Genomic DNA, 72,089 nt, shown 5'->3' with positions numbered 1-72,089 from the left:
TCACACACACTAAAGCGTCTTACCACGCTCTTACAAGTGTTCTTACCAACGCACCAAGTGGAACAATCGGCGGCTACTTCTTGATAACTTGTCGAGCGAGGGTATGATTGCAAGAGAGGACATGTTCTGATCAAGAGAAAGTGTAGCTTGGCACGGCACAATATGGTAGCAAGGAGTAGCAAAATCGTAATCAGATTAGCAAAGTTGAATAAATGTCTAAAGTAGTTATCGTTGTTGGTCCCTAGCGTGTCCCTAGACCTAGCACAACAAGCTAAAAGAAAGGACCAAGCATAAAGAACACAGCGTGCTACCACAATCTGATTGTCTTTAATATTTCTGATTTTTACCATAATATTTTTTCTCTATTTTTTTTTTGCACACTTTCTTTTCCAGATGTTGTAGCACACACTTATAAAGGGTCTAAAAAAGATAGGCATAAAATTTGGAAGCCAGCAAAGCCAAAACAAATCACAAAGCGGTAGACAGCAGGATGTGAAAAACGGGTGCTGAAACTTTTAGGCCCCGAAAGAGGGTCTAAACAGTCAAATTTGGTGGTCAAACAGAGCAACAAGTTGAAGAAAAGTTTCTTTTTTCATGTCGGGCTCAAAATTAGCTTTCCAGCGGCGTATAGAATGTCCAAATCTGAGTTCGTATGCAAAAGTTACGCTTGATTTAGTGAACACTGCTCAAACTAGGATTTCTGCGCACCTATTTTCTTCTGTCGGTTTAGGGCAAGCTTCCCTATCAACCGAACATAGGACACGGCTAAGTAACTCTGCTTAGTGATGTAAACACACCTAGGTTAAAGCTTCCCTGGGCTATGGATGATAACAGCAGCGGAAAATTAGGGCAAAGCTTCCCTACTCAATTAGTAAGCCCACGAAATTAGAGCAAGCAAGCAATCGAACCGCCAAATGAAAAAGGAGGACTGTGGTGGCAGTGCGAGTGATACAAGATGGCTTGCGACCTATCTAGGGCTAACGTGGCAAGAATTAACACAAGGCGGTTTGCGAGGGCAAATCGAGTGATGTAGTGGCTCGACTTGTTGGTGGGGGTGGGGTGGTGGTAGAGTGGTGCGACAAATAGCACGGGCATTGAACTAAGACCAAGAACACTACTCTAGACCAGCAACAAGACTCGACCATGATGGACATAACTCAACAACGCGACACCAAAAATGAAACTGCAAGGCCCAAAGGGTTGTAGGACAGCGGACAAGGGAAATATTTTTGGCTTTTTCTAGACTCCAGGTGATGAAAACAGAACTAATCTAAGGGAAAAACGAAATTACCTAGAGGGCAACCTGAAAATCTGATACCAGTTGATGAGAGGATTAGGCCTAATCTTCCGTTAGGTAATGGTAAGTCGATTGGTGGACACTCGACGTTGACGATTCAAGGCTTCCGATCAGGACAGGACGCAACCCTTGCAATTGCTACACCACTGCTCCGTTAGTTATCAATCGCGCGCGGCACAATTGACCTTGCCAAGAAGGCTAATTCCTACAAGCGAATCGAGAACACAAGCAAGAATACAGAAGAACACAATCTGAAATTGCAAATATAATTAAGCCCACGAGTTGGGGTTTCACAAACTGAACGACGGCGAAACTGTTCAATGACAGATTAATCTAAGCAAAACCCAAAAAGTCTATGACGACATCTACTAGATATATGAAGAGGGGCGTGCTAGGGTTTTGGGTGACCAGGGGGTGTCCACAACTTGGGCTTAGACCCGAACATATTTACAAGACCCGATATGGCCCAAAATTGTGACACAGCACATTGTTTTGATGACACAAAATAATCCACCTTGAATCTGGAGCTGGGACTAGTACCAAAATAAAGCTATTGTCCTTAGCTTTCCAACGCATCAAAGAACACCTTATTTGGACTCCATATGAAGAAGTTATGGCCGTTTTAGTGCAGCGCTGTCTACTGAATCTGAACCGAGTTCCGACTCCGACTTGAAGTTGGCTTGAGCCCCGTCTGACTTGGCTGTTCCATATGTGCTTCTACCATATTCCTAAGCATAAAAAATACACAAAAATTGAGTAGCATCCCATCCTTATAATTAGTAGTATGGACAGCGAGTAACGAATTCACCTCATGAGTTAAACGACGTGCACGAGCCCATGTAATCGGTCCTTGTAAGGATCAATCACCGGAGGATCACTTGTAGTGCGTGTATCTAAATGAGTGATATCCCCATCACTTCCTTCTTGAACACACCTTGTCGAGTCTTTATGTAACACGAGAGCAGCTATTACCGATGTTGCTCCAAATCGGCCTCGATCGCCAGACGCACTTCTTTCGGCAACTCGTCGTAAAACGCCATGATGATGTTAACTTTGTCAATCTATGAGATAGACATGTCTAGAATTTTAGGATTCAGCTAAAGGTAGCTGAAAGCTTAGATTCCCCAGTGGAGTCGCTAAAAAAGTGTATTGATGTGAAAAGATACCACACCAAACATTGAGTACCTTGTGTGCAATATCCGGCAAGCAACACCCAAGATGCCCTGGTCGTGGTGCTGCGTCGTTGGACCTTCATCATCACCCATGCTCGAGAGTGACCCATCAGAGCATAGATGGCTAGCGGCTTGTCCATGGTCATCAAGATCAAGAACAGATAGCAATATAGATTAGAAAAGAGAACAGGACTGTAGGAACTAGGCAAAACGAAAAGTAATATGAATTGTGTTTGATTGATTGAATGATGATTCTCAATCGGCCATAGTCCCCTCATATTTAAAGGGTGGCAGGTCTTAGCCGTACAAAATCAAGATTCCTAATTCAAACCGAACAAGACTCACAGATATGATTCGGCTATACTTTATGATCTCTAAACTTTCTATAACTAACATATCTTTCATATTCAACCACGTAAAATCTCATATATCTACCTAAATATCCTTTACAGTTTGGCTTTCTTGGATTCAACTACATACTCAACTCGAACATCTGCTCTTGTACTACCTTCTCGTTCTAACTACCTGTTTAGAGACTCATTGCTCGATGTATCCATGTGCTCGAATCCACCAATTGCTGAAATTCACCAGGGTCGGTAGTCGCCTGGTCAGTGGTAACTGGTCACTGGTCGTGGTCGCTGGTCGTGATCACTAGTCATGGTCGCTAGACGTGGTCACTACTCAAAGATCACCTCCCACATATTTGACCAAGTCCATCAATATTCCGTTAGGTTGATCATAATTGTAATAGCACTATAGATACTTGTCATCTAACAGGGGCTCATGGCTCTCATCCAGGACGGGTCTACGCTCGTGCACGGGCAGCTGTTGATGGTGTACCCTTCTTTGGTTATCACATCTACTTGCCTACTTCCCGCCACTGCTTCACCAACTCATCAAGGTGGTCCTTGCCCATTGCGAGGAGCTCGCACATGCCAAACGCGGTGGGCACTCCGTGTTGCTTTCCAGCTTCAATGCTGTTTGAGGAACTTCCTCGTTCCTTCGTCCCTGATGTCATTTTTGCGGACTACTCGGGCTGTGAGTTTCTCACAGTTAGCTGAGTCTGTTTTTTTTTTTTTGGCGTTTGTCACTCTCACGATACGCCTTCACTCTCCCATTGGGGACATTTATAACAGGGTGCTCTTTGGCCACAACATCGGCCTCGACTACAGCCACTTGAAGCTAAAGGACGCGTTCAACTTCATGCTCGACGTGTATCTGCTACCAGGGAAAACGTAAATAAAACTTATCAAATGTCACTCGTAAACTTGATTTCTCGAAGATATCTGATTTATCGGAGATTTACCGAACAAATCCAAAAAAATTGAAAAAATTAATTTTTGGTATGACTTCCTTAGAAATTGGTGCAGCCGTGCAGGAACACGAGCGCAACCGTGATGCCGCGGGCGACACGGAGATGGGCAGGCGGCGAGCCAGGGGAGCGGACCGGGGCCAGCGGCGTCGCCATGTAGCCAGGCGTCTAGGGTAGGCTGCCGCTCTCAAGGAGCTCGTAGACCAACAGAGGGGCGGTGGAGAACAGCGAGCAGCGGCACGTATGAGGGGCAGACCAATAGAGGCGGCACGTATGAGGGAAGACCAACAGACTGCTCTACTTTTAACCTAGCCATGGGGAATTTTAGATCGGGCCGGCGGTAAATCAAAATTTGGTCGGGTTTTTTTTTTTTTTGCCCAGTTGAAATTTTTACTGGATTTACCAGCGATATTTTTTCCCTGCCTGCTACCTCGGGAGCATCACCACCACTGTTGCTTTGCTACACTGCCTTCAGATTTTTCTTTCACCATAGCCGTGGGCATAATCCGCCACATCATCAGCGCAGGCATTGCTAGGATGTGGCACGCCGCACATCCTCTCTTCATATGAGAGGTTTCATCAGCAGCCTGTGCTATAACTTTATGCGCTTCCATGTAATAGGAGTTTAGATGAATCGGAGAGAAAAGCTCAAAGCACTTGGTTAGGTACTCAGAGAGCTCGGATCTCCTCGGGGCGTCGAATCGTGGAAAGCTCAAAGTTCTTGGTTAGGTACTCGGAGAGCTTGGATCTATGATCGGGTCAAAAAAAACTCGAAGTACTCGGTTAAGTACTAGCGAGCTCGGATCTCGAATCTAGATTTCGGAAGATATAGGAGAAAAGAAAAGGCTAAACTGTTGCGGCCTTAGAAATTTGTGTTATTGTTCTCTCGTTGTATTCCAGCGAATCTTCAAGTTCCGGTTGACGGATTGTCCGTCTTGCTTCTTACCGGGTTGTTTGAGTGGTCGTGACACTCACCTGATCAGACAGAGTGGTCGAGTACTTACTCAGTGGATCATGTGGTCGTGCACGTGCTGGTCGCTCACCTGATCGTGTGCCTGCTCAGACGCGTGCTCGAGGAGCACGAGCTGGTCGCTCACGGTCCTGGTGTGGAAAACCCAACAGACCTTAAGGACGTCGTGCACACATGGCTAAGGGACAGGCATGAAACCAGATCCATACATGGACGTACCATATTCTTGATTCTGTTTTTAGTAGTCATTTCATTCAGATTTTGTAGTATCCTTTTTGTGACCCAACGTGCATTTTTGCTCCTTCTTTTTTGTTCATGATGCAGTTGTGGTACATTGACAACCTGCTGTATGACATTGACAATCTGCGCAAGCTACCAGCTGATGGCAACGTTATCTACTTTATTTTGTTCTCCAAACGAAATTACTGTTCCCAGATTGTCCGTGTAATACACAGCTGCATCATAAACCAAAAAAATAAAGAAAAATATGCACGTTGGTTGAAAAAAATACATACAAAAGTTACATGAAATTACTATTTTTGTGATCTTGTTCAAGATTTTCTGCATATGGATCTTGTTCCATACCCATTCCTGAAAAGTGCAGAGAACTAGTTTGCCATGCATTTCAAAACCCAGGGAACTCCTGTGATGATTGGTATATGCTTTTATCTAAAGGTTCTTATGTTTTTCATGCATGTTTGATATATCATGTACCGCTACAATCAGATAATAAGCATAAGAATGCAGGTTGTCAGTTCTTCCTGTACCTTAGGTTTTGCCAAAAACTATGAAAGTTATGTTATTGATGTCCTCTAAAGACACTTGGAGAGGTCGTTTATATCTACATCTTGTACTTCTGTGCATTATTTTTGTTTTAATATACATAATAGGTCATGCTTGCTTCAATGTTCATAATTCCAATTGGTAGCTCTATTTGTGTGCATGCTTTTCTTCGATGTTCATAATTCCAATTGGTAGCTCTATTTGTGTGCTAAATTACCGAGTAACAATAGATGTGTTAGGTCTATTTAATATTCAAAAAGTTGCTGTGTCGCGGAGGCTTGTTCTGCTTTTATCTTTATGATTTCTGCAATAAATTTATGAACCTTATTTATCACAATGTTAATGGAGATGGGGCTAGTGTATGACACTCATGGTTATATCACATAAATTTTAGTTATATATCTCGGCTTTCTAACTTGAATTTAATTCTAAAAGTTTCTATTGTCAAAGGTTCTAAGTTAAAGTTGTATGCAATCTAAACAACTTCATAAGCCTCACAAGATTACCGATGAGAGAAATTTGACACCACTGGAACTCATATACTCAGATCTTTGTGAAATGAATAGTGTGCTAATAAACGGTGGAAAAAGATATTTTATAACTTTAACTGATGATGCATCAAGATTTTGTAATGTGTATCTGTTGAAATAAAATATGAGGCTCTAGAATACTTTAAAATCTACAAGGAAAAAGATAAAAATCAATTGGAAAGAAATATCAGAAGACTTAGGTCAAATCTTGATGGAGTATTTCTCTAGTGATTTCGACTTATTTTATAAAGAACATGAAATTATTCATGAGAGAACGTCTTCCTATTCACCTCAATAAAACGGGATAGCCAAAAGAAAGAACTGCACCCTAGCTGACTTGGTTAATACCATGTTGTACACTGTGGTATTATCTAAGGCATGTGTTGGAGGGTTAACTCCTGTCGCAGGGATCCTGGGGGATCCCTTTTTAAAGATTCGGTTGGGGGATGATCCTAAATATGTTCGTCGGAGAAATAAATGGGTATGAATGCGATGGCCGGTGGGGTGGAATGATCTAATGCGGAACGGAGTAAATGCGCTGGTGTTTAGATAGGTTCGGGCCGCACGGAGGCGTAACACCCTACTCCTGTGTGGATACTATAAATATCTTGAGAATGTTCCTCAAGGATGTTGCTGGTTACAAGAATGTCTGTCTATCTTAGAGCTTGGAGCTCCTTGTTCTTCGATCTGCGCTTCTCTCGCTACCTCGAGAACTTCTTCAGCCAAAGACTCCTTTTTCCCGAGAACTCTCTCTTTTGCGTTCTCTCCTTCTCCCTCTTTCTTTGTGTCCATGCTGCCGGTGGCTTTAAATACCCACCGGCAGTAGCGTGCCCCGAACGGGAGGAGGGCACGAGTTCCAAGACACCATAAATGGAAAGGGCGTCATCATCACCTCTGGGCGAAGTGACCGGGGGTGAAAAATGCGTCCCACGCCCGGTCATCCGTCACCATAAATGCACTGGCAACGGGCGCCGTGGAGAGGGCCCACCGGGCAGCCGCGGAGCGGCCCGGCGTGCCCGCCCTGTCTTGTTCTCCTGCCACAGTAGTGCAGCAGACGGAACACATCGGCCCTTATGACGTTATCCCGAGACAGGCCGGATGGCACGGGATGGGACCCGTGCATTCAATGACCCCATGCCCTTCCACCAGAATGTGGCAGGAACTGACACTGAGCGTGGTGGGAGCAGTTGGAGGTGATAGGCACGCGCACTCTTTAAATGCAGCCTTGGGCCTTTGACTGGCTGACACCTCATCAGTGGGCCCCTCGGGGGCCACTACCAGAGGGGCTCTCTAAGTCGTCGGGGAACCGAGTGCTCGGGGGTCACTGTTCACCTCCCCGAGCACTCTCTCCCGAGAATGCCCTTTCTTGTCCTCGGGGAACCGAGTTCTCGGGGGTACTGTTCACCTCCCCAAGCACTCCCTCCCGGGCACGCTTGTACGGATCCTCGGGGGACCTAGTGCTCGGGGGCTGCTGCACGTAGCCCCGAGCACTCTCTCCCAGAACTTCCTTCAGTGGGTCCTCGGGATACTTGGGCGCCCAGGGGGCCACCGCTCGCGACCTCGGGCACGTTTCTCCCGCTACTTAGCTTTCACCGTCAGGGGACTCGGGTGCTCGGGGGCCACCGTATACCTCCCCGAGTACTTTCTTTCCGGCACTTAGACTTCGTAGATCATCGGGGAACTCGAGTACTCGGGGACCACTGACTGTGGCCCCGAGCGCCCTCTCCCGGGACTTAATCTTTTTTACCTTGCGGAGGAGACTCCGCGGGATGGCGCCATGTGGCGGATTGCTGGCCTAGCCTCGGGATTCGGGGACCCCCGGTTCCTGATTCACCGATAGCATGGTTGGAGGAGGCCTTTGTTGACTTCATGTTATATTCTAAATAGAGTTGCTAATAAGAATAAGAAAAAAAATCACATATGAAAAATGGAAATGGAGAAAACTATCACTTTTTTATTTATGCATTTGGAGTGTTTGGAAAAAATTATTCTACCAATAACTAAAAAATGCAAGCTGGGACCTAAAACAGTAAATTGTGCATTTCAGGAATATGCTCACCGTAGCATTGCCTAGAGGATTTTAGTAGTTAAATCTGAGATACCTAACATGCTTGTCAATACAATTATGGAGTTTAGATATGCTATTTTCTTTGATAACCTTTTTCCCATAAAGGATATACATAACATTTCTAGTCAAACCTCTAAAATAATTCTTGATCCTATCACACCACTTAAGTATTCTGAGCAAATACATGAGTTAGTTCCTGAGGAAGATGACAGTGAGGCTCTAAGGAGGAGTAAGAGACAAATGACAATAAAATCCTTTGATTATGATTTCATTGTGTACTTTATGGATAACACTACCAAGTCTATTTCAAAAGTATATGCATCTATAGATACATACTACTAGAAGGAGGTAGTTCATAGTGAGATGGATTCCATTATAGCTAACATGACTTTCGGAATTACATATCGACCTTATGATGGTAAACCTGTGGGTTGCAAGTGGGTGTTCAAAAAGAAACTTAGGTATGATGATACTGTTGAAAAGTATAAAGCTCGGTCTTGTGGCTAAGGGTTATACCAAAAAAAGGCAAAGATTTATTTGATACTTATTCACTTTTCACTATACTAACCATGATAAGAGTTCAACTTTTCTTGGCTGTCTTACATGGTCTTCTTCTTCATCAGATGGATGCTAAGACAAATTTTCTTAATGGAGAGTTGAATGAGTAAATTTATATAGATCAGCCTAGTGGGTTTGTAGTACAAGATCATAAGGGCAAGGTATTTAAGCTATTAAAATATTTGTATGGTCTTAAACAAGCTTCTAAGCAGTGACATGAGAAGTTCGATATAACTTTAATATCTGCGGATTTTGTAGTTAATGAAGCTGATAGATATGTGTATTATCGTCATGATGGGGGTAAGAGAGTTATTCTGTGCTTATATATTATGATATATTGGTTTTTGGGATAAATTTTGATGTGATTAATGAGGTTAAGTTATATTTATCTTAAAACTCTGATATGAAAAATCTGAGACATGCTGATGTGATCTTAAACACCAAGTTGATCAGAGGTGAGAATAGAATTACACTTTTGCAATCTCATTATTTGGAAAAGACCTTGAACCGCTTTGGCTACATGGATAACATGATCGCTCCAACACTGTATAATCCTAGCTTAATGCTTTGAAAGAATAAAAGTATTGCTAGGGATAAACTGAGACACTCCCAGATAATCAGATCACTCATGTACCTACCAATTGCTAAAAGGCCTGATATCTCATTTGTTGTGAGCAAATTTAGCCAGTTTACTTCTAATCTAAGTGATGATCGTTGGCGTGCACTTGAGTGGGTAATGCGCTACTTGCTAGGTATTATGAACTATGGAATTCACTATACTGGATACCCAACAGTGCTAGAGAGTTATAGTGATTTAAAGTAGATATCCAATGCTGATAAGATTAATACCACAAGTGGATATGTATTCGCTCTTTGCGGTGCTACTGTCTCACGGAAGCCTTGCAAACATACCATATTGATGAGGTCAACCATGGAAGCAGAACTCATAGCGTTAGATACAACCACTGTTGAGACAGAAAGACTACGTGGACTCTTGATGGATTTGCTAGTAGTTGAAAAATTACAAGCTGTAAGTCCTGCTTGGGGTGCAGAAGGTTTTGATGAACTTTGATAATCAAATAGTTATTGTCAAAGTGAACAGCTCTAAGGATAACATGAAATCCTTAATACACATAAAGAGACAATTGAAATCTATAAGAAAACTGAAAAACTTTAGGGTGATAGCTTTGTATTATATCTAAACGTCTAAGAACCTGCCAAATCAATTTACAGAGGGACTATCACGGAATATGATAGATAATACATCGAAGGAGATGGGTATGAGATCTATGTGAGTTATAGTATAGTGGTAACCCAAACAATGTAATCAGAGATCCTGTGAATTAGGACTGAGAAGAACTAACTATTGGTTAACTGAATGAGAGTAGTAAGCAACCCACTCTAGTGAAGATGCTATCCTACAAGGCATTCTTGAAAGAACACATCTATATAAGTCTGACAGAATGAGGGCAATACTCTTAGAATCTATAAGGCAAGTTGGCTATTGTCCTAATGTGTTCAAGTGACTTTAATTAGCGAAGATGCTATCCTACAAGGTATTTTTGAAAGAATACACCTATATGAGTCTAACTGTTGGTCATAGTCTATCAGACTTGAGTAATCTCTAAAAAACTCCTGAAGCGATCAAAGAGTACGACTTATATGCTCCACCCGAGGGGTAGCCTATTGGTAGTCAATTATCAGTTATGACTTTAACTAAAACTTGTTTGCACAAAACTTACAATTCAAAGCAAAGTCTATTATCTAAGTTGTGAAAGAGTGTAGCTTAATGCTCTATGTAGATGTTCAACCCTAATCGAAACAGTGGTATATCAAATAGCATTGGGAACAGGTAAATCACTATAGGACTTTGAGATCTTGTGAGGGGTTGTTAGAATATATAGCCTTGGTACATTATATTTTTGTAATTTTAAATAAATATCAAAGGCTCAACATGTGAAAGAAGGTTGTAGTTCTTTTAGTCTCACCCTTCTAGTGGAGGTGAAGGGAGACCAATTTAAAAGGAGTTATCTCCTACACCCACTTAACATATAACGATGAGAGAACTAGGAAAACACAAGTACGTGTTCGCTCGTCTTGCCAGGCCGGGCCAGGACTGAGGCTGGAGGCGCAAGCGCACGACACATACGTAAATGGTCCGTAAAAATCGAGTCCAATTGCTTAGTCAGGTGCGACCTTCTTTTACAGTTTTATTCTTTTGATGTGTGAAAAATGATCAACATAATTATATATAGAAACCAATTATAGCACATCTATATTGATGGTTCACTATATATATATACCTGTGTGACAAAAAATGAAGAAAATATAGAAAAAATTAGATAAACTGAGACAAGAGAGAGACTGAGAGAGACGGAGGCGTCTTCGTGTTTCGTGACTCGTGAGCGCTCCCGTGCACATCCTCCGTTTTCCATACTGTCATGCTCATGTCAGTGCTGCTGACTGGCGATACTTGGTATTTTGGAGGATCGAGTTTGTAACTTTGCAGGATACCGGTACAGACGTACAATGGTACCACTACTACCGATGGTGCAGCGATGCACGAAACAGCCCGCGTGTGCCGACCATCGTCGACCGGGCCACGCCGAGCCGTGCTAGATCGTACCATGGGCGGCCGTGCCTACCTGATTCTTACCGTGTCGTGCTGTGCCATGTCGGCTCTGCGTACCGCGGTGTTGATTGAGGTACAACCTTGTTTATCTTGCCGTGCCAGCCTACCACGATAATAAATGGGTCATGTCGTGTTTATGTTATGCCTAAAGTAATATGCTACGTGTTGGCCCATTAGGCCGACTCATTTTGCCACTCTAGTCGGTGTGCACCAGTCATCAGAAAAGTAGGTCTCCGAAACTAATCATTTTTAAGATTCTATATTGGAAGAGGACGAATAAGGTTTTTTAAGCGCTCTGTGCGATAGCTCATGATCTGCTTCCTCGTCGCCATCAAATTATTGTGCAATTTGCTTCCTGTTCATCGTCTTCTGTATCGTCATCGCAGGGGGCTTCGTTATCTCTCGCTGCCGATCGGTATATTTACTTTAGTTAATCTTCTTTTAATCATACTGAGCAGTACTCTATCGTTCATGTTATTGAGTATATTAGAGATGTGTATATTTGTTATATATGTATCTAGTTTATACTCTAGCTGCATAATGATAATAGTATATGTTATAAATTAAATTAAATCTAAAAGTACACATTTATGCAACAATGGAGCATCGCGAAACAATGAATCGAACAATTTATCTGCTGCCACTGGTTAATAAGAACAGGCAGGGGATGTTTGGTTTAAAGCCATCGGTTGCCCTGCCAATCTTTTGGCCGTTGACCGCGTACGCGCAGCGCGTTTGGATTAGAGCCGGAGTTTGGCGCGCCCACGCGCCCGAGTGCCCAGCTATTCTTTTTCGCGCCCACGCTGGGCCAAAACGTCGGCGGCAGATTCCTTCGCCAAAAAATTGGCTCGCACTCGATTTGGCCGGGCTGGCGTGGGCGAAAACCAAAGAAGAAGGACTGAAGCCTGTGTTTAACCGATACAGAGAGGGATGACTCTGCAGCTTCCGGGTACCTCCTCAGCATACCATGGTCACCAAATTATCCTAGTCAAGTAGGATGAAAATCTAAAATTAGATAATATATATAAACGTATATGTCAAAATAAATAATATATTATCGTATTTATAATTTTAGCATTCGTTTTCGACACATCATTTACCGAAATAAAATTTTGGTACATCGTACGTCGAAAAACCGTAGGTCCGATCATATTCGGCACACCGTGTGCCTAATATGTTACTGTAGTCCATATTCGACACACCATACGTCGAATATCAACCATATTCGGCACACCATGTGCCAAATATAGGCTATAGTGTTATATTCGGCACACGGTGTGCCGAATATGGCATTTGCCTGCCGTGCGGTCACTAATTCGGCATACGGTCATAGTCGGCACATAGGGCACACTATGTGCCGAATACGATATTGTAGCCCGTATTCGGCACACCGTGAGCCAAATACGGTTCATATTCTATTCGACACACTGTGTGCCGAATACGAGCTAGTGCCATGTTCAGCACACGGTGTGCTGAATATGGATTTTTTAGTGTACGGTGTACCGAAAATCCATTTTCGGTAAATAATATGCTGAATACGGATGCTAAATTTTTAAATACAACAATATATCATCTATTTTTATAAATATATTCATATATATTATCTAATTTTGAATTTTTGCCGGTCAAGTAGTCGTATGCCAAGGATCCGTAGACTGGTCAACCGAGCAACTCCACAAATTTCACCGAGTTATTGGAGAGAACATACGAAAGCACCTGTAAAGCTTGCAGATCCCCGATATCATCAGACATTTCTGGATGATGATTTTTTTTTTCTCCTCCATCCTAAAACCTGCAATATCATAATCAGCGAGGAGCAGACGCACCAAACTTTGGAAATGACCGATGGTTGGTGGCAATGTTTTATTTTTACTACCACATATATCAAAGTGTTTGAATTTGCTGCAGATCTCCTATTCGCTATGTGTAATACGAAGGCAACTGATTTTTCAAATACTTCAATTGGAAAAGGTTTCGCACATATTTAATATGTTGGTTACTAATACTCTCAAGATGAGGTGATTCCTTATTGTTACCATGGAAACAACTAAGGGAACGAACATGCGAGAACTAGTCCGTAATCTCCTTCATCAGTTCATTTCCGACACAATTAGATACAAGAGAGAGCCTGCGAATCTTGTTGGCGGAACATTTATACACATGCCCTTCTACAAGTGTGACATAATTCTGCCCTATTGGCAAGGATACGATAAGATCAAGTACCATGTTATGGACTCGACAGGCTCCGGCCCTACCACCGTACGATATATCAGTTGGTTGAATCAAGCTTCTGTTGATAAGACATTTCAGTGATGAACCCTTCAACTATCCATCTCCATATTAGATCGTCTCTGTTAATGCAATATTCCTCTAGGAAGCAAGTCTTCAGATGACATGATAGCTGACGAAAAGTATCTTTCACTCCTTGTAAACTAAACGCTGAACCATGGAACAACGCACTTGCTCCCATTGCTCTCTGTATCGGATCTGCTTGCTAGCAAATTAACTAGAGAAAACTCCCAAGCACCCTAAAACTTCTCCATACCTTTGCATGAATTTCCACGGGTCATCGAGGCTTTAGGCAGACCATCTCACTTTCAACTCATTTGTCACACAGAAGCTAGAGCAGGAGATAGAAAAACATGGAGATGCAGACCAAACTCGGGAGCCCCTATGCGGTGGGCGTCCATTTCTTCCAACAAAACCAATTAACCCACAAGAAGACAACTCAGATTTCCACAGTTAATCTAGACCTACTTGATCCACTTCTCGACTAATATGATTTCATCATGTGTTTAATAGTAGATTTCGGCTATTTGGAACCAGGAAATTGACATATATCGACAATAGTTTCGCTATGTATATGTAGCCGGCAAAATATTCTTTGCAAAGAAATGCTGATACTACATAGCACAAGTAAGCGGGTAGCTACGGCAACCTTGATGACACACAGTTTTGACCAAAGATGTCCTGAATCCGGCCCCAGTTCGCCTTCTCCCTTGTTTCCCAATATCCGCCTACATAACAGTAGCAATTGTCATCATCCTTCCTAAACCACCTCGGTTGCCATCCTTTCTCATGCAATCTTCGAGCCTGCAAAGTACAACAGTTACATGTAAGGGCAAGAAGTATCCGGGCCACGACATGAACTCGGAAACACAATCAATATGCTGTCAAGAAGCGTTAGAACGTTAATACTAAGTTCATTAAGAATGTGAATATTTTATGATTTGCACTAAACACCAATACATTGTCATCGATAAGATGACTACGGTATTGAATTGCCCCTACACCTACAGTATAGGTAAATCTTGATTTGCCTTATCCTAAAACAATGAACACAAAAATCTCCACAATTCATCTGCATGTTCATCAGTAGCAAATCAAGCACAATCAAGTATCTAAATTGCTAACCAAGTCAAACCATATTCCCACCAATCATATTGTGCTGTTAAGATAATAAATTAATTGTATTAAGTGTTAAGAGATCCAGTACTTCATCAATCTAAGTCAAACAACTGCATAGGAAGTCACATTCAGGCCAATATAATTCAGATAGAGAGCTTTACCAACATTAGGGATACATCAGACCCTCATTGCATTTTCTTACTGCTGCTTTGTTTATGAGATGAACCAAGTAAGGCCCGTTTGTTTTTACTTTAAATTATCACAATCTATATTATGTGGAGAATCATTTTCCTACCACATTGTGAATTGTGGGATTTTATAGTACAACTTTGTTTGCGGATTATGAGAATCAACTTTTAGATTGGGACCAGTTGTTTTTGCTTTTGTTTTTGGGCTAAAATCCATAATCAAAATAAATAAAACAAACATGACCTAAATACTAGCGAGACATGCTAATTGTTATTGTTACATGACACTATGAAATTCTGAATCCATGATATGAACGTAGCTTTTCAGATGCTTACTGTTGGATTCGATCCTATAAGAGGTGGGTTGGAAGAACATACACGAGTACACACCGGGTACAGGAGTTTTCTAGCTGCTAACAGTTTCTAATGTTTTTAGAACATCCAAGGCTTACTCCACAACCAGGAGGTGTTCAGCCTAACATATAGGTACAAAACCGACTTACTGTTACTACAGTAACCGACATACTATTACAAACCAACATAGCAAAAATATTAAACTAACTAACCTCTAACCGACACACAAGAATTACACTAACATTACTCCCAATAAGCCTTATGTGTTTGCTTAAATTTAATTTGGACCATTCCAGTCCTAGCTCTAAGCTCCTGGAATCGAACTCGCCCTACTGTCTTTGTTAAGATGTCTACGAGCTGGTACTTGGTGCCACTGAAGTCTGCACTGACACTCCTGTTGTCCAAGCACTCCCTGATGAAGTGGTAGCGCACATTGATGTGCTTGCTGCGCTCATCGTATATAGGGTTTTTGCTTAGTGTTAAAGCTGATTTGTTGTCAACCTTAAGCTCGACGATGTCGTCAAGCTTCCCCTTGAAGTCACTGAGCAATAGAGCCAGTCACACATCTTGTGTAGCTGCAGTGGTGGCAATGACATACTCAGCTTCATAGGATGACAGGGCCACCACCCTCTGTTTGAGAGAATGTCAACTCGCCAAGTTGTCCCCGTAGAAGAACAAAGCACTAGAAGTGCTCTTTCGCGTATCAATGTCGCCGGCAAGGTGGTTGTCACTATAGCTGACCAACCGTCCCTCTGCTTTCCCGTAGCGACAACTGTAGTTGATGATCCTAGCAACATAGCACGGGATCCTCTTCATGCCCGTCACATGCTCCTGAGTTGGCCGCTCCATGAAGCTATGAAGCGGCTCATGAACCGACGCTAAAGGCGAGGTCCAGCCACATGTGGACGAGGTAGCGGAGGCTGCTGACAAGCCTCTTGTACTCCGTCGTGTCCAGTTCTGCCGTCGTGTTCTTGCGGCTGAGCTTGAGCCGTTCCTCCATCAGGGTGTGAGCAGGATTACAGTCTCTCATCCCTGCCATCTCCAGGATTTGAATGGCGTAGTGCGCTTGGCACAGCATGATGCTACCACCGTTGTTCTGCTAGACCTCGATCCCAATGTAGAAGGAGAGCAAACTGAGGTCGCTCATCATGAATTGAGTCTTCATCTCCATCTTGAACCAATCAATCTCCCCTTTTACCAATCCTATGATGATCAGATCATCCACGTAGACCCCAAGGAGCAGTGTGTGCTTTGCTCCAAGCCAAGAACCCTCAATGTGTTGTCGAGCATGCTCGCAGTGCTTGTCACAGGCCATAGAGTGCCTTCCACAGCCATAGAGCACCTTCCGCAGCCGCAGGATCTTGTTCTCTTCTCCGACGATGATGAACCCCAGCGGTTGCACAACATACACTTCCACCTCCAATTCGCCGTTGAGAAGATCAATTTCACATCCATGTGATGGACCAGCTATTCCTCTTGGGAAGCTAACACCAGCAGCAGTTGCATGGACTCTAGACAGGCAACAACTATGAATACCTCTTCAAAGTCCACAGCTAGCTATTGCACATCGCCCATGGCAACAAGGTGAGGCTTTGTGCTTGATCACAGCCCCATCTTCGTCTTTCTTGAGCTTGAACACCCATTTAAGCTTGATTGAGCGGTGTCCACATGGCAGCTCCACCAGTATCCATGTCATGTTCTCCTTGACGGACTCCATTTCTTCCAGCATCGCTGCTCACCACACCGCGTCACGTTCTGCCTCGACAAACGAACTCGGCTATCCTGCGCTCGCCAGGTCCAGCTTGACATCATCCAGGACGTGGGTAGTGTATCCTGCCAGAGCTCCCCTGCCATCGAGCAGCTTGTCGATGATGCGGTAGCACACTTGGTTGTCATCGTGGTGTGCGTCGAGCCTAGAGCTATCATTCGACGGTGGCGTGATGAAGTTCGTCTACTTGGTAGATTCACCACTCTGCGTTCTGGGTGATGCATCAACCGTCGTTGGACTTGGTGCAGTTGGTTCCGTCACCGCTGTTCCTCCTCCGGTTGAGGTGGGCCCGTCAACCGCTTGGAGATGGACTCGACTCACCATGAACTCCACGGTGAAGTCGCTCAATGGAGTCACACTCCTAGTTGCATCTGCTTCCCAGCTCCATCTGGTGTCCTCATCGAAGATCACATCTCACAACACATGGATGCGCTTGGTGCTCTAATCGTAGAGGCAGTACACCTTCGCGCCACACTCGTAGCTGATCAAGACATAAGGCGTGCTCCTATCATCAAACTTCTGCAGATGTGGTCGCGTCTCCTTAACGTACGCTAGATAGTGGAAGGTGCGCAAGAAAGTTCACGTTGGCTTCTAGCCTTGCCACACCTCAAACGGTATCATGCCATCTAGGCTCTTCGTCGGTGCATGATTGAGCAGAAAGACAACGGTGCTCACCGTCTCTCCCCAAAATCGTGTTGGCATGCCCCTATTTTAGGAGTGTGCTCGTCATCGTAATGATCGACTAATTGCACCTCTCCACTATGCTGTTCTATTATGGGTTGTACGGTGCAGAGAAGTTGCTAGACGTCGTGATCCGTGCAGTGGCGCGTGAGTTCAATGGACATGGATTAGCCACCATTGTAGTGCGGAGGGCGCGAAGCTTCTAACCACACTCCACCTCTACCTTTCCTGGATTACCTTGATCGCCACCACTACATCGCTCTTCGCAACAAGGAGTGTTAGCCACATATAGTGGCTAGCGTCGTCCACCATCAACAGGAAGAAATGTTGTCTACCTAGTATTGCCAATGTGATGGGACCGCAAAGATCTCCATGGATGAGGTTGAGGTGCTCTTTCGCCCGATACTTGGCCTGTGACGAGAACAGAGCTCAGCGGTGCTTAGTGGTGATGCACGTGTCGCACAACTACTCGATGTGCTCCAGCTGCAGTGGGCCCCACACCATCTCATGGCGCACTAGCCATCGGAGTGCATCAAAGCTTATGTGGCCATAGTGCGCATTCCACCGCTAGGCATTCTTGTCGTGAGGCGCACGAGACAGATGGGATGAGCAATGTTGAGGTGCAGGATGTACAGCCGGTTGCGCCCGCGATGAACTTTAGTGAGGAGGTGGCGCTGGTGGTCCTAGATCCACAAGATGCTATCCTCGATCAGCACCTTGTAGCCACCCTCGTCCAGCTGGCCCACACTGAGGATGTTGTTCTTCAGCCGTGGAATGAAGTCAATGTTGAAGAGCACCTTGTGCTCTCTGTTCTTCCCAGCAAATAGGATGGTGCCACAGCTGCAGGTGTCGACCATCGAGCCATCTTCAAAATGGACAGAGCCCACCATACCTTGATCGAGCTTCACGAGGACATCATGGAGAGTTGTCATGTGGTTGGTGGCACTGATGTCGAAGTACCAGCCCTCCAGGTGATAACCGTCGTTGCTGGCACCAAGGTGGACTTGCATGCGCGGCTCATCGAGGTGGACGTGGTTTGGCGGTGGCTCTTGTGCATCACTAAGAGTGCACACATGTGTCATCAGGAGCGCAAGATCGTCTTCTTCCTCCTTGCCCCAGGCCAAATAAGCTTGCTCCTTCTTGGACGATCGACAGTGCTTGGCCCAGTAGCCATAGCAGTTGCAATTATGGCACTTGTCATGGGAGAGATTGCAAGTGGCCTCCTTCCCATCGGAGCTAATGTCTCCCCCTCTCTTTTGCTCCTTCATACGCGCGCGCCAATGCTTCTTAGTGAGGAGGAGATTTCCACCGACAACAGGGGATTTTTCTAGATTGAGACAATCCTCCACTACCTTTAGCCTCCCAGTCACTTCCTCCAGTGTGAGCATCGAGAGATCGAGAAGAGCCTCAATAGACAGAGCAATCTGCGAAAATTTCTTGGGGACTACATGCAAATATTTGACTACCACCTTTTGTTCTTCAATCGTTTCTCCAAGCATGGCGAGGTTGGTGACAAGGCCGGAGAGACGCGTCACAAAATTGTCGATCGTCTCCCCATCACAGAACAAGATTGCCTCGAATTCCTTCCTTACTTGTTGCGCCGAGGCTTTGTGGACGTGATTGTCACCGACGCGAATCGATTTGATGGCATCCCAGTCCTGCTTGGCGCTCGTTTTGATAGCGAACATGCTACCGATCATCTCCTAGGGAATGGCGTGGAGGATGGTATCCAGCGCCATGCAGTCTTCCTAGAAATCCGCATAGCCAAACTCCACTGCATCCCAGAGGCTGCAAGCCTACAGTATGACCTTCATGAGCAGGCTCTAGTTGGCATAGTTGCACCGCCAACCTCCTTGACCACATGCTGGACGACCACATCATGTCCACCGACATCTCGGTGTTGCAATCATCATGGCGGTGGCGATGGGGAGCAGTGGCGGTTGAAGTGACGCAGGGGACTCAGAGCCGCACCACTCGTAGGAGCCGACATCGCCAGGATCGATCAACCTTGGCTTTACTACCAATTATTGGATTCGATCCTACGAGAAGTTGGTTGGAAGAACACACACGAGCACACATTGGGCACATAAGTTTTCTAGCTGCTAACAACTTCTGATGTTTTTAGAACATCCAAGGCTTACTCCACAACTAGGAGGTGTTCAGCCCAATATATAGGTACAAAAATGATATACTGTTGCTACAGTAACAAACTATATTGCAAACCAACCTAGCAAAAAGATTAAACTAACTAACATCTAACTAACACATAAGGATTACACTAACACTTATGAGGCTATTTAATTACCAATACAACTACAAATAACAACCTACCCCTGAATTTCGGCCCAGGTGTAACCGGGTAAATAACAGAAAATAGGAATTTCATACACAACTTAGTTCACATGAATTCACCCTTAAAGAAAATTAGAAAATATCACCCATGGTTCTCTATAAGCATTCGGAAATCAAAGGATAACCGAGATAAAACATATTGAACTTCATACAGCATAAGAATGAGAATCATTTTAGTCCAATTGTTCTAGCTTTAGCAGTAAGCAAGCAGATTCTTTATCTTAATGAAGGAAAACCAGGATAATCTCCTTTATACAGTACTCCTAATGTATCCAACTGTTTCATATAAGAGTAAAATACACCAGCGGTCCTTAAACTCGTCCCATGATGTCATTTAGGTCTCTAATCTATTAAAATGCAGAAAAAGGCCCCTAAATTTGTTAAGTGTGCCACCCAAGGTTCAAATCTCTCTAATCAGCATGTGCGTGCCTCTATGGCCCGCTTAAACATGCTAATATGGGTCCTTTATCATCCTCATTAGGAAGATTTGGAACTCGGGTGACACATTTAACAAGTTTATATATCTAGGTATATATTTTAAGAGTTTAGAGACCTAGATGACATCGCGAGATAAGTTTAAAGATCACTAGTGTATTTACCCTTCATATAATCAGGGACATGGATGTGGAGCACTTAAAGTAAACACAGCAGTAAGTAAGCATAGGAGAACTTGAAGTGATCAAAGCAGACATACATGGATGCTAACAACGTTTGTAGTTTGCAGATGGTGGATACTACCTCCAGTCCAAGTAAATTGTAACTTTCAAGCACATGCCCACCAAACCTTTCTAGCTTTCGCCGCTTATGCATGTGCATATTCAAAATAGCCACCGGAAAATCATATGGCCATATTTTAGCCGCTGTTTCTGCGTGTTGCAACTTCCACGCCGGCCAGTCTACTTCCACACCACTCGGTCAAGTTCGCTCCTGATCCAGCCATCGCCCACACGGATGGCCCCCGATCCGATGATTGCACAGGCTCCATCAGAAGAACAGGGAAAGACAGATAAGAAATATTGTCAAACAAAATGTTAACTTGACTGGAATTATGAAAGAGAAGCATATACGTCTAAAAAATTTGATGTCAATATATAAAATCAGTCATCATAGGTCTATATGAGACCGAATAATATTTTACTATATATATACACACTTAACACCCCTATTACTCAGTGGTATAGTAGCAGCACAGTAGCACAACAGTCAATACCTCCCTGTTCATAGCAGCAACAGATGTAGACAAACAAGCAGCCGACACACTAGCCCAGCAGACATGACAGTGTCGAAGAACCACGACAGTCGGGTCCACAGGCTGACAGCGGACGACGGACGGCTTCAACAGGCGGCGGAGATAAACACGGCGGCTCCACAAGAGGTCGGCGGACGGCACAACCCTTGCCGCGACGCGCAGCGGTGGAAGAAGGCCCCAACGGCATTGAAAATCCATGACGACGGGCCCCAACAGCGCCGGAAAACGAATCCGTGTGGGCACAATGCAGATCCGCGACGAGCAGACGCAACGGACAGGCGCGATTGCCGTGACGGCGGCCGCAATTTCTATGGCAGTTGAGTGCGACGGGGATGCGTGACGACGCGTCGGCAGCATGATGCGCCTCCACGACCGATTCCATGACAGCGTTGGCGGTGTACGGTCAGCGAAGACGGAGGCGGTTGCGTGGCTGATCGATGACAAACAGATCTCAATCAGCCGGGCTGTGTGGTGACTGGATTTCACGGGAACAGATGTAGACGGCGTGACGGCACTGAACGTGAGATGGAATCGACCCGATGGCACCTAACGGGAGAGAGAGAAAAATCGGATCGGGATTAGGTGACCCAACTGATACCATGTTATCTTGACTCAAATTGTGGAAAAGAAGCATATCCACGGAATAGAGTAGGTGTTAATATATAAAATCGGTCCTCGTAAGCTAATATAGGTTAGAATAATATATATATAGTTAACGGAGAACACTCCAAAGACAAAAGCCAGACATGTGAGTATAAAATCCCGGTAGTTGGCTCATCAAAGATCACCGAGCATCGAGGAGCTGAAATGGTGCCCGATGACATCCTGAACAAGTGGCGACGGCGAGAGCGCAAAGGGGTAGCGGCGAGTGATGGCACGAACACAAAAATAGCGGCGAGCAACAGCGAGAGCGCAAACGAGTAGTGGCAAGCAACAGCGAGAGCGCAAAAGAGTAGCAACGAGCGACAGCGAGAGCGTAAAGAAAAGCGAACTTGTTGCTCTATTAAGGACACATGAAGCCGAGCAACACACAAAGACAAGCCGACAGCGCGGGCTACCAGATCAGGTGCGGACGGCCGGCGCACACAGCCGAGGAAGATCCAGCCGATGGGGGCGACCAGATTGGGGGCGGACTGCTGGCGCGCGCAATAGGTGACAAATGTAACCACCAGCGTTGGAGGTGGCGGATAGGTGCATTGGCGCGAGAGGCGTTCGATGGGGCTGATATCAGCCGAGACAAGCAGGCGGGGCGGGAGCAGAGGAGTTGGATCAGCGACGGGGTGAGTAGACCAACCAGTTCAACGTCTGGGCGGGCGAGGCAACCGGGCAGACAGGGACGGTCAGGAGGAAGTCAACTGACAACTAGTCGGAAAAGCATTTCGGCAAGAATTTTATTGACCCACTGCCCTCCAAGATGCCTGCGAGCTAGTGAAATGGTGCGAGTCATGTCAGTTCTACGGCCAAAATACTAACCTACCAGCCCAGGCACTGCAAATCATGCCACTCTCTTAGCCTTTCGCTGTCTGGGGGCTCGATATCGTGGGACCATTCCCCAAAGCCCCATGTGGTTTTGAATTCTTGTTCGTGTCCATCAACAAATTCATTAAGTGGATCGAGGCCGAACCCGTCAGGAAGATCACTGTCACAGTAGCAATTAAGTTCGTACAAGGACTGGTAGTGCGTTTTGGCAGTCCAAACTGTGTAATCACGGACAACAGAACTTAGTTCACCAGTAGTGCTTTCCAAGATTACTGCGATGAAATCGGGACCAAGGTTTGCTATGCATCTATGGCACACCCCCAAAGCAACGGATAGGTCAAAAGGGCAAATGGGATGGTACTACAAGGGATTAAAAGCCGGATCTTTGACCGGCTTAAAAGCTATTCGAGGTGTTGGGCGGACGAACTCCCCACAGTACTCTGGTCACTGCGGACAACTCATAGCCAGGTTACGACCGAAACCCCTTTCTTCTTGGTCTTTGGCGCAGAGGCCATGCTCCCCTCAGAAATCGCCCTCCAGTTGCCTTGAGTCAGCAATTACTCGAACGACGAACAGGTGGCGTGACGAGACGATGACATAGACCTGATCAAAGAGTTCCACGATCGTGCTCTAATTCGAGCCCCCTGATATCAGTAGAGCCTCAGGCGCTACTACGATCGGAAGGTACGAGAACGAACACTGGCTGTAGGTGACCTCGTCCTTAGGCAAATTCAGAATAAGATAGGTCATAACAGGCTCTCCCCCAAGTGGGAAGGGCCCTACAAGGTGGTCGATGTCACTCGGCCTGGTGCGATCGGGTTGGACATGGAGGACGGCCGGGAATTACATAACTCCTAGAACATCGCCTTGTTGCGCAAGTTCTATGTGTAGGGTCCCTTGAAGACGAGCCTATTTCTCTATTTTTGCAGGGCCTTCCAGACGAGCGTGGAATATGACCTGTAAGTTCTAAAATTCAAGAAACCAGACTCTCTGTTTTGCAGGACTCCCCTACCAGCAACGGGCTCCTGACAGGTTAATTCTCCGACCACACTTAAACGGCCATTACGGGATCCACCGAACAACCAAAGCCATACATCCTCACTCGGGCCGAGCGCTGGTCGCCACCGATGGGTTTGTTGAGCTATGATCTGTTCTACACCCCAAAAGCCTGACTAGCAAGCGGGAGGGGACAAGTACGAGTGTCATGCTAAAAAAATTCTATTCATAAAAAGGAAGGATTACGAGCCGACTTGATACATCCAATAGGACCAACTATCCTGGCACAGGCCTGCCCTATCCTCCCTGGCTCAAGTAACTAAAGCGAAGTTGACAGAAATAGTCCGCCGGACTCCCATCTGTACCTACCTCTAAACGAGTCAAGAAACCTCTTATACTCCTCCCTGAGGCAGCAGCTCACTACTCCAGGGATCGAGCGATGACTTGCATAAGGGCCAGGAAGGGAGGCTAAGGCAAAGGCTGTGTTGGAGCTGATGACCGACCCCGGCATGCCCTAAAGACCTCTCTTCCTCTTCATCTCCAACTCTTCCTCTTCATTGATCTCCTTCTCGGTCCTAATCGATTCACTCATCGTCACGAGAAATATCGATGACCTCGGCCAAGAGATCCACCCAAGCAGGAGAACAAGAAGGACCAGCAGAAGTACCCTCCTTTGGAGGAGCGGAAGCATGATGGTCGCTGACTCCAATCTCGCAAGCGCTAGCCCCAACCTCGTAGGCGCATCCGCAATGAAAGCCGCCTCTGGAGACGCCTCGACAGGCGGATCCGGAGGCGTAGGTAACTCCACCTCCACCAAGTCATCCAAGATCATCGACCCCTCAAGCGATGAAGGAAGGGAGCATGCCATGGCCTGAGGGTTTGCCTACACTACAGAGCAGAGCGCAAGACAGGAAACGGATGGGCTGTAGGCACTAGAAGACCTGAAGGGAGGAGGTGAGGCAAGGCGGTGGATCGGAAGGCCATCAAACACTCGTCTTTAAAAACCCACAATGGCACCCGCACCAGTGCGGAATTCAAAATGCTCGAAACCCAAGGGGGCGCGCTGATGGAGCCAAGAGTCCCTTAGGTCCAGCTGCGATAAATGTCTCTCCTCTCATCCCTCTTGTTTTTTCTCTCTCTCAAGACACTGAAGCCTCCCCCAATGACACAAAATTTAGAGTCAAGCTTTAGGAAATGACTACATGAAACGACCACTCCCGAGGCGGACTACGTCTACCTAGGACCCAAATGGCACAACCAGGTCGAACCACAATCATAGGGTGGCTTGGCAGCTATTGTTAGTGTATTAAGTAAAGAGGTACCCTGACTAAGCGGGATCCACAGGGACCTAACAACTAGAGTCGCGTACTCCCCAAAGTCAGGTCGATTGTGTGACCACAGTGACAAGTCTAAACGCTCGTCCGACCAGTCTCCCTATACCATCGCTTACACACGTGACCAGCCCCACTGGTCACAGGGCCATATTTGACGCAACATGTCCAGAGTGCGGTCACTAATATCCCCTCAAGTGTTTCTTTCCCCAGGCACCAGCACCAGAGGACGAAATCATGGACGGCGCAGTTGGCACACAGCGGATGGGACATTGTCAGCAGCCCAACCAGGCAAATGGACGGGGTCGGCGCCGAAGGGCATTGTCTCGTCCCATAGCATTAAATGCTATGGGATAGAACTTTCCAAGCCGGCACGACTGCACATGACGGATGGGATGTTGTCAGTAGCCCGACCAGGGAAGTGGACGAGGTCGGCGCCAAAGGGCATTGTCCTGTTGTGTAGCATTAAATGCTGCGGGATAGAACTTTACAGGACCAGCACAGTGGCGCATGGCGGATGAGACATCATCAGCAACCCGACCAGGCAAGTGGATGGAGTCGACAGAAAAGGACCTTATCCCATCCCGTGATATTAGACGCATGACAACTAGACGCATGGTGCCCTCAGAGCAAGTGGGCACGCCTAGTCCTCTATAATGATGGTCTGGATTAGATATTAGGATGAGTAGAGGCCTTCTGTTTAGACCCATGTGTAAATGCTCCTTCTCCCTACTATATAAAGGGATGAGGGCCTCGTCCCAAAGGAGGAGCAAAAAACTAGGAAAAAAACATCATCTGTAATGCAAACCGTGTTGGTCGCACTAATGCTAATGCTAGTTACAGACAAGGCAACAACAATCTACCTCCACCGTCGTAGCCTTCCCTTGAGCAGCTTCTGGCACTGTAGACTCATATTCTACAAGGAGTGGCCCAGATAATGGCCCAGATACAGTAGAATCCCTCCGCTACCGCTCCTGCACCGCCACAGCAATCCAGAGATAAGCTTAGAGAATTCCAAAGAACTAAGACACCTACCTTCTCTTACGCTATTGAACCTATGGACACTAATGACTGGCTCAAGGTCATCGAGAAGAAGCTTTCAGTCGCTCAGTGCAACATCAGGGAGAAAATCATGTATGCTTCACACCAACTGATGAGACCTACCGCAGACTGGTGGGATGCCTATGTCTCTGCTCATGAAGAACCTGACATCATCAACTGGCAGGAGTTCAAGAATGCCCTCTGTGCTCATCATGTTCCCCAAGGTGCAATCAAGATAAAGAGAAAGGAATTTCTAGCACTCAAGCAAGGAGGAATGACCGTAGGTGAGTATGTCACTAACTTCACTTAGCTGTCCCGATATGCCTTAGAAGATGTGGATACCGATGAGAAGAAGCAAGACTGTTTCTTAGAAGGATTGAAAGATGGATTGCAGTATTCTCTGTCTTCTCGTGATTTTAGGAGCTTCCAGACCCTTGTAGACCGCGCTCTCATCCTCGAGCACAAGAGAAACAAGATTAAGCGCAAGTGCAAGATGGACCGCCTAGGACAGTCAAGTAGTAACACCAGGCCCCGTTATGACTCATCCCAGTCTAGATCTATGAATCGTTCTGGTCAACAGTACAATCAGCCCAGGATACAGTCAACAAATCAAAGCTTTTCTTGGAATGCAAGACAGTACCAATGCTCCAATTTTCAAGCTTCCACCAAGGGAAAACCCTGTTTCTAGACCCCTCAAAAGAACAACAACACTAGCACCAACACTCAAGCTTCCACCAAGGGAAAACCCTATTTCCAGTGTGCAGTAAAGGGACACTTTGCCTACCAATGCCCTCAGAAGCGTCCAAGTCAACCACCCACCCAAGGTGCAAACTAGCAGCAGAACCGCAATGGGAACCAGCCCCAGAGTCAAGCAAAGCATAATTTTTCTAGAGGCCGTGTGAACCATGTGGCAGTTGGTGAAGCTCAGAATGCATCAGATGTCGTGATCGGTATGTTTCTCATCAACTCCAACCCCGCTACAGTATTATTTGATTCTGGAGTATCGCATTATTTTATATCAACCAAGTATGTGGCAAGATATAATCTACCTATATCTCTTATAAAGCATAGAATGATTGTTAGCTCCCCATATAGACAAATGAAAGCGAGGCATATATGCCCTAACCTTAGTATTAAAATAAGGAGGTAGATATTCCAACAGACCTTATCCTTTTGGAACCTGAAGGGATGGATGTTATTTTAGGGATGGATTGGTTAACCAAATTCAATGGAATCATCGACTGTGCAAGAGAAGTCATTTGTCTGACCTTTAAAGAAGGAAATGAAGTGGAATACATTACAGAAATACTAGCAATAGTCAGAGGAGCAGTCAATCAAGCTGATGGAACCCCAATTGAGAGCATTCGAGTCATATGCGAGTATCTGGATGCACTCCTAGAAGATTTGCCAGGTATGCCACCCGACCATGACATTAAGTTTTTTATAAAACTAGTACCTGGTACGGCTCCTATATCTAAAAGGCCGAAAAAGGTTATATCCGATCTATTTCGTCACCATGGGGTGCACCAGTAATTTTCGTACCCAAGAAGGATGATACATAAAGAATGTGTGTAGATTATCGAACCTTTAAGGAAGTAACCATTAAAAATAAGTACCCTCTTCCCAGGATCAAAGCTTTATTTGATCAGCTTAGAGGAGCATGTGTGTTCTCCAAGATCGATCTTCGTTCAGGATATCATCAGTTGAAAATTCGAGCATCAGATATCCCTAAAACTGCTTTCATTACCTGATACAGACTGTATGAGTATATGGTTATGCCTTTCGGATTGAACAACGCCCCTGCCTATTTCATGTATCTGATGAACAAGATATTTATGGAGTACATGGGTAAGTTTGTAGTAGTCTTTATCGATGACATCTTGGTTTTCTCAAAGAATGTACATAAACATACAGAAGATCCGAGATTCGTTCTACAAAAGCTTATGGATAGTCAGTTGTATGCTAAGTTGAGCAAATGTGAGTTTTGGCTAGATCAAGTTTCTTTTCTCGGTCATGTCATCTCCGTCGAAGGAATATCAGTTGATCCAAGTAAGATGAAAGATGTTTGAATTGGAAGCCTCCCCAGAATGTCTCCGAGATCCGAAGTTTTCTTAGATTAGCAAGTTACTATCGTTGTTTCATAGAAGGCTTCTCTAAGATTGCAAAGCTCATCACAAAGTTACGTGAGAAGGGTAGGACATTTAAATGGACCCCTACTTATGTGGCAAGTTTTAAAGAGTTGAAGAAGAGATTAACATCTATGTCAGCATTAGTTATGATAGATACACATAATCCATTCTTCATCTACTGTAATGCTTCTCATCAAGGATTAGGATTTGTTCTTATGCAAAAAGGTCATATTATAGCCTATGCATCAAGGCAATTGAGGAAGCATGAGCAGAACTACTCAACACATGATTTAGAGTTCCGCTGTAGTACATGCACTCAAGATATGGAGACACTATTTAATTGGAAAAAGGTGTGAGATCTATTCAAATCATAAGAGTTTGAAGTACTCAGCCTGATCTCAACCTCAGGCAGCGTAGATTGTTAGAGCTTATCAAGGATTATGACTTAGGAATCAATTATCATCCTGGAAAGACGAATGTAGTTACCAATGCCTTTAGCAGAAAGGTTCATATCAGTAGGATGTCCATGTAAGACAGACAACCCGAGTTATACAACGAGTTTGAAAAGCTCAATCTCGGATTAGTAAACAACGCAGAAGCTATGGTAATGGAAGTTGATTCAACTCTGGAACAAGATATTCGTAAAGAACAACTCGAGGGTGAGAAGATTTTAGAAATCAAGCAACATATTAAGGAGGGTAAAGCCCTGGGATTTACTGAGGATGAGAATAGAACGGTATAGGTTGAGAAACGTATCGGCGTCCCAGATATCAAACTGATCAAAGAGACTATACTTCAAGAAGCGCATGAGTCTATGTATTCTATTCACCCCAGAAGCACCAAGATGTATCAAGATCTTAAAAATCGTTATTGGTGTTATGGCATGAAGAGAGATATTACAGAGTATGTAGCAGTATGTGATATATGTCCGCGAGTCAAAGCTAAACACAATAGACCCGATGGATTGGTTCAACCTTTGAAAGTACTAGAGTGAAAATAGGAAGAAATCAATATGGATTTTATCGTTGGATTGCCTCGAACTCAATCTGTTTATTATTCTATTTGGGTTATAATGGATTCTTTGACAAATGTTGCACATTTCATCCCGGTCAAGACCACACACACAAGACCTAGACTTGTCGAGTTGTACATCACCAAAATTATATGTTTGCATGGAGTACCTAAGAGGAAAGTGTCTGATAGAGGAAGCCAGTTCGCCTCCAAATTTTGGCAAAAGCTACATGAGCCATTGGATACCCGGTTAAACTTTAGTTCAGCATACCGATGGTCAGACTGAGAGAATAAATCAAATTTTGGAAGATATGTTGAGAGCGTGTGCTTTGAAAAACAAGACTAGCTGGGATAAAAATCTTCCTTATGCTGAGTTCTCCTACAACAATAGCTATCAGGCTAGTTTGAAGATGTCACCATTTAAAGTTTTGTATGAAAAAAAATGTAGAACACCATTGTTATGGAATGAGACTAGAGAAAGTCAAGTATTTGACCTAGAAATTCTAAGAGAAGCAGAAAGGCAAGTACAACAGATCAAGAAGAATTTGAGAACAGCTCAATCACGACAAAAGAGTTATGCCGATCATCGATGTCGTGAGTTGATTTTCTAAGCAGGTGACTTTGTATACCTCTGAGTTTAAACATGGTTAACTATATTGTTAGCACTAATATAAGCAGCGGTACTTAAGTAAGCACCTTGCTCTTCACCTAAGCACCTGTGCCAATCCAGTTTTTTTTCCATAAGCACCCGGTACATGCTCTAACCAGATTGAAGGTAGCTATTATGATGGCATGCTAGCAGCAATAAGACAAACAAACAAGTTATGTATGCTATTAATATTCAGCTGATTACAAAGATAACATGTAATGTAAAGCCTCAACTACTAGATAAAGCTCCGTGCTAAATCATAATTTATACTATTACTTTGCCAGGTATAGAGATATTTTCCCTGCTGCTAGTGTTTTTTTTAATCGTCATCATGAGTATCCGAAACTGAAACAACCATAAAAAGAACAACAAAATAATCAGAATATCATCAGGTAAACAAAACAAGAAACAGAAGGCTACCTCCAACTGCCGGAGGCGGTCTATCAAAATAGAATGCTGCTGCTGCTGAGACTTTATCTGGTTGTGCAGTTCCAGAAGGTCACTCATCAGTCATCATAATAGACTCACACTCCTTGACAAAGTTTCATTCAGACCCTCCTGGAGCAGCCGCACCCTCAACTTCTCAGTGGACAACCTGATGTCTGCCATGGGACCCAAATCATTGCCGAAGCGATCTTTGGCCGCCAGCAACGCATCTATCCATGCGTTCCTGTCCTCCTCAGTATCACACCTCAAGTGTAACCTCTTCGTCCCACTGAATATATACAGCCTCTTCTCATCAGACTTGCTTGGGCGAATCGACGAAACCTGAGTATCAGAGCAGGAAATTCCTATAAAATTAACAAATGACGGTTTTCTTTCCTCCAACATTGTCTAAATCATTCAGATAATTCCATAGTAATGGTCAATTGCTGCATTGTCTTAAATCTCTACAATGACGCAAGCATATCTAGTGACCAGGCCTCCCTACCATGTCATGGCGTCAATTGCAAAAGGCGAAACAAAAACAATAAAGAAAATGCCCATCCGAATTTTTTTAAGCCGTAAACACATCTACCCCACTGCGAATATACTCCCCGCCCAATCATTACCCGCGCAATGCGGCTTCAAAAATCTCACTTCTCCCAGCCGCAATCCCACGGCACGCCCGAGCAAACCCAATCCGACGCAATGCTAAACCCAGCGGCACCACCGTACTTGAGGTGTATCTCGCCGAATGGCTTCCACTGCTTCCCTGCCGCTGCTGCCTCCTCCCGCGCCCGCCTCCCAGATCACCCTCGCCGCCGCGGGCGACGCGGCTGCCTCCCCTGTGCCTCCACCCCGGAGCTTGTAGTAGGAGAGCACCCCGTCCTCAAGCACGACCCACCGCCACGGCCACCCCCCCCTACCCGTAGTTCACCTACTTGTGCAGCACCCACGCGACCGCCGCCGGCTGCTGCGGCGGGGGAGGCGACTGCGGTGCCGCGGCGAGGATGCGCGGGTGCTGGTGGTGGAGCTGGTCCGTGGCTTGGTCGAGCGAGACGGGCGCGGCAGCAGAGCGGGTTCATCGCGACGACACCGCCCGCGGCCATGCGGATCGGCCGCTCCCCGCTCAGGGGTAGAATGCTCCGCGCCCGCCGCTGCCGCCGCCTAGGGTTCGCGAGGTCATGGAGATCGCCGCAGCGGCGTTGCGGCAGTAGCAGTAGCAGCAGCAGGAGTACTAGGCAGTACCGCGGCTTTGGTGGTGGGTTTTGATGGCGAATTGGCGATTAATAATAGCGACGGCAGCAGACGCCAAGAAAGCTTATTGAAGCAAGGCAAGGGTGCGGGTGTGGCCACTTGCGCAACTAACATGTGGGCCGATCTGGTGATCCGGATCCACGTGTCGGCGAGTTTAATGGGCGAGTTGGGAACGAGGGTAGCGAGGGGTTTATACTCATTTGTATAGCGGTGACTTTAGAGCTTTTGAGAAAAAAGTTTTGCTTAAGGGAGCGTTTATGACGGTTGAATTTAGGTTGTTTGTTTTTATAATAAATTTTTAGTTTTTTAGTACATAAAAGTTTAGAAAAATTTCTCTTAGTCTGCTTCTCCAACTCAGTTCATTTCAGCCAGAATCACTTCCTCAGTCAGTTAAAAGATATCAGAAGCCAGGGCCAAAAGCCAACCCTTGGGATAGCTTTTGGCTGTTTTTTTGAAAAAGATAGAAAAAACCTATCCAAAGGGGGTCTTATACGGGAGGAGACCGTTGGGGTGTTTGCGTGGTCCAGGCCCACAGGGCCCACACGTCGATGAGGGAGGATGGCCTTTTTGTTTTTGGGGGTGATCCATTAACGTCGCTAAGTAGGGCAGCAGTAGCTCAGACAATGGCAGCAGGGGGTGGGCCTATAAGAAAAGCATGCACAGAGCTGGGCAACTACTGCTAACTCATTGCACGGTAGGTCCAAGAAAGTAAGGGTCCCCCACCAGCCCTTAACTAGGCGTTGTGTCATGTTCACGTAGGCCGACGGTGGATGGAGGTAGGCGAGGCCGACATGTCACACGGGATCGGGTGTAGACGGCAAAGTAGTGGTGATGTGGGTCCAATGACATTGTGGATGTCCCGAAGTCACCCGTGGTGCATCATCGTGATCAACATCGAGCACCCCCTTAACATCCAAGACCGGATACGACATTTGTCCCTCTGGACCAATGCCTCAGAGAAATGTTCATGGTCATGGCCCTGCGATGATCCATCATGTGGTTTGTTGTCCCGGTGTCAAGGTGTAACAACCTAAAATTCTTAAACATGTCATTAAACATTCATGAACATCATTAGCATCATAATTGAAGTTTTGAGCAAGTAATTGAATGCATTTAAAATTAAACATAAACTGTTAAGATTAATGGGAAGTGATGTATTGTGAAGAAATTCATAAAATTTCTATGTAACCTAGGGCTTGAAAAAAAATTTAGAAATTAATCCATGATATATAAAGAATTTTGGTGATTTTTTCTAGATTTTATGGATTTAAATTAAAGACTTAAAAATTGGAACAATTTAGAAAAGGTTGAAACTTTGAAGAATTTTAATTCAAATTTATCTCAGGATTTTTGGGTCAAACTGGTTTGTTGGGGGATGATCTCCCGTACCCCTTCGGATGGCAAGTCAAAGTCCGCCGGTGGTTGAGCACTTATAAATATTGCAGTTGTGTTTCAGGAAGTGTAGGCGAAGGCTTCGGTGGGCCTTCGATCGGAGGCTGAAGGTCGATCCGCGATGCCAACTGCCAGCACAGGTGAAGGCTCTAGTGGGCCTTTGGTTGGAGCCGAAAGGTCGACCTGCGGCATCGGGGATCAGAATAGGCAAAGATCTTGGCGGACCTTCGGGTGGAGACCGAAGGGTGACCCGGGGTGCAGCGCCGGGACTAGCCGAAGTCTCCTGGTGGGCGTCGGAGCCCACGTAGCGGCTTAGGGTATAGTTGTAAATATACAAATGTACTTGATGGTACCATAATACCCCCGAATATGCCGGGAATGTGACAGTTGGGGGTGAAACTGTAAATCCTAGCGTGAAGTGGTTGAGTACGAGCTATAAATAAGCTAGCACTGTAACTGAGGTGACAGAGGAATTAAGATTATCTCACCCTCTAAACACGTGTCACACTCTGAAGCCTTCGACTTCCCCTCTAGTTGGAAGGCCTTCCTTGGCTGGGGACTTAGGTTCCAACAGTTGGCGTCGTCTGTGGGGATCGAACAGATCGAAGCTATGCCACCTAAAAAGAAGACGAAGCCACTCGGTACATCGAAGACATTGCCGGAGCGCCCGGCTCAAGCCGGGGCTTCGACAGAAATGCTCCCTTCGGCGGTGCCGGGTCCGAGTAACACTTTGACTATTGGAGCCGACAGCAGCCACCAAGAACACAATGGTGTCGATGTGGTGCCCATGGGCGATAACGGAGATAGCCATGAAGTGGCCATCCAGGAACACACAGTAGCAGTAGTGCGAGGAATAGAAGCTAATGTTTGCGGCCGCTTCGAGGCTTCGGCAGAAGAACGAGGAAAGGCACATGTTGCTGAAGAGTGGGATGACTTGGGTAACTTCAGAGAATATGAAGAAGAAGAAGAGACAGAAGAGGAAAGAACAGCCAGGCTAGAAGCCGAAGAATTGGAGAGGCAGATTGTCACGTCCTAAAATCCGTAATTGTGTGTTTTAATCCTAAAACATGCAATTTCAGCTTCATGTTCCAGTTTGGGTCACTGGAGCACTTCACTTTGAGTCAATGAGGTGGGAGAAGGAAAAACTAAGAGAAATAAGGGAGCTGGAAGCAAGTCTGGACTTTCCTCTAGGTAAATGGGGCCCACTTGGGTGGAAAATATCTCTCTATAAGTGGGCAACAGCTCTCTCTCCCCTCAAACTTGCCCATACGTACTACTCACCCACTCCACCAGATAAGGCTTTTTGAGGAAGCAAGTTGGAGTTGGCTGTCTCTCACTCTCTCTCTTAGGCTCCCTTTTTCCCCTTTTGGATCTCTACCTCTGGGAGCAAGATCAAGGTACGTATGTGGTACTCACATGACCACCAGCTCAAGGACTACCCGTCCATCCAATTCATTTTCAGTTTCCCCGAAGGAATTCGAGCTGGTTCTGAACTTGTTTGGTGTTCTTTGGGAGAAGCAAGGAAGCAGCAGTTTTTCCTCTCTTCTCCAAGCCATTTTCCGTCGTTTCCTCCTTCAACTGGCGGTCACCAACCTCAGCAAAGGACCTTAGGTGAGTCTGCTAGGCTCCCATGGCAAGTATGCTCATTTTTGGTTGGATAGATCTTGGATCTGGAACTAGGGTTGCAAAGTTCTTAAAGTTCTACAGTCTGGGAACAAATGAGGATTTATGTGGATTTGAGTTAGGAATCATGTTGCTAGGCGGTTGAACAAAGTCTAGACCCTGTACACCCTTCTAGGCATTTTTTTACTTTTGATTTAGAGAGACTCCCAGGTTAGTTTAGCCAGTTTTTCCCTTCGTAATGGCTGCTGTTCTGGAGCTGCGCGAGGCTGATTTTACTGTAGCGCCGAGTACTGTTCACACGAGCACGGGGGGCACTGTTCACCCGAGCACCCTGATACTGTTCACCCGACGACCCCCGGTACTGTTCACCCGACGACCCCGGGTACTGTTCACCCGAGCACCCCGAGCACCCCTGTACTGTTCACCCCGAGCACCCCGAGCACGGTCGATCCCGAGGACCCCCGGTACTGTTCACCCGAGCACCCCGGGTACTGTTCACCCGACGACCCCCGGGTACTGTTCACCCGAGCACCCCGAGCACCCCTGTACTGTTCACCCCGAGCACCCCGAGCACGGTCGACCCCGAGGACCCCCGGGTACTGTTCACCGAGCACCCCCGGGTACTGTTCACCCGACGACCCCCGGGTACTGTTCACCCGAGCACCCCGAGCACCCCTGTACTGTTCACCCCGAGCACCCGAGCACGGTCGATCCCGAACTGTTCACCCCCGGGTACCCCCGTGAGTACTGTTCATCCCGGGCACCCGAGCACGGTTTATCAGGCTTTCCTGATAGCTGATAGCTTGTAAAATTCGTAGTTAATTCGTAGGAACTCCAAACTTTTTGAGACCACTTGGAAAATTCTGGTTTGGTCAGTACGATCTTGGAATAATATTGTCATGTATTGTGGAGCATATTTTTCTTACATGGTCGCATTTCATACATGCTCATTACATTGCACGCGTTGCTCTCTGTAGTGAACGCCGATCCGTCGATCCCGGAGGCCGTGGGCGATCGTGAGGCGTCCCACCTTTCTGATCCAGGGCAGCAAGGCAAGCATCGTTCATATTGCACCGTGTCTACTTGAAATTTTAATATGTTATCTACGCTTATGTATACATTGCATGTGTCGGGTACTGAGTTGGGTAGAACCTATACCGATGCATTATCCCATTTCGGTCACGTGTCATGTGTTGTTCCTAGGAGCCTAGTGGTGTCATCGAGGTCTAATTTTAGTTCGCTATGCTTAGTGGTACTTAGGCTTTCCGGTAGAAGTCGACGACGGCGTCCACCGTTGTCGCGAGCCTAGGACTTATTACTTGTTCGCACTTATGGTTGTGTTGATGATGAGTCGGTTTGGTGAGTGGTGAGTTGAGACGAGGTGTGGGCGGTGTTAGGGGTGTCATCTGCTCACGAGGAGTCCTCAGGCAGTTCGGGGAGGGAACCCGGACACCGTAGACCGCTTGCACCGGTTAAGCACCGATCATCGGTGTAGTCGGCTTTAGCACATACCTTACTCACCACATGCTGATATAATGGTAGGCGAGCCGATTACCTTCGCAGACGTGGTCATGTGGGCCTCGTCATAGACGGTGTGAGTCCGGTTTGAGTCCGGGCTTTTAGCGGTATTAGTTTGCTCGGGGAGTAGTTCTAATACCGCCGTGCCGAGCTATGGTTGATCCACATGGTTGGGCCTGGTTGGGAAAGGTTGTCACGGGTACCCCCTTGTGCGCATCTTAGCGGGTGGCACAAGCCGTATGGTCCCTGTGTCGTGTGGGTCCAGGAGTATCCCCCTGCAGGGTGTATTATCAGTTCGAACTGCCGCGCTCTCGGTTATGAGCATCGCTATCGCTTATCTCCACCGAGCGACCATGTTTTGGTCGTAGAGTTTCGATGTGGGTTGTGGCATGGTTGGATTGGGGTAGCTTGGTCGGTATGTGGTTGGTGGTTTGGTGGGAATGGTTTGCTTTTATACACTTGTTGTTATATATCTGTTTTGATCAGTTGGTTGGCAGGGTTTGAGTCGGTGGTTGGTTAAGTCAGTGGCTTTCACCTAGAGTCTAGGTTGCTTACTGCTTAATAAACTTAAACATGTCTTAATCCTTGCTACAGCTTTAAATGCATGATCCTTGGAGTCGAGAATATATATACTCATACTGTGTAAGACTTGCTAGTACCTTCGTACTAAGGGTGCTGCCCTTAAGTTGCTTCCAGGTTCGCAGGTCGGCGAAGAAGAGGCAGTGTTCGGCTACTTTGTGCCTGCCGATCAGGGTGGCGGGCAGGAGTAGCACCTTCTACTCCGAACTCCGGCGCTTTTGGTATGGAGCCTAAGGGCATACGGCTCCATACTCTTTTGTTGTATAGGTTTTTCTTCCGCTGCGTAGTAGTTGTTGTTGTTCCTATTTTGTTGTAAATTGTGGAAGCAGTTGCTTGTTTAACAATGGTAATCCAGTTTAATTATTTGCTCTCTATTAAACTGTGTTGTGATATCTGAGTTGGAAGGCATGTGTTCCGATCCTGGGCACAAAACACGTGCCGGGACTACCGGAATGGTATTCTGGTTAATCGTCGAGGTTGTGATTAGGAATAATGATCCTCCTGATGATTAATTAGAATACTATTTGGACGGTTCCTCACAGCTTGGTATCAGAGCCTGGTTTAATTTAGTAGCCTAAACATAATTAGTGCGTTGTTTAGTAAGTCGACAACTTCACCTAAACAACCCATAATTTATGTTTATGCCTCTTCGTGTCTAATATGTATTAAACTGCTATCGTTTATGCCCCTAAGTTAAAATGCGTATTATGAGTGACGTTTATATGTCTTATACACATTGTTTTGCTTTCGACCCTGCATTGATTCATGTTGAGCATTGCATCTTCGGCTTTGCATCGTCGGAAGGTAAGGTACGACGCTCGGTGGCGGTTAATCACCGAGGGCTCAGCCGGATGCGAGGCAGGGGCCCGGCATGTTCCGTACGGTGATCCGTACGGGAAGTGAATACGCTAGCAATAGCGTATGAACATCCACCATGCGATGGGAGACATGGTCGTCTACTCGTGTGGCGTTTACACGAGATGTCCCGTAGGGTCTACGGGAAGTGAATACGTCGTTGTCGACGTATGGATTGTCGCTTGTACGGCATGTGGTACAAGGGCCGTTCGCGCTCTTACTCTTTCTAGCGCGAAGGGTACGTTCTGGATGTTATAAACTGCCTGTGATTTTGATGCTTGCAGGTGCGGTTCTTATTTTGAGAAAGAAGCGGTAGCTAGGTTCGAGCATGCATCTTTTCATGGCATTCATGCATGCATTCATGTTTGTACATGTATTACGGGATTCTAACAATATATCCGGCGAATGCATTGTGCTGAGTCGGAATTTGACGTTTCCCCCTTTTATTTTACATTTCAAGAATGGTTGTCACTCGGCGTAGTGGAGAGGTTCCGGAGGGTTCCGGTCAGAACAACCCTCCTCCACCGCCGACCATGGCGGATGTGCTCATGCAAATCGAGCAGAACCGCCAAGCGAATCACGCTCTCCTCCAGACGAACCAAGCGCTCCTGGAGGCTCTCGTGCGCAACGCGGCTCCTCATGGAGGAGGTGGGGCCGTGCGCCGAGACGACTTCTCGGACTTTTTGCGGACTCAGCCGCCGGTCTTCTCGCAAGCTGAGGATCCTCTCGATGCTGATCATTGGCTCCGGACGATTGAGCAGAAGCTCGCCCTTCTTCGTTGTGAGGATCACGAGAAGGCGCTCTTCGCCGCCCATCAGCTTCAGGGCCCGGCGGGTGCGTGGTGGTCCGGCTTTCTGGCCATGCACCCCGCCGATCACCGCGTGTCATGGGCGGAGTTTCGCGAGGCCTTCCGCTCGTTTCACATACCGAGTGGCCTCATGGAGGCTAAGAGGCGGGAGTTTGAGGACCTCAAGCAAGGAGGTCGGGCGGTGATGGAGTACGTGCAGGTGTTCAACCACCTTGCCCAATATGCTACCGAGGAGGTCAGCACGGATGCGCGCAAGCAGCGCCGCTTTGTGAATGGCCTGAACTCAAAGATGCAGGACCGGTTGTCCGCGCATAAGTTCGCCGACTTCAACGAGTTGGTGAGCACGTCGATCACAGTGGAGCTCAAGTATAAGAGCCACCAAGAGGAGAAGAGGCGGAAGAGGGGTTCCTCGTCTTCTGTGGGTGGGAGCTCGCAGCGCACCCGCACTGAGAGTCAGCCTCCACAGTTTCAGGTGCCGTCGGCTGGCTACCCACGACCGATGTGGTTTGTACCACGTCCTGCGTTCTCCGCTCCACAGGGGCAGGCTGCACGACCAGCCGGCTCCCAAGTGAGCGTGACCGGTGGCTCAGGCGGTCCGTGCTTCAACTGCGGTCGCGTCGGCCATTTCTCGAGGGAGTGCCCGTATCCGAGGCCGGGAGCCGCGGTGAGTGCCCCGCGACCACCGCCGGCTCAGTCAGCACCGCAGTCTTCGCAGGCGACTCACGTTCCCAAGCGTGGTCGAGCTCGCCACACTACCGCCGACGAGGTTCAGGAGGGTGACACCGTCCTAATGGGTACGTTGGATATGAGTTTCAACTCTGACATCTTTTCTGCAGTGGTTTTGTTTGATTCAGGAGCCTCTCACTCCTTTATATCTTCGGGTTATGTTTGGAAAAGTGGGTTGAGAGTCAGTGCTACCCACACACCGTACCTTATAGACGCCCCAGGGGCCAAAGTTTTAATCAACCAGTGTGTGAATAAAGCGGCGGTAATTGTGAACGGAGTTCCCTTCTTTGTCAATCTGTTAGTGATGAACTCGAAGGGAATTGATATTATTTTGGGAATGAATTGGCTCTCCAAGAACAAGGCTGTGTTGGACTGTGCTCGGCGGACCGTCACCCTCAATGGTCTGTCAGGTACTCGGGTCCAGTTAAAGCTAGAGGATGTCAAGTCCTGCCTGTTCGCCGTAAAGGCTGTCCCCACCAGGGTTATGGAGACCATTCCTGTGGTGTGGGAATTTCCGGATGTCTTTCCGGATGAGTTGCCTGGAATGCCGCCTGGTAGGGCAGTGGAGTTCTCTATTGATCTCGTGCCCGGTGCGGCCCCGGTTTCGAAGAAGATGTATAAGATGTCGCCAGTTGAGCTAGTTGAGCTGAAGAAGCAGATCCAGGAGCTGCTGGCGAAGGGTTTCATTCGTCCTAGTTCCTCACCTTGGGGATGCTCGGCTCTATTCGTGAAGAAGAAGGACGACACTCTCCGGATGTGTGTTGATTACCGTCCGCTGAATGCAGTCACGGTGAAGAATGTGTATCCGCTTCCTAGGATTGACATCTTGTTTGATCAGTTGACTGGAGCCCGAGTCTTCTCAAAGATTGACTTGAGGCTGGGCTATCACCAGATCAAGGTCCGACCAGAGGATATTCCAAAGACAGCATTCTCTACTAGATACGGCTTGTATGAGTTCACCGTTATGTCGTTTGGCTTGACTAATGCGCCGGCTTTCTTTATGTACCTCATGAACTCGGTATTCATGGAGGAGTTGGACAAGTTTGTCATTGTTTTCATCGACGACATTCTGATATACTCCAAGACTGTACAAGAGCACATTGGGCACCTCCGTATTGTTCTGGGCAGGCTCCGAGAGCATCAGTTGTATGCCAAGTTCAGCAAGTGTGAGTTCTGGCTCAGGGAGGTGGCTTTTCTGGGACATGTTCTATCAGAGAACGGAGTGGCAGTTGACCCGAGCAAGGTGCAGGATGTGCTCGACTGGGTTCAGCCCCAGAATGTCAGTGAGATCCGGAGTTTTCTTGGACTCGCAGGCTATTACCGTCGTTTCATCGAGAACTTCTCCAAGGTTGCGAAGCCGATGACTCAGTTGTTGAAGCAAGGCAGCGGGTTTGAGTGGTCAGATGCCTGTGAGTCTGCCTTCCAGACATTGAAGAAGCTGCTCACGACCGCTCCAGTGCTTGCTCAACCTGATGTGACCAGAGGATTTGATGTGTATTGCGACGCGTCCGGCATCGGTCTCGGCTGTGTTTTGATGCAGGAGGACCGAGTCGTTGCATATGCATCCCGACAGCTGAAGCGTCACGAGGAGAACTATCCGACACATGATCTTGAACTTGCAGCTGTCGTGCACGCTCTGAAGATGTGGCGCCACTACTTGATGGGCAACTTGTGCCGTATCTACACGGATCACAAGAGCCTGAAGTACATCTTCACGCAGTCAGATTTGAACATGAGGCAGCGCAGGTGGCTTGAGTTGATCAAAGACTACGAACTGGAGGTTCACTACCATCCTGGCAAGGCGAATGTGGTCGCCGACGCTTTGAGTCGAAGGGCTCATTGTCACTGTCTTGTAGCCTCGCCGATGGATTCCACGTTATGCGACGATTTCCGGCGTCTTGGGCTTGATATGGTGCCGGACGGTTTTATTGCCAATCTCGAAATCAAGTCCACGCTCATTGATGAGATTAAGGCTGCACAGAGGGATGATAAGGGTATGGCCCGAATTCGAGAGAAGAGGAAGATCGGGCAGGCCTTGTGCTTTACTGAGGATGATCAAGGCGTTATCTGGTTTGGGGACCGTTTAGTGGTTCCGAGGGTCGAGGCGCTGAGGAAGAAGATCCTTGATGAGGCTCATGATTCGTTGCTATCCATTCACCCTGGCAGTACAAAGATGTATCAGGATTTGAAACCCCGTTTCTGGTGGACTCGCATGAAGCGGGAGATTGCTAGGTATGTGTCTGAGTGCGACGTCTGCCGAAGGGTGAAGGCTGAACACATCAAGCCTGCCGGCACACTCCAGCCTTTGCCCATTCCATCTTGGAAGTGGGAAGAAGTTGGGATGGATTTCATTACTGGCTTACCGAAGACTTCGAGTGGGTATGACTCTATTTGGGTCATCGTGGACCGGTTGACAAAATCCGCGCATTTCCTTCCTGTCAGGACCACTTTTTCTGCTAAGCAGTATGCGGAGTTGTACCTCACTAGAATTGTTTGTCTCCATGGAGTGCCGAAGAAGATCGTTTCTGATCGGGGTACACAGTTTACTTCTCATTTCTGGAGAAGTTTCCAGGAGGCTATGGAAACCGAATTGTTCCACAGCACGGCGTATCACCCGCAGACGGATGGTCAGACGGAGAGGGTAAATCAGATTCTCGAAGATATGCTCCGTGCTTGTGTGCTCACTTATGGGAAGAAGTGGGACATATGCCTGCCGTTCGCGGAATTTTCGTATAACAACAGTTTCCAGGCTAGTATTGGGATGGCGCCATTCGAGGCCCTTTATGGTCGGAGGTGCCGTACGCCGCTGAATTGGTCTGAATCCGGTGAGCGGGCTTTTCTGGGTCCGGATTTGGTCAAGGAGGCAGAAGACCATGTCCAGAATATCCGCAGGAGTATTCTCACGGCCCAGTCTAGGCAGAAGAGCTATGCGGATCGACGTCGCCGAGAGCTCACCTTTGAGGTGGGGGATCACGTGTACCTGAAGGTTTCACCTCTCAAAGGCGTTCGTCGATTCCAAGTCCGAGGCAAATTGGCGCCTCGGTATGTTGGTCCATTTCAGATTCTTGCTCGGCGTGGAGAGGTCGCGTACCAGTTGGACTTGCCTCCATCTCTCTCCGCCGTACACAATGTGTTCCATGTGTCACAATTGAAGAAGTGTCTCCGAGTCCCGACGGAAGTCGTTGATATTGCACCCCAAGAGTTGCAACCGGATTTGACATATTGTGAGCGACCAATTTGTATCTTGGATGAAGTCGAGCGCAAGACACGACGCCACTCTACCAAATTCCTGAAAGTCCAATGGAGCCACCATACAGAAGCCGAAGCGACATGGGAGCGGGAAGATAAGCTCCGCTCCGAGTATCCTGAGTTCTTTGAGGACTTGTGAAAGATGTCGTAATATGGCATATTTGGAATCTCTCACATGAGTGTGCTCATCGTTCTCTCCACGACTCGTACTGAATCTCGGGACGAGATTCTTTTTAGGGGGGGAGGTTTGTCACGTCCTAAAATCCGTAATTGTGTGTTTTAATCCTAAAACATGCAATTTCAGCTTCATGTTCCAGTTTGGGTCACTGGAGCACTTCACTTTGAGTCAATGAGGTGGGAGAAGGAAAAACTAAGAGAAATAAGGGAGCTGGAAGCAAGTCTGGACTTTCCTCTAGGTAAATGGGGCCCACTTGGGTGGAAAATATCTCTCTATAAGTGGGCAACAGCTCTCTCTCCCCTCAAACTTGCCCATACGTACTACTCACCCACTCCACCAGATAAGGCTTTTTGAGGAAGCAAGTTGGAGTTGGCTGTCTCTCACTCTCTCTCTTAGGCTCCCTTTTTCCCCTTTTGGATCTCTACCTCTGGGAGCAAGATCAAGGTACGTATGTGGTACTCACATGACCACCAGCTCAAGGACTACCCGTCCATCCAATTCATTTTCAGTTTCCCCGAAGGAATTCGAGCTGGTTCTGAACTTGTTTGGTGTTCTTTGGGAGAAGCAAGGAAGCAGCAGTTTTTCCTCTCTTCTCCAAGCCATTTTCCGTCGTTTCCTCCTTCAACTGGCGGTCACCAACCTCAGCAAAGGACCTTAGGTGAGTCTGCTAGGCTCCCATGGCAAGTATGCTCATTTTTGGTTGGATAGATCTTGGATCTGGAACTAGGGTTGCAAAGTTCTTAAAGTTCTACAGTCTGGGAACAAATGAGGATTTATGTGGATTTGAGTTAGGAATCATGTTGCTAGGCGGTTGAACAAAGTCTAGACCCTGTACACCCTTCTAGGCATTTTTTTACTTTTGATTTAGAGAGACTCCCAGGTTAGTTTAGCCAGTTTTTCCCTTCGTAATGGCTGCTGTTCTGGAGCTGCGCGAGGCTGATTTTACTGTAGCGCCGAGTACTGTTCACACGAGCACGGGGGCACTGTTCACCCGAGCACCCTGATACTGTTCACCCGACGACCCCCGGTACTGTTCACCCGACGACCCCGGGTACTGTTCACCCGAGCACCCCGAGCACCCCTGTACTGTTCACCCCGAGCACCCCGAGCACGGTCGATCCCGAGGACCCCCGGTACTGTTCACCCGAGCACCCCCGGGTACTGTTCACCCGACGACCCCCGGGTACTGTTCACCCGAGCACCCCGAGCACCCCTGTACTGTTCACCCCGAGCACCCCGAGCACGGTCGACCCCGAGGACCCCCGGGTACTGTTCACCGAGCACCCCCGGGTACTGTTCACCCGACGACCCCCGGGTACTGTTCACCCGAGCACCCGAGCACCCCTGTACTGTTCACCCCGAGCACCCGAGCACGGTCGATCCCGAACTGTTCACCCCCGGGTACCCCCGTGAGTACTGTTCATCCCGGGCACCCGAGCACGGTTTATCAGGCTTTCCTGATAGCTGATAGCTTGTAAAATTCGTAGTTAATTCGTAGGAACTCCAAACTTTTTGAGACCACTTGGAAAATTCTGGTTTGGTCAGTACGATCTTGGAATAATATTGTCATGTATTGTGGAGCATATTTTTCTTACATGGTCGCATTTCATACATGCTCATTACATTGCACGCGTTGCTCTCTGTAGTGAACGCCGATCCGTCGATCCCGGAGGCCGTGGGCGATCGTGAGGCGTCCCACCTTTCTGATCCAGGGCAGCAAGGCAAGCATCGTTCATATTGCACCGTGTCTACTTGAAATTTTAATATGTTATCTACGCTTATGTATACATTGCATGTGTCGGGTACTGAGTTGGGTAGAACCTATACCGATGCATTATCCCATTTCGGTCACGTGTCATGTGTTGTTCCTAGGAGCCTAGTGGTGTCATCGAGGTCTAATTTTAGTTCGCTATGCTTAGTGGTACTTAGGCTTTCCGGTAGAAGTCGACGACGGCGTCCACCGTTGTCGCGAGCCTAGGACTTATTACTTGTTCGCACTTATGGTTGTGTTGATGATGAGTCGGTTTGGTGAGTGGTGAGTTGAGACGAGGTGTGGGCGGTGTTAGGGGTGTCATCTGCTCACGAGGAGTCCTCAGGCAGTTCGGGGAGGGAACCCGGACACCGTAGACCGCTTGCACCGGTTAAGCACCGATCATCGGTGTAGTCGGCTTTAGCACATACCTTACTCACCACATGCTGATATAATGGTAGGCGAGCCGATTACCTTCGCAGACGTGGTCATGTGGGCCTCGTCATAGACGGTGTGAGTCCGGTTTGAGTCCGGGCTTTTAGCGGTATTAGTTTGCTCGGGGAGTAGTTCTAATACCGCCGTGCCGAGCTATGGTTGATCCACATGGTTGGGCCTGGTTGGGAAAGGTTGTCACGGGTACCCCCTTGTGCGCATCTTAGCGGGTGGCACAAGCCGTATGGTCCCTGTGTCGTGTGGGTCCAGGAGTATCCCCCTGCAGGGTGTATTATCAGTTCGAACTGCCGCGCTCTCGGTTATGAGCATCGCTATCGCTTATCTCCACCGAGCGACCATGTTTTGGTCGTAGAGTTTCGATGTGGGTTGTGGCATGGTTGGATTGGGGTAGCTTGGTCGGTATGTGGTTGGTGGTTTGGTGGGAATGGTTTGCTTTTATACACTTGTTGTTATATATCTGTTTTGATCAGTTGGTTGGCAGGGTTTGAGTCGGTGGTTGGTTAAGTCAGTGGCTTTCACCTAGAGTCTAGGTTGCTTACTGCTTAATAAACTTAAACATGTCTTAATCCTTGCTACAGCTTTAAATGCATGATCCTTGGAGTCGAGAATATATATACTCATACTGTGTAAGACTTGCTAGTACCTTCGTACTAAGGGTGCTGCCCTTAAGTTGCTTCCAGGTTCGCAGGTCGGCGAAGAAGAGGCAGTGTTCGGCTACTTTGTGCCTGCCGATCAGGGTGGCGGGCAGGAGTAGCACCTTCTACTCCGAACTCCGGCGCTTTTGGTATGGAGCCTAAGGGCATACGGCTCCATACTCTTTTGTTGTATAGGTTTTTCTTCCGCTGCGTAGTAGTTGTTGTTGTTCCTATTTTGTTGTAAATTGTGGAAGCAGTTGCTTGTTTAACAATGGTAATCCAGTTTAATTATTTGCTCTCTATTAAACTGTGTTGTGATATCTGAGTTGGAAGGCATGTGTTCCGATCCTGGGCACAAAACACGTGCCGGGACTACCGGAATGGTATTCTGGTTAATCGTCGAGGTTGTGATTAGGAATAATGATCCTCCTGATGATTAATTAGAATACTATTTGGACGGTTCCTCACACAGATTGCGTAGAAAAAGCGCATGCTGGATAGCATGACAGCAAGTCGAAAGGCCAAGAATCTTACAAGCTTGGTCTCAGAAGGATTTGCAAGGATTCAGCAGAGAAATCATTCAATACACTTTAAATGTAGACCCAAATGCAAAGCCCAAGAAGCAAAAGCTTTGGAAGGCTTCAAAAGAGAGGGAAGAAGCAGCTAAGGCTGAAGTGAAGGAGTTGGTTGACGCTAGAGTGGTGCACGAAGTATTGTATTCAGAGTGGATGGCAAACCCGGTGCTAGTAAAGAAAAGTAATGGCAAGTAGAGAATGTGTGTAGATTTCACAGACCTAAACAGAGCTTGTCCGAAGGATGACTTTCCACTGCCACGAATTGATCAACTGGTAGATTTTGCTGATGGGTGTGAGATGTTGAGTTTTCTGGATGCGTACTCTGGGTACCACCAGGTTTCGATGGCGAAGGAGGACAAGGAAAAAATAAGTTGTAGAACCTCCTTTGGTATATATTGCTTTGTAAGGATGGCCTTTGGCCTTCAGAATGCTGGCGCCACCTTGCCAGGTTGGTACAGACAATGCTGAATTCACAGCTAGGGCGAAATGTCTTGGCATATGTCAATGAAATAGTGGTCAAAAGTGTCAGAAAGGACCACCACCTCGAAGACCTTCGGGAAACTTTCAAAAACCTGCGAAGTGCAGGCCTAAAGCTGAACCCTAAAAAATGCGCGTTTGGGGTGCAGTCTGGAAGGTTGCTGGGCTTCGTAGTCTCGAAAAGGGGCATAAAGGTGGAACCCCAAAAAATTTAAGCAATAATTGACATGAGACCTGCGTGGAGCAGGAAACAAGTACAACGCCTGGTAGGCAGGTTGGCAGTGCTAAACCGGTTCATCGCAAAATCAACCGAGTGAAGCCTACCTTTCTTCAAAACTCTAAAAGGCTCTGACCCCTTCAAATGGGGCGCAGAGTAGCAAGAAGACTTCGATGAGTTGAAGAAATATCTAACAAAGCTCATGACCCTGTCCAGCCCCGATCCCGAGGCTGAGTTATTGCTATACATAGAAGCATCCCCTTCAGCAGTAAGTGCTGTACTCATGCAAGAAAGGCAAGAAAATAACAAGTTGCAACAATTTCTGGTATACTATGTGTCGGAGGCTTTGGCCGGCCCGAAGAGGTTCTACTCCGAGATGGAGAAGGTGGCTTATGCACTAGAATGGCATCGCGGAAGCTTCGCCATTACTTTACGGCCAACAAGATTATAGTGCCCACCTCCCTACCCCTTCGTGACATGTTTGAAAATCGTGAAGCTACAGGGAGGATTGCAAAATGGGCTGCAGAGATCGCACCATTCATGATAGTTTCCATTGCAAGAATAGTGATGAAGTCTCAGGCATTAGCGGAGTTCATGGCAGATTGGACATCGCAGGCTGAAGCTCCAGAAGAAGTACCATTAGACCCGGCCTGGATCGCATATTGTGACGTAGCCTGGGGGGCTTCGGGCGCTGGCGTGGCGGCAGTGCTATCTTCGCCTTCAGGAGTGAAGTTGAGATATGCTGCTAGGCTCGAGTTTCGATCGACAAACAACATCACGGAGTACGAAGCAGTTCTCCTTTGCCTTCACAAGGCGCGAGCTTTGGGCGCCCAGAGGGTATTGGTAAAGACGGACTCTAAAGTAATAGCAAGCCAAATTGACAAGACATTTCAGATAAAAGAGCCAGAGCTTGTCAAATACATGGCAGTGGTTTGAAGCATGGAAAAGCACCTCCTGGGATTCATAATCAAGAGCATATCAAGAAATGACAACTTCGAGGCCGATGACCTCGCAAAGGCCGCGGCACAAAATCTGTTAATACCGCAAGATGTGTTCTATCAGAAGTTGAAGGTAACAGTTGTAGAGGTTCTTCACAGAAGGCACGCTTACTCGCTATAATTGAGAGTGAAGCTCAGCACTCTCCCATAATGGCTTACCTTCGCGGCTACTATGAGCACGAAGATAATGTCGAGACGAAGCGCATGACCCAGAGAGCCAGAAACTATAGAATTATGGGGGATGACTTGTACAAGATAGGAGTTTGTGCATTGATGCTGCGATGTATATCCCAGGCAGAGGGGCAAAACTTGCTGAGAGAAATACATGGAGGAATGTGTTGGCTCGCATGTAGACACTCGAGCCCTTGTCGGAAAAGCATTCAGGCAAGGATTTTTTTGGCCGAAGGCGGTCAACAATGCGGAGTATATAGTCTGAAGTTGGACGCAGTGCCAGTACTTGGCGAAGGGATCAAACAGGCCTTTAACAAAGACACAGCTCATACCACCAATCTAGCCGTTAACGTGGTGGGGAATTGACATTGTTGGCCAGTTATCAGCTGCCCCAGGAAACTTGCGTTATGCTATCGTCGCAGTAGAGTACTTTTCCAAGTGGGCGGAGGCAATGCTTCTGGTGAATATAACGTCAAGAAATATCCAAAAATTCTTGTGGCAGAACATCGTCTACCGCTTCGGAGTTCCACGCGAAGTGACCGTTGATAACGTCACGCAATTTGATAGTGAAGGGTTCAGGCAATTCTCCGAAGACCTGGGAATCAAAGTCCACTTTGCATCAGTGTCTCACCCACTGTCCAATGGAGTTGTGGAAAGGGCAAACGACATTGTTTTTGCTGGTGTCGCAAGACGTCTGCAAGGCCTGTCGAAAGGAGAGAGGGTGGAAGAGTTGCTGAAGGTCTTATGGTCCGTAAGAATAACGGTAACAAGGCCGACTGGGTTCACACCATTTCGTCTGCTCTTCGGCGAAGAGGCAATGACTCCGGTGGAATGTAAAAATAGATCGTTTCGAGTCACGAATGAATCAGCACAAAGCGAAGAATTGACATCAAAAGATGCGCTAGAAGAAATGAGAATACAGGCTGCCAAAAATTTGACCAAATACCAGGAGGAGACTAGAAGGTGGAGAGACAAGAAAGTGTCCCCAAAGGACTTGGCCCCTAGGGATTTGGTACTGTGAAGACTCAACAATGCTTCCACCATGGGAAAACTGCAAAGAAAGTGGGACAACCCCTTTTTGGTGAAGAGGTCATTAAGGCCCGGATCTTATCACTTGGCTATTGTAGAAGGTGATGAGCTCCCGCATACTTGGAATGCCGACAACCTACGCAAGTTCTATGTGTAGTAACCGAGGAAGTCTTCACATTAATGGGCAAAGCACATGAACCAATGCAACATTTATGTAATTTTGTTTTCCTTTCATGTTATCAAAATAGTGTACGGGTGTTGTACTCTTTTCCTCACAGGGGGAACCCTTTGTTAGGGCGTGAGGTTTATAACGAGGCAGCGTAAACACTATAATATATATGGAAATACCCCCAAGAAAGCGTGTACTTTTGTTGAGTATGCATAATTCATCGTTGAAGTGTTGCATGGCTTCGAAAAAAGGAAGCACACCAATCGACAAGAAGCGCGCCAAGAACTCGCCATAAAAGTCGAGGTGCGAAATGTCAAAGAAAGACATATTACCCTTTGACCTCGGACAGCCATAAACCCGCAAAGAAACTTCGATCATGGGTTGCTTTGAAGTTGTCCACATTTTAAAGAATTTCTTCCTGCAGCATCCTCACCTCTATGGCAAAGTAATTATGATCGAGTTATGAATGTCTGTAATCCATAAAAAGGGGGGACACAAAAAAAAGAGGAAAAGGCTGAAGTGCTACTCGATCTCAAAGAAGGTGGCGCACCTCTCGGCTAAGTCAGGGGCTAAGAGTGCATGCCCCTGCACCGAAGGAGAAACAAGCCTTCAAAAGAAAAAAGAGGGCCGAAGTGCTGCTCGACCTCAAAGAAGTTGGTGCACCTCTCGGCTAAGTCGGGAGCTAAGAGTGCATGCCCCCGCACTGAAGGAGAAACAAACCTTCGGAAGAAAAAAAAAGATAGTCGAAATGCTGCTCGACCTCAAAGAAGGCAGCTCACCTCTCGGCTAAGTCGGGGGCTAAGAGTGCCTGCCCCCGCACCGAAGGAGTAACAAACCTTTGAAAGAAAAAAAAGGACAGTCGAAGTGCTGCTCAACCTCAAAGAAGGTGGCACACCTCTCGGCTAAGTCAGGGGCTAAGAGTGCCTGCCCCGCACCGAAAGAGAAACAAACATTCAGAAGAAAAATAGCAATTACAACGCGAAACCAAGTTATGCACTACCGGGCCATTAAGAGCAAAGTCCCTACAACCGAAGGACCGTACAGCTTCAAGGTTGGGGGGACGGCGTTCTCCGAATGATGCTTATCTTACGTTACTGCCAAAGGTCCCTACGACTTCAAAGTTAGGGGCGATGGCATTTTCCGAATGATGCTTCGTGTACGTTGCTCCCGAAGGTCCCTACGGCTTTAAAGTCGGGGGGGGGGGGGGGTGATGGTGTTATCAAGATCACACTCCGCGCAGTGCTACCTAAGATCCAACTTGATAAGCACTATATAATAACAAAACATAATAATCATCTCAACATCCTGTATTCCGCAAAATCATCAACATCAGGATCAACAAAATCCTTATACCATCGGCTAAAGCCAAATTGAAAGGCTATACCTTGACTGGCATGAAAATGCAACGTTGCATCCAATGGGGATCCAACGTAAGAAGATGAAGTGGTACACGAAGATACAAGAGAAGTGCTCCCGCCTTTTGTTGGGGGTCGTTATTAAGGACCCCCAACAGCCCCTTAGCTTAACTAGCCCAACCTCCCGAAGCCTCGGCCTTCCGGAGTCCTGCCTCCCGAAGGCTGAGCTCCCAAAGGCTCGATCTCCCGATGCCTCGGTCTCCCAAGGCCTCGGCCTCCCGAAGCCCCAGCCTTCCGGAGTCCTGCCTCCCGAAGGCCCAACCTCCCAAAGGCTCAGTGTCCCGAAGCCTTGATCTCCCGAAGCCTCAGCCTCCCGAAGCCTCGGCCTTCCGGAGTCCTACCTCTCGTAGACTTCACCCCCCGGAGCCATGCCTCCCAAGGCCCCTGTCTCCAGTTGCTCGGGCTGGCTTCCTAGAAGCTACTGGGTGAGTCATTAGACCTCAGAAAAGATCTGCCAGAAGGGGAGCACCAGTCATACTTTGCCTGTAAGGATGTGATCGGCATTAAATGCCTAGGCTAGTGGATGCCGCTCTGACACCCCGGTATAATGGAGGCTATCCTGACACCCCTAACAGTGCAGCGTCGGGGCGCAGTTGGCGACCGGCTCGCCCCCTTCAAGGGGTAGGCACCATGATAATTACTACAGTGGATATTTATCTCCCAGGTAGCATAGAAAGTAGTTATTCGGGATAAGGCCTAGTAAATCGGTCAGATCTCAGATATTTGTACATTATGATAACTTGTACGCCAAGCGACGCACGGTCCTATAAATAGGGGCCATGGTTGCCTGGGAAGGACGGAAGAGCTAGACAGCAAAAAGACACAGAGGTGAAAGCACACCCAGTCACGCTGGAACCTTGCCAATCAGGCAAACAGCAGTGTTGTCTCACAACATTCTAAACCCAACTCACGTACCGAATCGGAATAGTTGAGAACAAAGTGGCGAACGGGTGCATAACACGTGGGAATCTGCCGGACAGTTCGGGCCAAATCCTGAATAAAGCTCAAGTCCATCTTCCTCCTCTTTTCTTTCTTTTTGTTAGTGATACTCCTCCCAGATAAATCCATTTTTTCTACCATCAATACATTTGTGGTGTTCCTTCCTCTTAAACTTCATCTCCAAGCATGAGTCTCCTCCTTAGAAGAAACTCTCGCCATATTTGCTGGGGCAAGACAAAATCTTGCTCCAACAGCGCGCCAGACATGGGGATTCGAACATAGAAGTGCTAAGAGAAGTAGGATGCCACCCAAGAAGAAGACCACCAAGGCCGCGTCGACGGCAACCGACCCCCCAGTCATGCCTGCGTGGCAGTCTAGGCAGCGCCAACGATGCCCCCCCAGCCAGACGGAATGGGAACCTTACGGCCACCACCGACCCAACCATAACCACAGCTATGGGCAGCACCAAAGGGTTCTCTACCCCAGAGACCCAACAGCATCAAGGCGAGGCCCCCGCTGCGCCCCTAGGGGCTGCGGCCGGTGCTACCACCATAAACACCGTTTCGCCCGAGCGACAATCATGCTTGGCGGCACTGCTAGTCCAGATGGAGGAACTACGGACAGCCCTGCGGGTCAAACAGCAAGCTACCCACACCTTCGCCGCTGCTCCCAGGACGGCCAACACAGTTCCGACCCAAGCTCCACGAATAGATGAACCCCTCGGCGCAAGGACCCGGCCCGTTCGGTCCCCAGAGCCTCAGAGCTGGTGTCCTGAGGACCCCCTGTAAGACCACGACTCTCCCCTGTGGTCCGACCTATAGGCCACACCTTTCCCAGAGGGTTTTTGGACCTTGAAGTTGCCCAAGTTTAAAGGCAATTTGGACCCTGACAAGTTCGTCCGATCCTATGCCCTAGCCATAGAGGCCAGCAGGGGCGGACTGACCACCATGGCTAAATGCTTCCCCCTCACCTTAGAAGGGGTGGCCACACGCTGGTTCTGGGCGCTGTACCCTGGCACCATTCACACCTAGTCTCAACTCTGAGACCTCTTCCGTAGCAACTTCCTGGGCACCTTCATCAAACCAGAAGCTACTAAAAGCCGGTGTTATCCAAGAGGTCATCCACTCCGATTGACTCTGCAACACCGTCCTGGTCGAGAAACACAGCGGAAAATAGCGTATGTGCATCAATTTCACATCATTGAACATAGTATGCCCTCGGGATCCGTACCCTCTTCCCCGCAACGACCAGCTAGTGGATTCCACTACCGGCTGCGAACTGCTGAGCTTCCTTGATGCCTACTCCGGGTACCACCAGGTGTGGATGGCAACGGAGGATGAGAGCAAGACAAGCTTCATTGCCCCCTTCGGTGTGTACTGCTACGTCCGGATGCCCTTTGGTCTTCAGAATGCTGGGGCCACCTTCTCTCACCTAGTGCACAAGGTGCTGCAGCGGTAGTTGGGCCGCAACGTCGAGGCCTACTTAGACGATATTGTGGTAAAAATCCAACTAGAAGCCAACTATGTTGCCGACCTGCAAGAAACGTTCAACAGCCTCTGGGCTGCTAGCATGTGGCTGAACCCAGAGAAATGCGTATTTAGCACTAGGGGTCGAAAGATGCTAGGATATCTCATCTCTCGAAGAGGCATCGAGGCCAATCCGGGCAAGATTCATGCCATCACAGAAATGTCGCCTCCCACCAATCTGAAAGAAGTACAATGCCTGGCCGGCCGCCTTGCGACCCTTAGCCGCTTCCTCGTAAAATCTGCTGAGCACAGCCTCCCCTTCTTCAAAACGATGAGGGGCTCCGAACCATTTAGCTAGACGCCGGAATGCCAGGCGGCATTCGAGGCCCTAAAGGCACACCTTTCCCACCTCGAAACACTTGCGATGCCCCTCCTCGGCGAAGGACTACTCCTATACTTATTCGTCTCTGCGTCTGCCGTCAGCGCCACCCTTGTACGGGAGGAAAATAGTAACGGTCGCTCCACTTAAATGGCTGTATACTATGTCCCGAAGGCCTTAGCCAAGGCCAAGACACGCTACACCAAGCTCGAAAAAATAGCTTACGCCCTGCTGATTGCCTCACGCAAGCTCCGGCACTACTTCCTTGCCTACGACATCACTGTCCCAACCTCGTACCCAATTGGAGACATGTTTCGTAACCGGGAGATGACGGGACGCATCGGCAAGTGGGTGCTAGAATTAGCCCCCTTCGTTGTAAGGTTTGTAGCCCGCACCGCCATCAAATCCCAAATCTTGGCAGTCTTCATCACTGAATGGACTCCGACACTCACTGAAACCACCACTACACCCTCTCAAGACATCTGGACTATCTACACTAACAGAGCATACTACTCCATTGGCGCCGGAGCCGAATCGGTCCTCATCTCTCCCATAGGCCGGTAGGTCCAATACGCTGCAAGCTTGGATTTCAAGACGACCAACAATATAGCCGAATACGAGGCCGTCCTCTTAGGCCTCCAAAAGGCCCGAGCCTTGGGGGTAGCCAAAGTCATCATCCGTACCGACTCTCAGATTATCGTCGGTCACGTCAACAAGAACTTTCAAGTTTGGTATCCAGGCATGACAACATATCTCGAGGCCATTCGCAAGGCCAAGGCACACTTCCACGGCATATCAATTTGAAACATACCATTGGCGGACAACAGTCAGGCAAACGCCCTAGCAAAGGCCACAACAATGGGCAAAGACCCACCGATAGGCACCTTCCTCGAGACCGTACACCAGCCGACTGCCAGAGATCTTGACCAAATGGCCGCCACCATCCTCCCCATCGTAGTCACGGACTGGAGGGCTCCCCTCCTATCCTTCCTGAGAGGAACAGAAGAACCGGATGACCCAATTGCACTCCACCACATCCAGCATCGTGCTAGGGGCTACCGTCTCATAAATGGCGCACTTTACAAGACAGGTATCTGCGCTCCCCTCCTTCGCTACATTACTAAACAAGAAGGAGCCAACCTCCTCTAGGAGATACACGAAGGCCTTTGCGGCAATCATCTGGCGCCTCATGCCCTAGCAAGTAAGGCACTTCACCAGGGGCTCCATTGGCCTACGATCATGTCCGATGTAGAAGACCTCGTCCGCACCTGCCATGGATGCCAATGGATGGGACGCCGAAGCCACCGACCTCCAACTCCCTTGCAACCAATCGCCCCGTCTGGCCCCTGGCTCGTTGGGGTATGGATCTCATTGGTCCATTTCCCTGTGCCAAAGGCAACCTTCAGTACACAGTGGTGGCATTGGAGTACTTCTCCAAATTGGTCGAGGCCGAACCTCTCATGGCAATCACGTCAAAAAATGTCCAGAAATTCTTTTGGAAGAACATAATCTACCACTTCGGTGTCCCACAATAGCTCACAGTGGACAACGGCACACAATTCGACTCTGGGCCTTTCAGACAATTCTGCGATGACCTTGGCATCGAATTATGCTTCGCAACAGTTCAACACCTTCAGTCCAATGGGGCCGTCGAAAGGGCCAACAGCAACATCCTCTCCGATCTAAACCACCGCCTCGTCGTCTTAGCTCGAGGCCTGTGGGTCAAGGAACTTCCCAAGGTTTTGTGGTCCCTCCGCACCACTGTCACACGGGCCACCGGGTTCACACCCTTCCGCCTCCTGTATGGAGACGAGGCCATGACCCCCACCGAGCTCAAGGGCTGCTCACTCAGGGTAAAACTTCCACAAACTGACAGAGAAAGGGAGCTCTCCCTTGACCTCACCAAAGGCATGTGTCTCCATGCCATTCAGAATCTCGATCACTACATCAAGAAAACTAAGGCTTGGTACGATCCAAGGGTTGCATCGCAAAACTTCAAATCCGGTGAACTAGTACTTCGACGTGACCTAGCTCCAGGAAAGCTGCGCAACAAATGGGAAGGCCCATACCTAGTCCTCAAGTCTAATAGGTCCGGCTCCTACCGCCTAGCCGATACAGAAGGGACGCCCCTCGAACACAGTTGGAATGCGGAGACCCTCCACAAGTACTATGTATAGGGGTCCCTAGGCTCAGTCCTCTCCGAAGGTACAAAAAAAACCACAAAAACCCTCAACCATCTTGAAGGCATAAGCCTCCATGCTGGACACACATTCCGTCCGCTATCTTTAAGGTCTCGCTAACCTACGTGGCGGATAGGCAAAGACCGCTCCAGCATCTTGAAGTCATAAGCCTCCGTGTTGATAGGCATTCCGTCCACCATCTTTAAGGTCTTGCTAGCAAACGTGGCGGATAGGCAAAGACTGCTCCAGGATCTTGAAGGCATAAGCCTCCGTGCTGGACAGGCATTCTGTCTGCCTTCTTTAAGATCTAGGTAACCTATCTGGTGGATAGTCATAGTCCGCTCTAGCATCTTGAAGATCTAAGTCTTTGTGCTGGACAGGCATTCCGTCCGTCATCCTTTGGGCCTAGCAAACCTAAAATGGCGGATAGGCAAAGACTGCTCTGGCATGTTGAAGGTAGTGCCTTCATACCGGACAAGCATAACGCCCTTCGTCATTTCTATGGCCTGGCTGACCTAACATGGCAGAAATATAACCCCCCGGCACCAGCACGACTAAAAGTCTCCTTGCCAAAATCACCTGACCCTTCCGATATCTTCGAAACCTAAAATTCCAAGCTCCCCACTCCCACCTACTGCAACGCAATGCCCCTCAAATCTCGCACCCCATGGCCACTAAGCAACGGCAGGATGCGAAGGGGCTGGGATAAGGGGCACAGGAGAAGCGTCGATGCGATCAATCATAAAAAACAGAGAGAGAGAGAAAGAAACAAAACAACAATCTAACACAACGCAAGTTTTACATACATAACATACAAAGAGTTTTTGCATATAGCTAGTCGTTGTACATCGAATCTATGCCCAACAAACTTGTTAGCCTGCTTTGCACTACAGGAAGATGAGGTGCCCGACCGCCACACCTTCCGGGAACACCGCAGGACCTGGAGAGTCGTCCCTGACAACTGCGCACAGGAGGCCGACGCGAGCCCCCTCCGCGAAAAGAGCTACTGCCTAAAACGGAGACTCGGCCTCGGGAAGACTAAGGATCCGCCGGGAAAGGATACGAGTCGAAGGCCAAGAAGTCCAGCTCTTCCTCCTCCTGCCCCTCTGGTGAGGTCTCCACGGCCTGTACCTCCTCCACCTTCACCTCGTCCAGGATAGACTCAAGAATTTCCGAAGGCGCTCTTCCATCAGAACCTCGGGGAAGGATAAAGCGTTGTAGGAAGCATGAGCTGGCAACCTCCCTGGCTATTCGGGCTGCACGCCAATCATCCCTTGCAACAAAATATACATCCGGAGTAGACACAAGGGGATCCCCCAGCTTGACCTTGACCAAGACGTTGGCGGCCACCTGCGGATCAATACACCCTTGGGAATCGCGGGGCATAACGAAACGACTCCTCCATCGAGCGGACGGAATAGCCACCGACGCTTCGGAAGCACTCGATCCCTCCCTGGAGGCACTATCCAAGATACGGACGAGGCCTCCTCCAGCCTCGGGTCGCCATACATATACACGCAGATCAGACTCCAGTTAAACTCAAAGGCACAAACATTCTAGAAACAACACAGGCAAACGATAGGAAGACAGGAGTGGTTCCATCAAATAAGGAAAAGATCATATACATGAAGCAGAAGGGGATACTCAATATGCTAAAACTTGACCCCCCTCGGGAAAGAAAAGAAAACAAAAGACAGCCCGCGGCACAGCTATACCTTTGGGGCATCCACGCACGGCTCCAGCGGGGAACAGTGCTAGATGAAGAATCTCCATAGGGCCGCGGTGCGCCCGTAGACTCCGGATGAAGGGCTGGACCTCCCAACGAAGAACCTGGGTGAAGGCTCCCCGAGGCACCCGGAGTCCCCTGACTAGCCATGTAGCACAATGTCACGCTCTAGCCATGCTTCGCCCATACACCACGGCGAAAGCTCTCCAGGGCTGCGCAAATCTCCGCCGGAGGTGCCTCTGGCTGAAAGCACTCGACCATGGAGTCCGGCACCTGTTGCTCTAGTGCTTCGAGTGGACCAACCCTCGCTTGGTGCAGAAGGGTCAGTTGAAGCGCGTGGCCACACGAGCGTTGGACCTCACATAGACCTCCGCAGCTCTAACCATGAGCTTCGCAGTAGACTGAAGCCAGAAGAGTGGCATAACCGATGGCTCCGTGTTGGAGGGCAGTGGCGGGCACTAAGCCCCAAGGCTGCTCAAAGCATCAGAGGTAATCCGGGCCACCTCTAACGTAAGTACCATTAACTGCTGGCACACCGAATGCAGTGCCCCCTTCGATGCCCGAGCCTCCTCCAGCTCTCGCTTCGTATTAATCATCGCTGCCCGAAGGGTGTCAACGTCACCTTTGGTGGACACATGGGCTGCTTTGGCCGCATCGGCAAACTCCCTCGCCTCCTGGAGGTCTTTGGCAGCCTCCCGCGCCTCAGCCTCTACACGCTCACGAAGCGCCATCTCCTCCTGAAGATGACCCTCCGCAGACTCCGCTTGCTTTCAGGTCTCTTCCAAGGCCTAGTGAAGGCCCTCAACCTTGTCACGGGCCACGGCAAAGGCCTGGCACTCCCCACCTCCCAGTGCCCTCGTCAAAATTATTTGCTACAAGGCATAGTATAAGAAGGAAAATGATAGAATGAGCTACTCAGAACCCAACACCAGACCCGGCAAATCGTAACCAATACTACTAACCTGAAGGGCCGCCGCTACCAACCGCACCTATAGTTCCTCCAAAGGACGCTGGGCCAACGATCGCTCGACCTCTCCACTCCGGAGAACAGAGGAGGCTGCAGTGAAGGACCTTGACACCTCCGGGGGCAGCACGAAGTCATTCAGGGTCAAGACCCCGGGGCCAGGGCTCCCCTCGACCACTCCAAAGGGAGCCTCGGTAGAAGGCACGGTGTCTCCAGCACCAGCCACCAAGGGTAGGTCACCAGCTAGCTCGGGGCTCCGCAGAAACGAAGCCACGTTCCCCGGGATGGCCTTCGGAGACCCCTTTGGAGGAGTCCCCGATCCCTACTAGGCCTCCAGGGCCTCAGGGGATGGAGTCAAGGACGCATCCACCTCGAGGGTCGCTACAAAAAAAAATCAAGGAAACACAAATCAAGATCCCGGTGCACGACTGAAATAGGATATGGCTAACGAAGCAAACCACGCCCCACCTAGTTCCTCCGAACCTCTTACAAGAGGGCCCGTGACATTCTCGTTGTCCGAACCGATGATACCAAAATCATAGTCCACGGAGGCCACGCCTCTCCATCGGCTCTGGCCATGACCCGCAATATCCGGGGAGACCCGACCCTTCCCTCGGTCATCACTGCCAAACCGGCCCTTGCCTCCGGATTGGTCGCTCATGCTCCCAACCCACCTCAGGTGCTTCTTGTGAACCAGGGGCACCTCCGATGACTCGGCCGTTGAACTGGTATGCGAGCCTCTGGAGATAGAAGGCCGTCGGGTCTGGGTTGTCCTCGCACGGATTGGGAGGGCTGCACGCGCTCTTTTTCCAGTGGCCCTAGGCTCTGGAGGATCCCGCCATGCCGGAGCACCCATTTTGAGATAAAAGCAGACATGGTTGTACCGCTCCCAGCTCTGTGCTAGGGCCACCCGCTAGCTCAAGTATACACACTAGATAGTCTGGTGATGAAGTTCAAGGTTACACTGGAATATCCGGTGTTTACAATGAGTTTGTTTGCGGGTCCAATGGCTAGTTCCAACGGCTAGTTTCTACTGCTGTACACACCGAATGGCCTAGCGTTTGTATTGTTGTTAACGCTGCATCATTCGTGTTCACAGTCTGTATGAGCCATTGGAGTAACAGGTAGCTCACAAGTTTGAGGCTATAAATACCGCCCACTCGGCCATTTGATTGTGCTAGAGTCCACAGAAGCTCATAGACACTTGAGAAGACATCCAAGCCATTAAAGTGCTAAAAGTGATCATCCAAGGTAATTGAGCACAAGATTTGGGAGTGATTAGTGCTAATAGGCCTAGAGGGAGTTGTTGCTAGGTGTAGCTGTCTAGCGAGGGGATCAAGGAGTGATCCAACATTGTACCAAGTGGTACGTCGGTATCTTGGAGTTTTGTGACTCGTCGACACCGTGAGCCTTGGTGGGTCATACTTGTTGACCCTCCAACTTGGTGTGGAGCGATGATAAGACTCTTGTATAGGAACGCGGAGACTCTTGCCTTGGTGGCTCAAGCTCTGAAGTGAAGACGGCGGTAAGTGATTGGAAGATAGGCTTCTGGTGATGCCTTGCCTTGGTGGCTCAACATACTTGAGGCCTAAGTGGCTCAAGGGTCGTGACTGGGTGCTGTACAGGAGCTATAGCGTAGGTGGCTACTCTAACATGGACTTGGGGTGGCATTAATGCTATAGATTCCACGGGATAAAAATCCCTTGTGCCGAGTTTGCTCTCTCTACCTTCCTTATGTTTCCTTCTTTACATACATGCAATCCACCTTTGCTTGTTTACTGTTGGAAACTTGCGTAATCAAACAAAGTGGTGGGCCTTCAAAACCCGGATCATATCCGAAGGCTTTGTGGAAAACATACACAAGCTAGGGAACTATGCACTATAATTAATGTCCTCCCTTTATTTAGTACAACGTCACTTTATTTATAGGCTGTACCTGACCGTTCTCCATCACTATGTACAATAATACCCTTCTAACTGTCATGTCCCAAAATGCTAATTACGTAACTAAGCCTGCATAATCATCATAACGTTATGTTTATACATGTTGTTTGCAATTTGAGCTTTAAATGTGTTACAAAAATATATTGTAGATGGTTTAGAGACACTTAGGAAGCCCCAAATACATTGGAGGTGAAGAAGGATGGAAAAAGGAAGTAAAAGGAAAAAGACTGCCTTCGCTATCTGACTGGGGCCCATGGTCTGACCGCCAATACATAGAGCGCCCATTAAGGGGATCGATCTCACTCTCTCTCGCTCTCTCTCTTTTATTTGCTCTCTTACTCTCTCCCTCACTCAAGCCTTAGAGAGAAGAAGAGATCACCATGATGGCTTCGACAATCGGAGATCGACAACGGGAGCTCCCTCGAGCTTCACGGAGGTTTCTCAAAGATCCTCCCTTCTTCTCCCTTGCTGGATAAAAGTTCATCCAACCACAAGCCCATATGCCACCTTGGAGCCCGATCTCAAAATTGGAGCTTTTTCAGAGTGGATTGACATGCTATAAAGCTTTGCTACACTAAAGAGAGATATCTACTACCATTTCCGCTTCATTTCTAAGCTCTAATCGATCCTCATTCCATTTAGACCCAAGCTTAACCCTAGCCTAGGGCTTATCCATGGGATATGTTGAGTTTAGCTCGGTGAATGTTATCCAAATCACTTTAGAAGCACTCCACTAGATCCATAGAGCATTTTGGTACCTTCGTGGTTGAAGGTTTCGCCAAAGCCTTCACTAGAGACCTCGCAAAGTGGCGTTGGCAGAGTCTCGCAGTCTGACCACCAATAGGGTTGATCTGACCGCCGATACACTATCGGTCTAGTCACCAGAGGATATTTTTTAACCTTTTGCACACCAGTGGTCTGACCGCCACGTCAACATTGGTCTGACCACCAGCCACTTAAAGTTGTATGCACTTAGGTTGTTGTTGGGTGGAAAATAAGCCAGCTTGAGGATAACGGTTGAAGATCACCATCCCGGTCGCCCCGAACCCTCTACTAGAAGCTCGATCTACGATATCATCAGATCCTCTCACAGTACCCCTTCATGCCTACGAAGCCTTCCCTTGACTCCGCTGGCTCGACCCCCTGAGGCCTTCCAAAATACGGCCTCCCGAAGCCTCGATCCTCCAAAGCTTCAGCCTCCCAAAGTCCTAGCCCTCCTGGGTCCCGCCTCCCAACGCCTTTACCTCGCTCCTTTACGCCTCCGAAGGCCCTCGCCTTGGGATGGTCAGGCCACCTTCCCGAAGATAGAAGAATGAGTCAGCAGGCCCTGGGAAGATCTGCCGGAAGGACCGGCATTAAAGGGCTAGGCTGATGGGCGCCACTCTGGCACCCTGGCGTAGTGTGGGCTATCCTGACACCCCTGACAGTGCAGCACCGGGTCGTAATTGGTGACCGGCTCGCCCCCTTCAGGGGGCAAGCACCACGATAGTTACAACGGTAGATATTTTTCTCCTAGGTAGGGTAGAAAAGTAGTTATCCAAGATAAGGCCCAGTAAATTGGTCATATCCCAGATATTGGTACATTATGGTAACTTGTACACCAAGCTACGCACGACCCTATAAATAGGGGCCATAGCCGGGCAAGAAGAGGGGGCAAGCCAATAGAAAAACCCCCAGATCGATCCATTTTTCTACCATCAATACATTCGTGGTGTTCCTTCCTCTTAAAATTCGTCTCCAAGATTGAGTATCCTCCTTAGAAGAAATACTCGCCGTACTTGCTAGGGCAAGACGAACTTTTGCTCCAACAGCACGATGTTCGTAGGGATTCGAACACAGAATTGCTAAGAGAGGTAGGAATCCACCAGGAAAACCACAAGAGAATCGGCTAAAGTCGCCATACCCACCGTTGCAAGCATGCAACCATATGCATGGCTGTCTCAGCCATTCGCACCGTATGCATGCTCTAGCCCCACTGCCGTGTGGGACGGCGTTCCTCTAACCTTGGCCAACACAGAACCCTGGGTCGGTACAAGAACTCCAGACGACGCAGAGGCCTTCTAGCCCCTGCACAACGAAGACCTCACCGCCTCAGGAGAGGACGCGGCCGTGGCCGCAGCCAAGCAGGCCACCTTCCAATGGTTCTAGGTGATCCAACCCTGGAATGCTCCCAATTGGGCTTGGTCCCCAGGTATCCCTTTCGACCACACCTAGGATACCCCGAGCGAGCTAACATCTTCAAAAAGTCTCTCCACCCAGCGCCCTCCTTGGGCTCCTCAGGCAGGAAATGGTTCCAAGGAGACAGAGGGCTCCGGGGGGCGCGGACCCCGCCAGTGCCTCCGACGCCGCCCTCACAATGCCAACTGCGTGTAGGGAATTCCAAGCCCACCACGTCTAGGCGTCTAGGGAGGCATTGTCAGAACCACTTCGGCTCCAAAAGCCGGTTCACTGGGCGGCCTCGGTGGTCACCCAAAGGGGAAGGAAACCCTAGGAAAACCACCGGCTCCGAGGCACACCGCCTTCGGTAGCGACCCCAACAACAACTCCAAGCTCCAGTGCCCCCGGAGGCACACGGGTGCGTCCTGCATGGACCAGGGCGCGGCCACAACACCAACGACTATCGCACCCTCATGACCTTCCGGGAGGAATACCTCGGAAGGCAAGCTGAATACCTGGCCGTTGAATTAGCCAGTGAAGGATGACGCAGAGTTCGGAGGCCTGGGGCATACTCCCGGGCAAATCCCAAGCCCCTCAACCTTGCAGCATCACCACCAACCCTACTACCAATGGTACCATACCCAGGAATGAGAACTGAGTCGGGGACACGCCGTTGCCAGGCTCCGGACGAAGTACCTCTGGAGCTGGACAGCGGCTAGGGGCCGAGGTGGTCGAGGATCGCCTCTCTCGACCACCCTTCGACCACGCCTCCCAAGTGCCGTCGCCAGGCTCCAGATGAATTACCTCCGGAGCCAGGCAATGGCTAAAGGCTGAGGGGGTCAAGCACCGCCTCTCCCAGCCTAGCCACAGGCTTTGAGACCGCCAAGCCTCACAATAGAGGCCTTATTCCTACAAAGGTACGCCCATTGTTAACTACCCAGTAGTTTACCTAGTGATCCGTCTTTCATGCGGCAAGGTTAGAGTCTGTTGGCGGCCTCGAACCATATTGTTAGAAGTCTTTTGAAATAGATAGCTACTAAGTAGATGCAGTAGAACTTAAGTTATATTCTCATTTAGCATGATCAATTGTTTAACCTAGCTATGTTTCATGCTACAACTAGCTTCTTATTGCCAACAGTAGACTGCAAAACTTAGCTAGTATAAACCATGCAACATCCCTGCACTCCTGCAGATGCATTGTGCCTAGGTCGCCTGGTGGGCGAGTCTGCCCAGGTTTCTTGGAAGGCATTGGGTGGCCTCGAAAGTGTAGTTGCCACGTATCAAGGGATTTGTTTGATAGACCGTGCTGTGGCGCCACCCGCAGGACATCTTCGGGTGGTGTGACAAGCCCACGTATTGCGGATGTAGCATGCCTAGGTCAACCGGAAGGCAAGACTGTCTAGATTTTCTGGAAGGCATTGCGTAGTCTCGATAGACAGTGAGGCCCACACCCGCGGGTGCCGCCTATGCCTAGGTCACCTACAAGGCAGATGATGTCCAGGGTGCCCTGGAAGGCATTTGCATAGCCTCGGGTGTCGAAGCCACGCCCCGGGGGATGTCCTCGATAAAGAAGTTGCGGTGCTCCGAGGAATGCTATCGCAAGGAATCCTCGCTGCATGATATGCCTACACACCGCAGTTGTAGCATGCCTACACACCGCGGGTGTAGCATGCCTAGGTCACCTGGAAGGCAAGACTGCCTAGGTTTTCTGGAAGGTATTATGTAGCCTCGATAGTTTGTAGATGTCAGTTATCAAGGGACTTCCTTGGTAATGTAGTTATAGCGCCCTCGGGTGGATTTCTCTGAAGGCGTGACAAGCCCACACACCTGTAAGCATCGCTCTCCTAAACCCAAGGTCTCCTGATAAGGTTCACCGGAGGGTAGGCTTTGTCCCGATCAGAAGTGGAGCCCACACACCACAGGTGTAAAATGCCTAGGATACCTGGGAGCCATGACTGCCCAGGTTTTCTGGAGGGTATTTTGTAACCTCGATAGTGTGTGGACGCCGCATATCAAGGGACTGCCCTGATGTGAGGATGCGGTGCTCTGAGGAATGCTGTCGCAAGGAATCCACTCTGCACGGCATACTAATATACTGTGGGCACAACATGCCTAGGTCACCGCCAAGGCATCAATCCTAGGTTTCCTTGAAGGCATTGCATAGCTCCGGTCATATAAATGCCACGCGCCAAGGCACATCCTAGGTGGACAGTGTTGCGGTGCACCCCGGGCGTTTCCTTGGGAGCACGTCAAACCTACACACCGCGGGCATAGCATGCCTAGGTCACCTGGAAGGCAAGACAAACTAGGTTTCCTGGAAGGTATTGCGTAGCTCCAATAGTGTGTAGGGCCTTCGGAATTAATAGATGCCAAGGAATCATACAAAACCTCCGGCAAAAATGGAGAGTTTTACAAACCTCTGACAAAAACGGAGACCTTACAAAACCTCTAGCAAAAATGGAGAGCGTTTTACAAACCTCCGCACAACGGAGAGTTTTACAAACCTCCGGCAAAAACAGAGAGTTTTACAAACCTTCAGCAAAAACAGAGAACCTTACAAAACCTCTGGCAAAAACGGAGAGCCTTTTACAAACCTCCGGCAAAAATGGAGAGTTTTACAAACCTCCGACAAAAATGGAGAACCTTACAAAACCTCCAACAAAAATGGAGAGCCTTTTTCAAACCTCCACACAACGAAGAGTTTTACAAACCTCCAACAAAAACGGAGAGTTTTACAATCCTCTGACAAAAATGGAGAACCTTACAAACCTCCGGCAACAGCGGAGGGCCTTTTCCAAACCTCCGCACAACGGAGAGTTTTACAAACCTCCGGCAAAAATGGGGAGCCTTTCCAAACCTCCGCACAACGGAAAGTTTTTAACAAATCTCCCGCAAAAACAGAGAAACTTTTCCAAACCTCCGCACAACAGAGAGTTTTACAAACCTCTGGCAAAAATGGAGAGCCTCTCCAAAACCTCCACACCACGGAGAATTTTTACGAAACCTCCGCCAAAACAGAAAGACTTCCAAAAACCCTCGCGAATGGGATGTTTTCCGGGAACTCCGCCAGGCAAAAAGGTTCTGAAAAGACCTAATGGAAAAAGTACCCTGATTGCTGCAGGTACATTGGGCATATTAGCGGGCCTATTCCATCTTGAAGGAAAAACACCTCCATGCTGAAGGGATACAAAACCCGCTAGCCTCTAAAAAGGCACATCAAACAAATCAAAGGGGTATAAAAATCCCCCTCCCTATAGGGAAAGGTATGACCTGCGTGACTCCAAACACGCATGGTAAAAGGTAAAATAATTACCCTACATCTCCTTTTAAGACACATTTCATACGTCATTTTTGTTATACTAACATTCAATAAAAGCCTACGGTGCGTGGGACGGGAAATGTAGTGGAACCCTCAACTGTCCATTGCAGAGACCACCATTCATTGCAGCGGCTAAGGGCCAAGGGGGTCACAGACCACCTCTCCCACCTAGCCTTTTGCTTCGCCTTTGACACGCCGTCGCCAGGCTTCGAACAGAGTACCACCAGAGCCGGGCAGCGGCTGAGGGCCGAGGGGGTCGCGGACCACCTGCCTCGCCTAGCCTTCGGCTCCGCCTCCGACACGCCATTGCCAGATAGAGTACCTCAAGAGCTGGGCAGTGGCTAAGGGCCGAGGGGGTCACGGACCACCTCTCCCGCCTAGCCTTTGGCCTGACCTTTGACACGCCGTCACCAGGCTCCGGGCGGAGTACCTCTAGAGCCGGGCAGTGGCTAAGGGCCAAGGGGGTTGCGGACCACCTCTCCCATATAGCCTTCGGCTTCACCTCTAACACGCCATCGCCAGGCTCCGGATGGAGTACCTCTAGAGCCTTGCAGCGGCTAAGGGCCGAGGGGTTCGCGGACCACCTCTCCCGCCTAGCCTTCAGCTTTTCCTCCAACACGTCGTCGCCAGGCTCCAGACAGAGTACCTCCAGAGCCGGGTAGCGGCTAAGTGCTGAGGGGGTCACAGACCACCTCCCCCGCCTAGCCTTCGGCTTCGCCTCTGACACACCGTCGCCAAGCTCCAGACGGAGTACCTCCGGAGCCGGGCAGCGGCTAAGGGCTGAGGGGGTCACGGACCACCCCTCCCACCTATCCGACACACCGTCACCTTCAACCCTGGCAATCGCTAAGCAACTCGAAGGGTCAAGGACCACCTCCGGAGCTTGTCTCCAAGGGTTCCAGATGGACTTCGCTGAGTCAGAAATCTAGAACAAATTGGGAAGAAGGCCCTACTAGTGCTGAGCTCGAGGAGTACGTGGTAACCAGGAACGACGAGGTCGCAACTACTCCACCTGGTTCTCCTTAGTTACCCTACGTATCCATCGGTCATCAAAAAAATTAGCCATTGCCTTCGAAAGGGACGAAGAAGTACGGTTTGGAGGCACAAAAGCATGCACGCATGCGGCCACCCGTTCGAAATGTCCTCTCGCATTCCGATACAGAAGGAGATACGATCGTTCCTGAAGATCCACGTTACATTATTAAACAACCAGTACATCCAAGGGATACAAACTAAAACAACCGTATAGAAATTGCCACAAAGAAGATAGATCCCTACGGAGCAAAACAAGGCGAGAAAGAGTACAAGGTGACTAGGTTCAGCCATGACATGGGTACATCATGGTGTCATGAAGTACGCCATCCCGGTGACCGCCTTCACCTCCTACGGGTCCCGGCAGGGGCCATGCATGAAACAACATATGCGCCTCATTTGCGGCCTGTCGTTGCAGAAGCCGATACAGTAGCGGGCTCCCAGGCTATCAGAGGACGCTGAGGAGTCCGAGGAGGTCACCGGCAAGGCCTTCTCCCTCACCTTCCCAGCCTCTTCCTGCTTCACCACCAGGCCCACAGAGCCAGCTCACTCTCCCTTCGCAAGATATCCCAGTTGATCTCCTCGTCGTCATCGGAGATATCAATGATCTCGACAGGCATGCCCTCCCCGGCCAAAGGTCGGGCTGGAGCGGTGGACAACAACCTCCCTTGCAAAGGTGGGAGCAATTTTGCCTCCGGTGCCTCTGCTGATGACCGAAATAATCCGGCTCCCAAAGGAGCCGTCGAGATCGTCGATGTCTCCGAGGAGGATGAGGAGGAAGACGATGCCATACTCAAGTCAAGGTTAACTGCCTGCTCATGGGGCTGTGGAGACTTCAACTGGGTAACCCCGGCTTGATACCCGGGCCACGCAGCCACGTAAGTCCCGAAGATGAAGCATGGCGAGCGTCGCCGTGTCCTCCCATTAAACGCCTAGGGGACAGGGTCGTGGCCCTATCCGGTTTCCCTCCAACACGTGGCGGCACTCCACAACGAAATGCCTCATTTTCTCGCACAGACGTTCTGTCACAGTAATGACCCAAACCCCTTTCGGTGCGTGACAGGATCATGTGCATGAGACCCTGGTGACGCCTCGCATTATCCAATCTGAACGAGGCAGTGGCACATCTTGTCCTGCCAGGCGAACATGCGGGATTCTCTAAACCCACACGAAACCTCTTCTCTAGCGACTTCGGAGGATAGATAATCGCCATCAGGCATCCTTGATACGATACCAGGTTGGGGTGGATTTTTCCTCTGCATCCTCTCCCCCCTCCGAAACATCCTGGTCCCCTCAACCCTTTGCTAGAAGCTCAATCTCCGATATCATCAAATCCTCTCACGGTACCCCTTTGCGCCTACGAAGCCTTCCCTTGACTCCGTCGGCTCGACCCCCCGAGGCCATCCAAAACACGGCCTCCCGAAGCCTCGATCCTCCGAAGCTTCGGCCTCCCGAAGTCTCAGCCCTCCGGGGTCCCGCCTCCCAACACCTTTACCTCCCTGCTCTACGCCTCCCAAGGCCCTCACCTTGGGATGGTTAGGCCACCTTCCTGAAGATAGTAGGATGAGTCAGCAGGCCCTGGGATGATTTGTTGGAAGGAGAGCACAGTTCGTGCTTTGCCTGCCAGGAAGTGACCGGCATTAAGGCCTAGGCTGATGGGTGCCACTCTGGCACCCTGGCGTAGCGAGGGCTATCCTGACACCCCTGACAGTACGGTGTTGGGCCACAATTAGAGACCAGCTTGCCCCCTTCAGGGGGCAGGCACCACGATAGTTACAACAGTAGATATTTATCTCCCAGGTAGGGCAGAAAAGTAGTTATCCAAGATAAGGTCCAGTAAATCGATCGGATCCCAGATATTGGTACATTATGGTAACTTGTACGCCAAGCTACGCATGACCATATAAATAGGAGCCATAGCCGCCTGGGCAAGAAGAGAGGGAAAGACGGCAGAAAGACACAGGGTGGAAAAACACCAAGTCACGCTGTGATACTCCACCCAGATTGATACATTGTTTCTACCATCAATACATTCGTGGTGTTCCTTCCTCTTAAACTTTGTCTCCAAGCTTGAGTCTCTTCCTTAGAAGAAACTCTCACTGTACTTGCTAGGGCAAGACGAACTCTTGCTCCAATAGTTGTCTTATCCAGGGTTTCAAACTTCAGAACCCTAATCATTTAGTGGTCTTTTGCATATATTTTCAAAACACAACGCTCTATTTATAAGAAAACATGCATCATATGCACACTTTTCCATCATTTGATTATTTATGCAATGCATTCTTGATTCGTTTAGAGAGCATTACGCCGACAACCCAAGCGAGTGAAGGTGGCGCCAATCTAACAAAGTTCTATGAGTGTTGCATTGGGAGTATCAAGCAACCGCCAGAGCAGCAAGGCAAGAATCTAAGCATATTGCACCCCTTTAGTTGAATTGAATGAAGTCTAAATTGATAAGTTATCGCTTATGTATATTTGCATGTTTAGTGCTGTTGATGTCGAGTTTACATGGGTAGAACCTATATTGATTTGCATTACCTCCACCTTGAGTTGTTGATTATCCATATCCTTGTAGCCTTGAGAACTTAGTTGATGTATAACTTAAGAGTTATTCGAAATGCTTAGCAATGCTTAGGTCCTTGGTAGAAGACAAGCAATGGTTCAACCATTCTTCGTGAGCTTAGGGATTACTTATTAATTACAAGCATAATGACAATGATGTGCGTTTTATGAGATGTGAGAATGAGGCGAGATGTGGGTAGTGTTAGGGGTATCTTCTGCACTGGAGGAGTTTACCGGTGTAGTTCAGCAAAGGAGCTTGGATGCTATAGACCGCTTGTATCGTTTAAGCACCTTCCGTCGAGATAGTTGGCTTTAGCACTTTTCGTACTTACCATATGTCGCATATGGGAACGACAAGCTGAATACCTTTGTAGCTGTAGCCTTTTGACATGCAAGTCAATGGTGTCGTGGGCATAATTGTCTTATAGGAGTATCCAATTTGCTCTGGAAGTAGTTCTGGATGACCCCTGTACCTATCGGTGCATGATCAAATGGTTGGGACTTATTGGGAAAGGTTGATACGAGTACCCCCACTCGTGGGACTATGTGGACATGTGAGCCAAATGGTCCTCGAGTCATATAGGTAAAGGAGTACCTCCCCTGCAGGGTGAAAAATAATTTGAATTGCCGCGCTCTCGGTCATGAGCATGCTTCTATCCATTTGCATCGGTTGTAGAGTTTTTGAAGTTTGGGGATGGGTGATATGGAATGGTATATGGAAATGGTTGTTTATGAGTATTGATTACATGAGATGTTTCCAGTTATATTTATGTTCAAGCTGTTGGTTACAGGATAAGAATGTACTTTTGGTTAAGTGTAGATGCTCACACCTAGGTGTCTAGGTTGCTTATGCATATGAATTTACTTAACTTTGTGGCCTAATGACTCAATTCATAATCCTTGGAGTCGGATTGTTATATGTATCTAATATGGATTAAGTCTTGCAAGTACCTTCGTACCCACGCTGCTCTTTTAGGTTCTACTGTTGAGGAGGAGGTTGTGTTTGGCTATTTAATGCCTACCGATGTAGGTGGTGGGAATGAGTAGTGCAAACTACTCGTGTGATGTGCTTTTGGGTGAAGCCTAAGGGCATATGATTTCACCTAGCTTTTGGTGTTGATAGATGTTAATCTTCCGCTATGTAGTTTCTAATTTGGTTAGGAGGTAATCTGTTCTTCATCCTCCTAGCTTTTTTTGATGTAAATTGCTGTAAAAGGTTGAATGCTTAAGAACTTATAATATAATTTAATTACTCTATCTTTCTTAAGCTTCATTATGATGCTATATGTTGGAAAAACATGTGTTCCGATCTTGGGTACAAAACATGTGTCGGGACTACTGGGATGGTATTGTGATTAATCATCATGGTCGTCATTAAGAAAATGATCGTCCTGATGATTAATTGAAATACTGTTTGGATGGTTCCCCATGATGTGGTATCAGAGCCTAGTTTAATGAAGTATCCTAAAAACACTTAAGATGTGGGTTAGTATAAGGTGTCAAATCTACTAAAGCAACCCACTAAAGTTTATTTTGTACCTCCTCCTACTATTATGCCTAAATTTACTATATTATGCCCCTAAGTATATTGTATTCAGAAACGTATCAAAGTGAAGGTCGTGGTTGATGAATTGAATCACTTTTATAGTTGGAAGGGTTCATCGTGTGTGGAACGGGGCGGAAAGGCCACTGTACTAGTGCCAGACTTCTAGCAGTCTGACCGCTTCGTAGGCAGCGGTATGATTGCTGGCACTTGCGTAGAAAACATTGCGAAGGTGAGCTAGGCCGTGTTTTTACCGTGTTCTACTAAACCTTTTGGCATGCATGTTCCTTACTATAATGTGATGCTCTAGTGTGCATCATTTGCCTTGGTTCGGCCGTTTCCAACTAAAGTTCAGATTTGATCTTCCGTCTTCTTTCGTTTTTGCGATCACTAGCAGGATAAGAACCAGCCATAGTCTCGGAGATCTTCTCGAGGGTTCTAATGAGAATGACCCTCCACTGCCTCCACTGCCGAGCATGGCGGATGTCCTAATGCAAATTGAACAAAACCATCAAGCTCAGATGGTGCTCCTTGAAGCTCTTGTGCGTAACATGGCCCCTCAAGGAGGAGGTGGGGCCAGACACCGGGATGACTTCTTGGATTTCCTTAGGACTCAGCCGCCTACCTTCACGTGGGTTGAGAATCCTCTCGATGCTGAGGCTCTGAACCATCGAGCAGAAGCTCGCGCTTCTCTGTGTGAGGATCACGAGAAGGCTCTCTTCACTGCCCATCAACTTTAGGGTGCTACTGGCGTGTGGTGATCCAACTTTCTAGACATGCATGCCGCCAACCACCAGTGTCTTGGTCGGAATTCTACCAAGCCTTCCATGATTATCATATTCCCAAGGGGATTATGGAGATCCAAAGGCGGAAGTTTCTGGACCTTAAGCAGGGAGACAGGTTGGTGATGGAGTATGTGTAGGTGTACAACCACCTTGCACAGTATGCGTAGGATGAGGTCAACACCGATGAGCAAAAGAAATACCACTTTGTAAACGTCCTCTCTTCCAAGATGCAAGACCGTTTATCGGCTCACAAGTTTGTCAACTTCAACAAGTTGGTGAGCACCTCCCTCACTATCGAGTTCAAGCTGAAGAACCACCAATAGAAGAATAAGCACAAGAGGGTTCCGTTGCCTTTCGGGGGTGGGAACTCTTGGTACACGGATGGAGAGTCAACCTCCTCCATCTCACATGTCAGATTCGACTGCTCAAGGACCAATGTGGATAGTGCAACACCCATGCTTATCCACTCTAGAAGCATAGCCTCCAAGACTGGCCAGTTCTTAGGGGACTGTGACAGGTGGCCTATGTTACAATTATGGCCATGTTGGTCACTATGCATGGGCTTGCCATTTCCCAAGGCTGGGAGCCATGCTGAGTGCTCCAAGATTGTCACTGTCAGCTCAACCCCCTCCCCAAGC

General features: G+C 48.3%; 1 protein-coding gene across 1 annotated transcript; it reads left to right on the top strand.

The window, feature by feature from the left end:
* Positions 1-31,017: 31,017 nt before the first annotated feature.
* On the top strand, positions 31,018-31,653 carry LOC133905971 (uncharacterized). Its single transcript, XM_062347791.1, has one exon. It carries the CDS (start codon positions 31,018-31,020, stop codon positions 31,651-31,653), a length of 636 nt encoding a protein of 211 aa, XP_062203775.1.
* Positions 31,654-72,089: the final 40,436 nt, after the last annotated feature.

The sequence above is a fragment of the Phragmites australis genome, chromosome 23, assembly GCF_958298935.1.
Source record: "Phragmites australis chromosome 23, lpPhrAust1.1, whole genome shotgun sequence".
NCBI lineage: Eukaryota > Viridiplantae > Streptophyta > Magnoliopsida > Poales > Poaceae > Phragmites > Phragmites australis.
The sequence above is the reverse complement of the archived record's forward strand: the minus strand, read 5'-3'. Positions and strand labels throughout refer to the sequence as shown.

Bases quoted from the DNA above. Each gene is read 5' to 3' on its own strand.
- LOC133905971 (XM_062347791.1), top strand. From the start codon at position 31,018: ATGCGGCTTCAAAAATCTCACTTCTCCCAGCCGCAATCCCACGGCACG.